Source organism: Lolium perenne, chromosome 3 (assembly GCF_019359855.2).
Source record: "Lolium perenne isolate Kyuss_39 chromosome 3, Kyuss_2.0, whole genome shotgun sequence".
Classification (NCBI taxonomy): Eukaryota; Viridiplantae; Streptophyta; class Magnoliopsida; order Poales; family Poaceae; genus Lolium; species Lolium perenne.
In genome coordinates this window covers 217753112-217825200 of record NC_067246.2, presented here as the reverse complement: position 1 = coordinate 217825200, position 72089 = coordinate 217753112, and the positions used below count along the sequence as shown (strand labels likewise).

The following is a 72089-nucleotide window of genomic DNA, read 5'->3' as shown; positions in this document are numbered from 1 at the left end:
CCTAAACTCATTTATATTTACTAAAGGCTGCACAGTCCAAAATCTTAATTCCAATTCAATAGATGTGTACAATGCTACATAATCTACACACGCCCATGGATAGAATATTTCTTCCGAAAGCTGCATCTAGGTTTTATACCTCATCCTTGTCTAGTACAGGAGTGTAGGTAGTAATCAGGGGATGCCAAAATAGCTTCTCTTGTTCAAGTATCTAACTGCTTTCGTCTGCAGGAAAAATATAGTAGATAGTTAGTAACATATGAATAACAAATAAAACACTATCACAATCTAAGATCTGATATTACCAGAGGGAGCTTGTGCAAGTCCAAGAAGAAAACCGGGCAGCCTGGATTTCAGTACCGATCTGCAGCAACCTTCTAATATTCCTAGAGAAGGAATAATTAGGACTTGGGAGCTGAAGTATAATATAAAGATAATAACTGTAATATCTTCTGAGTAAAGTGTTAAACTAACTCCCCTTGATTCATTAGATATTGGCATGCTTCTAGGTTAAACAAGTACATGGCAATACCTTATTTGTCTTTCACATACTTATACAAGTGAAGCTAAAAACTATTACACATGAATAAGGCAAAAATATTGCACAACTTATGACACCATGTATGCTAGAAATTCATGGATCTACATAATGTAACCCCAATAAATTGTATCTGCATGGATAAAATGCATAGAGATTGCCGGAAAATAATTTATATAAAAGAATCTCTTCTCCAATTCCAATGCCAAACACAACGATGCTACATACCTAATCCCACAATCTTTTTTACTTCGGTTCTTCCAAACTGTAACATAACAAGTTATGAGAGCCAAACCGCACTACTCCTATTTCTTTGAAAAAATAAACTACTCGTAAATTGACACATGTTCTCGTCACTGGTTCTTACCATCAGTTATTTCTTCCTTCACCAGGAGCTACATGCTAAAATGAAAGGCTCAAAAGGTTGAACAAAAGATGGTAAAAACATACGTGAAATCCTCATGGTCAACACCTAGTATTAGATCACCAGCGTACTGAATCGGCAAGATGACCGTCACTGCTCAAATGCACCCTCGGGAATGTGCCAGCGTCCACGCCGATATTCAGTTGAGGAGCGCAGACAGCAGGGTTGACAAGACGTCTGTACCAAGCCTGCAAGAGCAACAACACCACCTAGTATTAGACTCACCAGCGGACTGAATCGCCAAGATCATCGTCACTGCTCAAATACACCACTGCTCAAATACACGCTTGAGAATGCACCTCACATAAATAATTGTACACCCATTATGTGCAAAAGTCAAATGAACATTCATCAATCATATTCAATTCAGATCTGACCTCACATAAAAGAATGCCCTCTTCATGAGACCATGCACCTTTGTTGTCTTCCGTGCTCAAATAATTATGCCATTCACAGCAAATCGAAATCTTTGGTAATCAAATTATTACCCAAGATTCCCTATTTCAAACCATGTCACCTGGCATCCAAATAGCAGCCATATTCAGCCTAGGAACACTGTCAGCAGTCTCATGTTTGAGGCAACACAAATAAGCCTACAAAGTAAGAAACAAAATAATAAAATATCGAAAAGAGAGGAATACCAGTATTAGCAGCGCCGTCAAGAGATCGAGAGCTTAAAGGAGAACACAACTTAGTTGATGTGGTAACCAACCTAGAACAGCAACATTCCACACTGGACTCCGTCTGGTCCTTCTGCCGAGGCCGCGCCGCCTCCCACACCAGGGCCACCCTCACATCCAATTTCTGCAGGTAGAAAACTTCGCCTCAGTACTAACATTGCTTAAAATTTTGAATCAGTAAACGATACAAATCTTCAACAAACCATGCAAGCTGAAAGCAAATAATCTAGTACCTCGACCATTCGCTTCTAATAATTGTCACAAATACATGACTGTGCTTATAATTCAGGTCTCAGATGACCTAATAACCCTCAGATTTTCCAAGAGGGGTGCCGCCTGCTATCAAAACATGCTAGACTGTGTCATCAAATAAAAGAGTAAGCTCCGGCAAGAACAGAATGGTATGTACTGTTGTGATTTTCTTAGGATCATCATATCCTTTACACTGTAGTAATTTCATGGAGAAAATATAAGAGGTTTTACCTTGGCGAGTCCAAAGAAGTTGATGTGTAGCAATTTGGATGAGGCCTCTCGGTGACAGGTGAGAGCTCTTCAAGTGAGGTAGCGACTTTGCTCTTGCTCACCAGTCACCACTTGCAACTTCGACAGGCCATGTCAAGCATAACCTGCATCCAGAAAAGGTGACAAATCAAATTTCATCTAGCTGTATAAAATGGCCCTCATCATTTTAGCAACTAAAACCAGACAGTGCAAGCCCTAAGCAAAATCAAATGAGAAGATCAACCTGTATAAGGGCATGCAAAGTTATTATCTTATATATCTCTGACGGTGGAACTGGACGGCAAAAATTCATTTAGGCGATAGGACAACCCATTAGGAAATTATATATAGAAAAAATATGATATACATTCTAAAGTAAAAAAGAATACGCTTAAGGAAAAGCCAACATCTGCTGAGGTAATCATAGCTATCAATGAAACCAGGGATATTGTAAAAAGGAATGTCCATTCCTAATATCAGTCGCATTTTTAAGCCTTGAGGTCATCATGTAACCACACACATCCCCATCTCTGAATAATCTAGAGAATAACACTATTGTGAATCCTCTGTTACATAAAATTATTATTAATCTAACAAGGGTGAAAAAGGAAGATATAATCCATCATATTCGCAGTAATTTGTGATCTTTCTAGTCCTTTTTTTTTTGTACACCAGACTCATATTCCCTTATACCTAACAGAAACGAGCTTAAGGAGAAATCAAAACAGACCACTGCCGAAATCCCCACAAACTATAAACTGCAATAGGCTATCTGTACAAAATACGCCGTTCTGAGCGGGCAGGTTGTACATGGGAAGCTCCCCGCCGTGAGAGGAAGAGATTGCTATGATTTTCTATGTACCCATGCGTGGCTGAGCAAATCCACCATCATGGCCATGCGAAAAATGAATTAAAGTACGAGGAAGAACGAGAATAAAGAGCTCACATGGGGAAGTAATATTTACGAGCGACGAGATGCTGATGTGCTCCGGCGAGCGGCGGCATGGCCGGCGCGCTCGTCGCTGCTCCTCCACCACCGTCCCAGCGCCGCCCCTCGCTGCTCCTACACCTCCGGCTGGCCGTCACCCCCGGTCGTCGCCGGAGCGGATCCGCCCCGCGCTGGCCCGTCTTCGGCCGCGCCGACGCCTCCGGGGCCGCCACCGCCGCAGATCCGCCCCGCGCGAGCCCGTCGCCTCTGGTCGTCGCCGGAGCAGATCCACCCCGCGCCAACCCGTCTCCGGCCGTGCCCGGCGCCTCAGTCGCCGCCGCCGTCGCTCGGGCTGGCTGCTCCTTGTCTGGCCGGTTCCTCCAGACGCGCCGCCGCGCGAGAAGGAGGAAGGCCGCAGATTGGATGAGAGGAAGAGGAGCAGGGATTGGGGGACGGGAGGAGGAGATTCGTCCACCGCCAACCCGTGCTCTGTTGCGCACCGGCCTCACGCGGGGCTGGAGCAGATGTGAGATCTGATGGGTGAGAAGGAGATCGCCATTGGGGAGGAGAGGGGCGGGGAGGATTGGGGGTCGTCCATGGCTCCACGCCGATCTAGGTTTTCACCGTCTCCCGCGGTAGGAGACGGAAGGCGACGCGAATGAGCACCTAGGCTGCCTCTGATGGCCGGGTCCCAAACGAAGCTGGCCCCAGCCGTCATGGGCTCGGTGGGACACAGAAGAAGTGAGAAAAAAAATTACCGATCGGACGGCTGTAGTGAAAAGCGGGATTGGCGCTGGTGGAATGGACGACCCAGATCAATGTGCCCCTCTCAGATGGCCTGGTTGGCCGGGTCATCTAGGAGCTTTTATAGGAGAAATACTTACATGTTTTGCTTGCACTTTATAATGTTTTTATGCATTTTATGGAACTAACCTATTAACGAGATGCCGAAGTGCCAGTTCCCGTTTTCTGCTGTTTTTGGTTCCAGAAAGGCTGTTCGGGCAATATTCTCGGAATTCGACGAAATGGAGACCAAACATCATAATTCACCGAGACGGACCAGGACACCGAAGGGGAGTCAGAGGGGAGGCCTGGGGCCCCCACACCGTAGGGCCGCGCGGGCCAGCCCCTGGCCGCGCCGGCCTATGGGGAGGGCACCCTGTTGCCCCTCTTGCGCCGCCTCTTCGCCTATATAAGCTCTTTCGACCTAAAAACTCGAGACCTTTTGACGAAACTCCAGAAAGACTCTAGGGGCGCCACCGCCATCGCGAAACTCCAATTCGGGGGACAGAAGTCTCTGTTCCGGCACCCTGCCGGGACGGGGAAGTGCCCCCGGAAGCCATCTCCATCGACGCCATCGCCTCCATCATGCTCCGTGAGTAGTTCCCCCATGGACTACGGGTTCTAGCTGTAGCTAGTTGGTATCATCTCTCCCATGTACTTCAATACAATGATCTCATGAGCTGCCTTACATGATTGAGATTCATCTGATGTAATCGGTGTTGTGTTTGTTGGGATCCGATGGATTGTTACGTTATGATTGTCTATCTACAAAGTTTATGAAGTTATTGTTGCTGCAATCTTGTTGTGTTTAATGCTTGTCACTAGGGCCCGAGTGGCATGATCTTAGATTTAAGCTCTATACTTATTGCTTAGATTGTATCTACAAGTTGTATGCACATGTCTATGTCCGGAACCAAAGGCCCCAAAGTGACAGAAATTGGGACAACTGGAGGGGAAGACTTAGATATGAGGATCACATGTTTTCACGGAGTGTTAATGCTTTGCTCCGGTGCTCTATTAAAAGGAGTACCTTAATTTCCAGTAGATTCCCTTGAGGCCCGGCTGCCACCGGCTGGTAGGACAAAAGATGTTGTACAAGTTTCTCATTGCGAGCACGTATGACTATATATGGGAAACATGCCTACATGATTAATAATCTTGATGTTCTGTCTTAATGCTATTTCAATCCTATCAAATGCCCAACTGTAATTTGTTCACCCAACACTTGTTATTGGAGAGTTACCACTAGTGTAGATAGCTGGGAACCCCGGTCCATCTCTCATCATCATATACTCGTTCTACATGTCATTGGAAGTAGTGTCAACTATTTTCCGGTGCCATTGCTCCTGTGTTATTGCTACTGCTACTGTGTTACTGTTACTATTGCTCTCATACTACTGCTACTTTCACATCACCCCTGTTACTAGTGCTTTTCCAGGTGCAGCTGAATTGACAACTCAGTTGTTAAGGCTTATAAGTATTCTTTACCTCCCCTTGTGTCGAATCAATAAATTTGGGTTTTACTTCCCACGAAGACCGCCGCGATCCCCTATACTTGTGGGTTATCAGATGGCAATCTCTTCGACAAGGTGAACCAGGAGATGTGTCATAATATTGAAGAAAGATGGTGGAAACACCAACTCAAAGCTAACAAGACATTGCACCACATCCTTCTGTAACCTTGGAAGACTAGATATTGCATTAAGGAATGCACATAGCTTCACAATGGGTATTCGAACATTTTCCGGCAGAAGCCCCCTTAGTGCAACCGGAAGCAGCTGCGTCACAATAATGTGGCAGTCATGCGACTTCAGGTTTTGGAATTTTTTCTCCGCCATATTTATAATTCCCTTTATATTTGATGAGAATCCAGACGGCACCTTGATACTGTAAAGGACTTCAAAAAAGATTTCCTTCTCTGCTTTGGTAAGAGCGTAGCTGCCAGGACTTAAGCGACTCCCCGCATCCTTGTAATTCTGTTATTGCTTGTTCTTTGGGACTTTCATATGATACTGGTCCTCCCTTGCTTCTGGTGTATCTTTTGTCTGCCCATACACGCCTAAGAAGCCTAGCAGGTTCACACAAAGATTCTTCGTCACATGCATCACGTCGATTGAAGAGCGGACCTCTAGGACTTTCCAATAGGGTAGATCCCAAAATATAGATTTTTTCTTCCACATGGGTGCGTGTCCGGTAATGACGTCTTTCGGAACAGATTGGCCGCCAGGACCCTTTCCAAATATTAATTTTATGTCCTTGACCATATCAAGTAAAGCATCACCGGTACGGAGTTTCAGGCTTCTCCCAGTGATCTGCCTCACCTCCGAAATGATTGCCTTTCTTTCTGATGGGGTGCCTCTTTGGAAGAAATCGACGATGCCCCAGGTACACAACCTTCTTACATTTATTCAAATAAGCACCTTCGGTCTCATCTAAGCAGTGCGTGCATGCATTGTATCCCTTGTTTGTCTGTCCTGAAAGGTTACTAAGAGTAGGACAATCATTGATGGTCACGAAAAGCAACGCTCGTAGGTTAAATGACTCCTGTTTGTACTCATCCCATGCATGTACACCTGGTTTGCTCAACAACTGTAAGAGTTCTTCAAATAATGGCTGTAGGTACACATCAATGTCGTTGCCGGGTTGCTTTGGGCCTTGGATGAGCACTGACATCATAATGAACTTCCGCTTCATGCACAACCAAGGCGGAAGGTTATAGATACATAGAGTTACAGTCCAGGTGCTATGACTGCAGCTCTGCTCCCCAAAAGGATTCATTCCATCTGTACTTAGACCAAACCTTAAGTTCCTCGCGTCATCTGCAAAGTCCGGGAACTCTCTATCGATTTTCCTCCACTGCGACCCATCAGCGGGGTGTCTCAGCATCTCGTCTTTCTTACGGTCTTCTTTGTGCCATCGCAACAACCTGGCATGCTCTTTATTTCTGAACAGACGTTTCAACCGTGGTATTATAGGAGCATACCACATAACCTTGGCAGGAACACTCTTCCTAGGGGGCTCACCCTCAACATCACCAGGGTCATCTCGCCTGATCTTATACCGTAGTGCAGTGCATACCGGGCATTTTTCCAAATTTTCGCACTCAGTGCGGTAGAGGATGCAGTCATTAATGCATGCATGTATCTTCAGCACCTCCAATCCTAGAGGGCAGAGAACCTTCTTTGCTTCGTACGTACTGTCAGGTAATTCGTTATCCTTTGGAAACCTCCTCTTCATTATTTTCAGTAACTTCTCAAATGGCTTGTCACATATACCAGCCTCTGCCTTCCATTGCAGCAATTCCAGTGTGGCACCGAGCTTTGTGTTGCCATCTTCGTAATTTATTGGGTATAACTTCTTTTTGTGATCATCTAACATGGCCTTTAACTTTCGCTTCTCGATTTCAGTTTCTGCATCTCTGTGTGCATCAGCGATGGCCCGACGAAGATCATCATCAACGGGCTCATCTGATGCCTCTTCATCTTGATCACCTCCTCCTGCCTCTTCATCTTCATCATGCCCTGTTGCAGTATCACCATAGTTAGGGTACATATCATCATCCTCTTCTTCTTCGTCGTCGTCTTCCATCATAACCCCTCTTTCTCCATGCTTGGTCCAACAATTATAGCTGGGCATGAAACCTTTCCAAAGCAGGTGGGAGTGAATGACTTGCCATTCAGGGTATTGCTTTAAGTTCCGGCAATCAACACATGGACAACACATATAACCATCCGCCTGTGGGTTTTCCTCAGCCAGACGGAAAAATTCTTTCAGGCCCGAAGTGAACTCGGGCAGACGCCGGTCAACGTACATCCATTGTCGCCGGTTCATCTACATCAAATAATTAAGTTTATCAAAAAACCATTACAAAACATCATAATATATATATATATATATATATATATATATATATATATATATATATATATATAGTGGATATTAGCACCGTACAAATGAAAGGGTAAAGTTGTTTAACCTTGATCGAGGAGGGAAAGAAAGAGGAGAAAGCTTAAGTGTCGCTCCGGCACCTCATTCTTTCAGACATTTCATCGAGCACCTTCTGTGCATGCCAAAGAAATGCAAGGTAGCACTCAACACACACACCTTTCTCCTAGAAAAAATGAAGTGAGTTGGCTGGTTGGAGGTGAGCTAAGCTGAAATAGGGCTGGGGACCTTTTGCACCGGTTCGTGTTACGAACCGGTGCAAATGAGCTATCTTTTGCACCGGTTCGTAACAGGTTCCTCGACTGACACGTGCCTGGCGATGAACCTTTTGCACCGGTTTGTGTTACGAACCGGTGCAAGAGATAGCTCATTTGCACCGGTTCGTAACACGAACCGGTGCAAAAGGTCCCTCAGCCGTCTGCGCACCACGAACCGGTGCTAATGACCCCTTTTAGCACCGGTCCGTGCCAAATCCGGTGCAAAAGCCATTTGGGGCAAAAAACCAAAGCCCTTGTTTCTACTAGTGAGCAGTGGTGGCGGCGAAAACCACCAGCTTGCCGTGATCGGCTCCACGCGTCCCAAAGCAGAAGCAGTGGCTAGAGAAGAGTGGTAGTTTCGTTGGTGGCTACAACTAGGTTTGTTCTTTCTACTTCTTCTCTTTTCCTTTGGCCCATCGTAACTGTGATGGTTTCAGCTGGGATTGTTGATCGGGAAGCAAGGCAGGCCAAGTTTCTACGAATCGATCTGTCCGGCCATTTTGTTGGAGTCGGCCGAGAGGTCTCTAGCGATAGGTTCAGGTTTTGTTTGACGCAAATTGTTGTTCTCTTTATTTTCTGATGTTTTTCAGTACCTTTGGTTAAGGTAGGATGGACTGAACACAGAACAACGTGATAACGAATGGTTCATCTAGCAGTTAAAACTGATGGAAATAGTTGGTAGGCTACTCAGTAGAAGAATTATAGAAGTAATAGAACTGAGCTTTAAATAGTAATTCAACACCTCTATTGCAACTATCTACACTTTAAATAGTTGTTTGCTATGTTTTATTGACCTCTGAAAATAGATCAAGTAGCAGTGGAGGTTAGTGCCCAGCAGCGTAGGTAGATGCCCATCAAGCATGAAAGTTAAGAGATGATCATACCGCCATGATAATGAATACGATATGCACTCTCCTTCTCTGTTCTCTCCTACTACTGCTTATTTTGGATTGTATATAACATTGATGGTTACATGAAGAACTACACGCATTTTCTTGATTTGTTGTACTTAGATGTAATTATGTTTTAAACATTCTAGATTCATAATGCAAGGTCAACTTTTGCAACTTTTATAACCGGCACCAAATATTAAGCAAATACAATTATGTTATGTTTTATCAAATCGTCTTTATTGTTGGGTTTGATTATTCTTGTATTTGGATCTGATCATTTAGTTGAGTTAACATGTACATTAATTTTTGTGCTGCTTGTCGAGTTGAAGGAAGCAACCAAATTCTTTGGGTACTATAGATTGATGTAACAATAAGTGGCAGAGCCACGGTTTGGTATATCTAATTTGCTAGATGGGGATTTTTCTTGCTATATTGTGCTACTAGCTGTCCAAGTTGGTTTGGAAGTGTAACTATAATACTATATCCTTGCTGGGTTTTCAGTCATTCTAGGTGTCCTTGCATTGCTTTACTACTTTGGTATCGTTTGTTACATTGTGCTCTCTTGATTTCTTGGCCACGATCAGCACTATTGCTAGCCAATTTCTAATTCATATTCTGCATATTTAATGCTATACACGATATCAATATTTAACTGTTTTATTTGATTGACATTTGCTTCTGCTATAAGAATAAGTAATACCATTGCTGATGAAAGGACATGGTTATTTTCATGACTAAGTAAAGACTGTACCTGGTTCTACTGAAGTGCTATCATTATTTGTAATGTCATTGAAAGGATCTAGCAGTCAAACAAACAACCTTTCTGACGATACATAAGGAAACATTACTTGACTACAGAGGTTACATATACTGTAATTTCTTTGGTTTAAAGGAAAATTCTGCCATTTTTTGCGGGTAAAGGAAAATTCTAAATTTAACATTGCGATACCTTAGCGGTCTGTTCAAAATAAATTAGTGAACATTCTATTTCTTATTAATCGTTCAAGGTTGTATCTATTCTAAGAAACATGAGAAATGAAGCCAGGTTTTGCATGTCACTACGTGACTTAGCAGAATCCAAGTTTTTCATAAGAGAGGGGGAGGGGGAGGGGAGGGAATAGGAGAGGGAGAAAGAGAGACTGGTGGAAGTTTTGACAAAGTTGTAGAAAACATCGGCACATAACCACAAGTGCCATAGAGACAAGTGGTAAGTACGTAACAAGTTGTTAGAGTAAGAAGACTACGGAGTACAGTGGTGATTTTTTTTGGCGAGTGAAAATAGCAATACTACTAGAGTAAGATGATTACAAAACATATTGACGGTGACAAAGAAAAAATTCTGAATCCGTAGCAACGCACGGGAATTCAACTAGTCTAAGCATAATAGTAGTATTCGAACGTGGATTTGACCCTTACCGAGCACCTCCTATCTTTTAGGTTTGGCTTGGTTTATGGTAGGCTATGGTGTAGTCACTTGTGTTCGATCTTTGTGCAACATACTATACCGAGAAAGGTTTATCAGCTTATGACATTTTTTTTTCTTAAAAAATGGTCTATTCCAAAATTGATTCCATGTGTTTGGATGTGTATCATGTAACGTTGTCATTTTTTTAATATTCATTGACTTAACTAGACTAACAATGGATTCCAAAAGTAAATGAAATACCACTATTTCATCAGGACAAACACTCATGAATAAAATACTAACGCAACCATTTGGTTTCTGCTTCTGAGGTGAGACATGAAAATTACCTCTTCTTTTTTGTCAACTTTGGGTTTAGTCACCATGATCTTAATTTCTTACAATTGAATGCATTGCTTCTTAATCACCTTGAGTAGGATTTAGGGGATATGTGAGGCATCATAAACTTGGATTTTCTTCTCCGAAAAGTATCGTGCAAGAGAGCTGCACTAGAGAGAGAGACAGATTCAAGATTAGCCAACAACCAAATGACAATTTGTACAAAATCATATCTAAGCACATAAAACTAATAGTCGAGTATACAATTACCATACAAAAACAAAATAACACAGAAGGTAAGCCCTACAAAAATCAGAACACACGCAATTTTCAAATCTCAATGGACAAAACATCTACTATAACCCACAAATAGTTACCACCGCTAAAAATTACCATCAATCATCCCCCACTATATGGCGCGGCGTGCCGTCGCGCCTATCATTGCTAGTATCTTTGATAGCTAAACACCCCACCAATATCTCACTGCGTGATTTATGTCAACATAATTCCATATGTTGCGTCAAAGCGCGATCAAAATACTCTGAACACGATTTCACCTACTCTTCTCCTCCCTCCGTCCAACAAAGGACGACTTAAATTTGTCTAATTTTCAAACATGCTTTAACCCCTACTGAGTATTTTGTTTATGGGTGCATTAAAAAATAATTAAAGCATTAGAATGGACATCGACACATTGGCAACACCTGCGGGTCCACCATGCCTACCATTGAAACATTGAAGACACCTATAGGTCCACCACGCCTACCACGAAATGCCAAAACGTAATGTCGGTGGCGAGGCGAAGCTCGACTGTCCACCTAGTAAAGCTCACTTTATATCACATATGACATTTGGCATCTTTTACATACTTTTCCCCATTTTTTCTGATTTTTTCGAGCCAAAATAGGACATGACATGCCAAAACAGGAAAATCAGGCAGCTGGAGGCACGCCTGGCCGACCTAGGCCGTGGCGGGACATCCACAAAAATTACCTTTTTTTGAGAATATGGTGACCTTTTTATTCCTCCATAATGTTCATGGGAATACAAAACCCATCATGAATTCATGAGGCTGTAGAAGCCATACCTGACGTCCAATATCCATGGAAACACCACTACGGGCCACCTTATGTGCTTCAGAATTTGAAACACTACTTCTATACCTACTAATAAAGGAAGTAAGGTTTCTCCCTCTTTTTTTCGTCCGTTTTAAAATTGCCCCCAATTTTCAATGATAATTATGGCTGATGCCACCGCTAAGTGAATAATATGCGTGGTTCGTTGCCCAGATCGATGGCTGGTTGGTTCGATTTCGTACTCCCTCGGTCTCCTTCGTGGCCGTTACGTGGCCCATCGGCCCAACAACAACTGGTATATCTGTCGCGTGTTTAGCTGAGTCCAAAACACGTATTCGCTCATATATAATACACGTACGACCCAGGAACTCGACCAGCTAGAATCCATCGTTTTTTGTTAGGGTTTCTTTGTCAGCAACATCCTCGATATGGCGGGCGCCGCCGGCACGCTCTGGCCTTCCAGCAGCAGTCGCAGCTTCTGATGCCTTCGTTGGAGATGATCATCACGAAGCGCGCCTCCTGCCGATAGATTTGGCGCCATAACAAGTAGGCCGCATCGTCGTCGACAACCGCGACGTCAACGAGCCCTTCGACCGCCCAGGGGCACGCCAGATCGAATCGCGCGAACGACGGTCTAAACCCGCCCGTCCGGCGACCTTGCTTAACCCGTTGGTGCGGAGGTGTGTGTCGGCGTGCTGTCCAGACCGGAACCAACAGCGCCCTGGCAGCGGCGGCCATCCACTTGGCCATCTACACGAAGGCATCTCCGCATCTCACGCCTGACGCCACACGCTGAGACGCCGTTTGGCTGAAGCCCGCTCGTGACCTCCGGATGTTGCAATGAGCCACTACATCCGGCGCGACGATGCCGCGGCGGTAGCATGCGCGTCTCTCACAGCAGCGACACCCCGTTCAGGCCTTCACGAGTGAAAGAGAGAAGTAGCAGAGGGCAGCGCTGGGAGGAATAGTAGCAAAGGGCGGCTCACGCCAGTGGGAGATGGTGTAGCAGCAGTCCCTGTGTTTCCGCTGACCTTAGTAAGCAGCACAAGGGGCGAAGCAACCGTGGCCGCCCCCGTCCTCCACTCCCAGCTTATGCCGCGTCCATTGATTGATTCCCTCTGCTGATATTTCGGAACCGTGATTTAGTCGATCGTCCTAAATAAGTAAATCGGCAGAGGTTGCGAGGGGACGGATCGTCCGGTCAATTACCTGGAGGGGACGAATTCGCTGTTGCCGCTCTCCGAGATGGCGCGAGCAACTAGCGACTAACCAACGATTTCTTCGGTAACACGTATTTTCTCCGCTCCAGGTAATTTCTCTAATTCCACCACGGTTGGAGCTCATGTCATCTTCCCCACCCCGGTTGGAGCTCATGTCATCTTCCTGATTTTTTAATGTGGAACTGTATGCAAGGAATTCAGTCGATTAATATTCCCCTGCATTCCAAATGGGTGCAGACCGGGCAGTGGCAAAAGTCTCCCGAGACAGTGGTGACAGCAAGCACCGATTCTGATTATCCACAATTTAGTGATGCTTTTTTATTCAGATTCAAAATGCGTCATTGCCTCAATGGTTCAGGATTTGTCTAGGAACATAAGCAAATTCTGGAAGGTCTTGAGAAGTGACAAGGCGATTTCCAGATACGATTTTCCGCACTTTACAATCTACATTTTTGTGCTAATATCCTATATAGTGAAAATATCATTCGGTAGCTTGCACTTGGTCTATTGATTGATTGCACTGATACTAGATCAGTTCAGGAATTCACCCCATCAAACTGGTTTGGTGCTTCGGGATCATGTAATAAATTAAATCTGTACCAATATTATGATGGTTGGCTACATTTTTTCGACAATCAAAGCAATTTGCCTACTTAAACAAAAAATACTATAGAATTTCAAATGTTAAATTGAAGACACACTACATTATGCATGGTAATTGCATGTAGTACTTTGGTTCTAGAAATTAAGGACCCCTATGAGTATTATTAATAGGCTGAATATTTTGGGGCATAATCAAGCTACAAATAATTATTAAATAACAAATAATTAAGGTTTCTCCCCTTTTTGGTATATTTTGTATTTACCCCTATTTCTTGTACAAATTACAAAACATTACCCCCGTTTAGTTAGAAAACGGTTCATCATAACAAGTTGCTCCGAACAGGTGTCTAGAATAGCGAAAAATAGGTGGCGAGAAAGAACCCGCTAGGTACGTCCCATCCTAAAGCTAGAGCTTCCAACCTGAGCTAAATACAATAGATTTTTGCGTTAAATAGTCCCACCTTGATCACCTATACCGATTCCTCACCAGTTTATAAACATAAGAATCTGGGATTATCAACAAGCAGCCTTGGAAGCTACACCATTGTCTGGATCAGAGACAACCTGGGAGAAAAAGAGGAAAAACGAAGAGGCAAGCTTGGCTCAAATCATGAAAAATAGACGGATGGTGGAAAGAGGAAAAACCACAGAGGTTGGGAGACGAAGGCGAGACTGAGGGGAGGAATCAGACTTGGCGAGCAAGACAGAGCATGGCGACCTCGGAGCTGGATTAGGAGGGCTACAGTGCGGAAAGCCTTGGTTCATTGTTCTAATTTTTATGGACAATTGCAATACTCTTAAAAAATTGCTCATAATTTTTTTCCAGAAATATCCAGTTCAACAATATGCAGGGAATTTATGATGTGGAAGAAAGTTTATCTAGACAAACAATAATTATATGTTAATGTGTAAATGATGTCGGTGTGTACAAAAAAATAGTACGAGGTATATCCAGATTTTTTTTAAAAAAATAGAATGCTTAAAGAAAATGTATTATTCACAATCTTTTCATGAATTATATAACGATTTGTCTCAATTATGCTTTTGAAGATAACTCCATCAGAATGCTTTCCTAATAATCAATGTACTATAAGTGATTCATTATGGTGACCTTTTTCTATTTCAAGAACATGTGATAATTTAATAAATAACTAATCCGTGGCAACGCACGGGCAAATTTACTAGTTTATGCTTAAAAGAAATACTACGAGAAAGAAGTGACTTTAAATTTACCTTGGCGTGCCTTTCCGGCCTTGAGGCACGCGGGCCTGTCGAGCCTGGCACGAATTGGATCATGCCTAGCTAGTAGCTAGGTCGTCCCTAGGCCATGACGGGCTGGCCGATGGCTAGGATTACTCATAGCGATGTACTTTTACTTGCTGGGAAATCCTATAGACCAGGTCGGTGCACACCCTGGAAGGGTAGGGCCCGACCCATTTCCATCCTTTTGTATTTCTTTTCGTTTTCTGTTTATTCTTTTCCTTTCTTTTTTGTTTGTTTTTCTATTTTTTTTGTTTCCTTTCATTTTTTTTTCAAATTCAAAAAGTTTAGATTTAATATTTTTCAAATTTAAAAGTTCAAATTTGAAAATTGTTTAAATGTAAAATGTCAAATCTGTTTTTTTTCAATTTTTTTATATTTCCTTAAAATTCTTCTATCTCAAATTTTTTTCAAATGTTAAAAAAAATGTTCATATTTTGAAGCTATCAGATTTTTGAAAAATTTTCATTATGAAAAATTGTTCAATATTGAAAATTTGCAATCTATAAAAAAATTCAAAATTTTAAAAATATCGAAATTTGAAAAATGTTCAATCTCAAACAAAATTCAAAATTTGGAGTTTTCTAAATAAAATTGCCAGATTCTTGATTTTTTTTCGTTTTAGAAAATGTTCAGATTGAAAAAAGAAAAGAAATAAATAGAAGCAGCAGAAATGAAAAAAAATACGAAAAAACAGAAAAAGTGAAACTGGGCCGGCCCAATGTGCCGAGCTGGGGTGTGCGGTGGATCGTACACACCGACCAGGTCGGCATATAGGACCGCCCTTACTTGCCTGCCAGTCCCTAAGAAGAAACTCTGATATCCTTCGGCCCACCTTTCGTGCGATTGGCATAGGCACCAGTGGGTAGGGTTCCGGCGCCGTCCACTACCGGCGCCGCCCCGATACACATACTGTGTGCGCCCTTCCTGCTCACTCTCCTGGCCGACCCCGCCCTCTTTCGGTCCCGCCCAAACCGCGCCGCCCGGCCATCCGGTCACCATCCCACCTACGCGACGCTACCCTTCTCCCACACAGTAGCCAGATCGAAAAAGCGTCTTGCGTTGCCAATCCATGTCGGACCCAATGGAGATTGAGATCGAGGGTAACCCAATGGGGAACAACTCGCAGTACAAGATGATCGAAGTACTCGGGAGGGGCTCCTTTGGCCGTGTATACAAAATGATGCACATTGCCACTAACAAAATTGTGGCAGTTAAGCATCTTTTCTATCCTGGAGATCAGGATGGGCTGAATCCTCATTTCATTCGTGAGGTGGCCAATCTCAAGAAGCTGTCGGCGTGCCCACAAGTTGTCACTCTGCTCGACGACTTCACACTAGATGGCCAGACGGGCAGATCCCAGGCTGCATTCTTAGTATTGGAGTTCATGGAGTCGGATCTAGAAAGATTCATTCAACGATATGACCCAATGAATCCAACTCCTGCCAGTACTGTAAAGGTACCTAGAGTATCCTATTACCACATCATAGCTGTTATTTGTTGCAACTTGCATGCATATTCATTTCGGGTTCTTTTGTCTCTAGATTCTGATGTACCAGATATGCAAAGGTGTGCATGCGTGCCATAAGGAGAGCCTTCTGCATCGCGATCTGAAGCCTAACAATTTGCTTGTGAACAGTAGTACGCTGGAACTTAAGCTTGGTGACTTGGGTTTAAGTAGGGACTACTGTGATCATGTTGTTAGGGAACACACAGCAGGGGTCAGTATATATACAACATAGTATGTCTTTTCTCTCGTATTTATTATGTTGTTTTTTGAACGAAATGTTGTTGAATATTGTGTAGTGGGTCTTCGTGAACTATAAATGTCCAGAGCTTTACCTTGGTGAACGCAATTACTCCCGTGCAACTGATATGTGGTCTGTCGGCTGCATTTTTGGTATGAAAGTTTTTTCTTCCTTCTTACTCTTAAGTGAAATTAGAATTAAGTTGTTGACAACCATTCACAATTCTCTTTCTTGTTTTATTATTGTTACTGAAAATCAAAATTAAGTTGTTGACAACCATATGAAATTACAGCGGAGCTGGTCACCACAAAGCAGCTGTTCCCTGGGCCCGAGGCAGATGTGATGCCCCAGATTTTTAGGTAGTAATACTTACAAATATCTGAATCTGTTGTTCACTCTTGACATATAATTATAATTTTTTTATACTTTTTTGGTAACAGGTTGTTTGGGACGCCTAATGAGGCTATATGGCCAGGAGTAACAAGTCTGCCGAAGTGGTCGCAGTACGCACATCTTCAAAACTACCCCACTGGAGATTTGACTCAGGAAGTTCATCGTCTGGACCCAGTTGGTGTAGATCTTCTTAAGGCTAGTCTTTTCTGCAACTTATAACTGACACATGCAAATTTGCATTACTATTGTGTAATTTTGTAACACTATAGATATCTACCCTATATGGTCACATTACTCTAGTTAGGAAACCTCTAGATTTAGATATATTGATCTCCACGAGAAACTGGTGCTACGCCCATGCCCCAATGAATGTCACTTTTTTAGTACTTGAAAGAAAAAGACGAAGCAGAACATAGCAAGTGCAATACGGAACAGTGAGAACAATACTCGATGAGAGGCAGTTTTTAATCTCAGCTCCAAATAACTTCTTCAAAAATCCAAATTTCACCGACCTCCCTGGAATTGTCAATCATGTAAACTAGGAGTTGTGGCGCGCCAGGCTCAGGGCCACCAAGAACCCGCCGGGATCCCATTGTAAGTGTGTATCCAAGACCTCGACACAGGTCACCACAAGTATAATAGCTATCCAGGACACACCTTGAGGTTCACAAACAATCAACAGACCAAGCCCTTGTAGTCCTTGTACTGACAAGGCGAGGTCTTGAATACCACAAACTCAGTAGTGTTCTGCTCATGGTCCAGTACTATTGCAATGTCCTCTCCATTATGCTTATTGTGCTGAGCTCCTATGTTTTCAGTGGTTGCTTGACTCAGCCGCAACCAGTCTGATAACAGAAGCGTAGTCTGTAGTTGGTAGCAAATGGGTAAGATATCTCCATGTGTCCCTCACAGATGTTACAGCTAAAGTTTGGAGTACCATAACCAAGAGCAGTATATGTAAACAGTCCACCATGCAGCTGCTGCTTCAACTCAATCGAACAGTACCTCCAGCAAGCGAAATGCCAGTGCCAAAGTTGATTGATCATATTGAATACACCATATGCAGATAGTGTCCTGGCACTTCATACTGGTAGTAGGACATGTAACAGCAGTCATCTGGTCCCCTGTGAGTATCCATATAATCCATGTGAAGCTCATTAGTCTGGCCATGTTGTAGACAGTAAGTTAAATGGTGCTCCAGTGCTACAAAGAAGGAACTCTCTTGTGTGAACATAAACTGCACCCGTCAGATACCTCTTGGATTGCATAACTTTGCAACACAAAAGCCACTAGATAACCTCATATCACACAACAGAGAAATTGGCAATTGACCATAGTAAATCCCCTTGAAATTGCAGCACTCAAGTAACTATCCGTGTGATGCAAGTGGTCGCATGGAACAGATACAAGAGAATACCAATGGCAGTATAAGCAAAACATTGCTTTGTAGCTTCCAGAACACAAAGCCAGGAGACAATCAGTGAACTCGATTTTTTTTGCAATGCTGAACCACTGCACCTGAAATCATAGTACCAAGCAAATGCGTGTAAAATATTCCTTGGAGGATTCCGGGGTGCCATGGCAAGATTAAACCAATACTGTGAATAACCTCTCTCGTAAAGCAGCAGGTACAGAAAGAAGCTGAGAATAGTATTGCACGTGCTGAAAAGTTTCCAATGAGAACAAAACAACTAACTGGGATTGTATCTAGAGCAGGCACTTTGTAACGCTTCCAACTGCTCGAACCTCCCAATAACAGACCTGGAAACCTCATTTGTCTCGTCCAGGTTGAAATTATTCAGGAAAGTCACTAATTAAAGCTCAAAAGTTGGTAATGAGATCCCTCGAGCCAAACAAGAAACAAAGGAACACCCTGCACTTTTGGTGACAGGTGCCACTTCGCCCACGGCGAGAATGAGCTGTGCAAGTCAGCTTCTGCGTGAGATCCGTCCAACTGTTCTGTAGAGGCGAGAGGAGTGCTGCGAGCGAGGGCGAGGCCATCCCCTTCCGTCCCGGCGCCGCGGCGGCGTCGGCACCCCCGGGCCGGCCCATGGCTACGCCATCCCCCACCCCTTCCCTTTCCCCCACACCGTCACCGGCGGCAAGCCCACGCGGCCGTGAGGATCGCTGGCGCGGTGGCCGGGGATCTGACTCGGAGGAGACTCCGTGGTCCTACAGTGAGGCCCTGGCTGGCGGGAGCGCAGCGGCGCGCGTCGATGGGCATGAGGTTTCCCAGGTTCGTCGCGAGGTGAGGTCCATGGTGCGGGCGGAGGGGATGAGCTCCGCCATCGATGAGCTTGACGACTCCGACGACATGCTTGACGAGGAAGAAGGTCCGTGGGAGGAACCCGCACATGTCACCCACAAGCGTTCGAGGGGGCGCCGTGGTGGCAAGAGGGCGGCGGCGAGGGCGGCGCCCCCCGTGCGCGACGTCGGCGCCTTCGCGGACTTCGACGGCCCGTGCTTGCTCTGCACGAGCCAGGGCATCGCGCTGCCGATTGCACCACGGGGCCGGTGTGCCTGCGGTGCGGCGAGACGGGCCACATGGCGCGGGAGTGCGCGCCGCCACGCCCGCCGAGGCCGCCGTCGCCGCCGAGAGGTGATGAGCCCGCGAGGAAGAGGCTGAACGACGATGGGCGCGACCTTCGTATGGGTGAGGGCGCCGGCGACTTTCGTGCGCGTGCGCCGAGGCCCGCCAGCCGCCGTCGAGCCGCGAGTGCGACACCGTGAGGTGGCGCCTGCAGCGAGTGCGGTTGGTGGCGAGAGGAGGATGGTTGAGCCGCGCCGCGTGGAGGCACCGCTCAGACTTGACGCAGGTGCACGCCGTGCGGCGGTTGCTTTGGCACCCACGGGTGCGGCGACTCGTCGCGATGCGGAGCCGCCAAGGATGCGTCAAGGTGCCTCCTTTGCACGGCGCGAGGCGCAGGTGAGGCGGGCGCGCGGCGATGGCTCCCGTGCCGGTGCGCGGTGACCGCGTCGCGCACGCTGGTGGCGACCGTTCCATGGCACCACTGCTGCCGGTGGCTCGCCGTGCAGTCGAGGCGCGGCCACACAGGGGCGCGGATGAGCAGGTGGCTCCCCTGGCCCTGCGTGCACTGGCAGTTGGCAGCGAGCTCGTGCGGCGTCCGGCCCGTGCGGTGTGTGTCCTTCTCCGCACGCCAGAGATGGACGAGACCGAGGAGGCTTTGTCAAGATCCCTCGTGGCGGTGATCGTCTGCGTGCGCAGGGTTGTCACCAGTGAAGAGGTTGCGATGGCGCTGGAGGACGTGCACGGTTTGGCGCTAGGGAGCTTCTCCGTCCATTTCCACCGGTCGGAGGACTTCCTCATGTTCTTCGTGGCGCGGGAGGACCGCGACAGGGTGCTCGGCGACGGCGTGCTCGCCATACTTTCGGCTGCTTCTTCGACCTTGGTCATGGTGAACTCATGCGGTGTCGGGCGGCCTCTGCGTCCACACCGAAATCGAGATTGAAGGAGTGCCGACCAATGCGTGGAGCTTGGCCACGGCGGAGGCGGTGCTCGCTCCATCGGCGTGGGTGGAGCGTCTGCACCCGCTCACCAGGAGTCGCACAGACATGGGCATCCTTCAGCTCACCGCGTGGTGCCTCGATCCGGCTACGATCCCGAGGGAGGTTGACCTCCACGTCGTCGAGCCAGACGGCGGTCCAACTCTGGCTTGGCCGGCGCGGCGCCAGTACCAATACACCCACGGTGCCGGACGTGCTCCCCGGCGTTGGCGGTGGCAGTGGCAGCGGTGGCGCCCCATTGTCTGCCCAGGCTGGCCCCACCAGGGGTGGGTCCGCGAGGCAGCTGTCATCAGGAGTGGTTGTCGGGGACCCGTCCATGCCGAGCCACGACAAGCAGAAAAGGGGAGGAAGAAGAAGCGCGGGGCCGGAAAATCAGAGCGCTAAAAGCAAAAGCGCTGGCCCCTGCTGCTCAAAGCGCTGTGGATGGGGCACAAGATGAGGTTGACGCGGTCACCCAGTTGGTCACTGTCGCCAACGAGCCATTGGACCAGGACCCGGTCAACAACGACGGCGCCATGGCGGGATGCGCGCGTGAGGACGAGCGGGCGCATGATCCGGTTGGTGCAGGGCACATGGGCGCGGAGATGCGGGTGGGGTTCGTAGTGGTCCTACCTGCTGCCGCTGCCGTCCCCGCACGACCATGTCCTGAGCTCCCTTCCGTCCAAGTCCCAGACGCCCAGAACCCTAGCTGCATGGTGGTTACGTCGCGTATGCGCACGGTGGAGACGATGGGAGCCGCAATGTTCTCATAAAGCTAGATATGACCAAAGCTACGATAGGCTGGAATGGTCCTTCCCTTTTGAAGTATTGGCAAGATTTGGTCAAAAAAGATGGATCAGTTATGTTCGTTCAATGTTTACTAACTGCTGGTTTTCAGTGCTCTATAATGGCAGTGTGCATGGCAAAATCGTCACGGGGACTAACGCAGGGAGACACGAATGGTTGATGCCGCCATGTTGGGCCTCCCTGGCGGCCCAGGCCTAGCTGTGCCTCGTCTGGTCACGCTGCCATCCAAGTCCCAGGCCGGTGCGGCCGTGCGTGAGGAGTTTTCGGCCCAAGCTTGCTCGCCTGCGCGGGAGTTGCTCCAGATTCAAATTTGGGCCACGTGGACCAGGGTGCTGCTGCTGACTCTCCGGAGGTGCGCGTTGAGGATGCCGATACCAACCTGTGCTTGAGCCCAGTGATCCAGCTGGCTGACCCAGCTAACGCTGTTGGTGCCACGGGTGTCGACGTGGAGGAGGCTGCGGATGAAGAGAGGGTGGACGAGGAGATTGTCATGGATCTGCCCCCGGTCCGTGACGATCACGCCACGGCTCTGACCCCTACTCCATCACTTGCCTTGACCCCACAGTGTGCCGCTTTGCCTCGCCACCGTTGGTGTTCCAGAGGGCAAGGCAGGCACCCCTACCTCGGCCGCAACCTGGCATGGCGAGACCCCGAACTCTTGGAGAGTTTCTCACAGCGGCGAAATCGCGCTCATATGCACTCCTCTAGACCCAGGCTCTCCGACGTAGGTTGGTCGAGCTTAACTTCCAGCCCCGTCGCAGTTCGAGGATCGCGGGACAACCTGGTGGTCTAAACGCCGAGATGAGGGTGGTGCGTAACCTGATGCGCAAGCTTGGCCTTCTCGAGGGGGACGAGGCGTTGTCGGAGGCTGCCCTAGAAGCCTACCATAAGATGTATGAGCTCCCCTTAACGGATGACACGATTGAGGCGATCGTGGAGTTCTACGGGTGGACACTTTCGTCGATCAGAGCCTGCTCCCCACCACTGCTGGGGATGACGGGTGGTCGCCTCATTGAGGCCTGACCCCTGATGGTGGTCCACGGGTGTTCTACGTTGTTCCAATGTTGTACGAACCCAAGGTTTTCGTGGCCAATGTGCGAGGCCTCAATGATCATGCAAAGCGTACGGGTGTTAGGAGTATAGTGAACACTACGGGTGCATCCATTGTATGTCTCCGGGAGACAAAGTTATTTGTTGTAACCCATGATATCGTTATTGAGGTGCTAGGTGCAGAGTTTGATGCTTACTTCTGCTTGTTGGCGGTTGACACTCGGGGGAGGGGGGTATCATTGTGGCCTGGATCAGCCGGGTGGTGCAGCTCGACATCGCCCACTACGGGGCGAACAATGTTACAGCGAGGGTAGCCCCCAGGGATGGAGGCTCGGTGTGGTGGTTGACTTGTGTCTATGGTCCGCAGGCTGAGGCTGACAAGGTCGCCTTCCTGGAGGAACTCCGCGATGTTCGCAGGGGTCACCCCGGACCATGGGCCCTTTGCGGGGACATCAATCTGATCTACCGCGATGAGGACAAGAACAACGGTAACCTTAACCGTAGGATGATGGGCAGATTCTGGCGCTTCTTGAATGACTGCGAGCTGAAGGAGATCTACCTACATGGGCGCCGCTACACTTGGTCTAACGAGAGGGATATGCCCACTCTCGTGCGGCTGGATCGGGTGCTCGTCACGGTTGCCTGGGAGGAGTTGCATAGCACCTGCATGTTGCGTTGCTTGGCGACGGTGGTGGCTGGCCATTGCCCACTCCTCCTAGACTGCACCACCAAATCAGCGGGACGGAAGCGGTTCCAGTTCAAACGCTTTTGGTTGAAGTTGGACGACTTTGAGGAGGCTGTGCGGAGCGCCTGGGATGTGGTGGAGGGGGACCCGGACCCCTTCTGGAGGCTCACCGCTAAGCTGAAGCGCACTGCGCGCACCCTCATGAGTTGGAGCGACAAGAAAGTGGGATGTGTCAAACTGCAGCTAATGATAGCGCGGGAGGTGGTGTTTAGGCTGGATGTGGCTATGGAATCTAGACGTTTGTCGCCGGACGAACACCGTCTCAGGGCTCACCTCAAACATGCTTACCTTGGCCTGGCCTCGCTCGAGCGTACCATGGCGAGACAGCGTGCCAAGATAGCATGGCTCAAGGAGGGGACGCCAACACGGCCTTCTTCCATCAGCATGCGGCTTACCGCCGCGAAAAGAACATGATCCATAGTAGGCGCGGTCATCTCTGACCATGCGGCCATGGCTGAAGTTGCTTTTGCACACTTTGAGGGCCTTCTTGGTACCTCGGTGATTAGACAACATTCGCTGGACTTGGACTTCCTGGACACTCACTCTGAGGACCTCTCGAAGCTGGAGACGGTGTTCACAGAAGACGAGATCTGGGAGGTGATTTGGCGACTGCCGGTGGGAAAGGCGCTCGGACCCGATGGGTTCATGGCTGAATTCCTACAGAAGTGTTGGGGAGTGTTCAAACGTGACTTCATGGCAGCCTTCGACAAGCTTTTCACGCTGTAACCAGGCTCTGCTGATCCTGGTGCCTAAGCTCCCGGCTGCGGCTGCGCTTGGCGACTACCGGCCGATCAGTCTGATCCACATCTTTGCCAGGCTAGTCGCAAAGGCGCTGGCTACGCGTTTAGCCCCTCGGATGGAGTCACTGGTGGATTGCAACCAATGTGCGTTCATCCGCAAACGTCGTATCCATGACAACTTCATGTTTGTCCAGTAGACAGCTAGATTCCTGCATCGGGAGAAGGAGCCGCGAGTGATGCTCAAGGTGGACATTGCTCGCGCTTTTGATTATGTCTCTTGGGGTTTCCTATTGGAAATCCTCCACAAGTTACGGTTTGGACCGAGGTTCCGCGAACTGTTGTCCATCCTTCTATCCACCGCGAGTACTAGGGTGATGCTCAATGGCGAGCCGGGTCCCCCAATTTGGCATCGGCGGGGCCTGAGACAGGGAGACCCCCTGTCGCCAGCGCTGTTTGTTCTAGTGATGAACTCACTAAATAGGATGTTGGCTAAGGCTATTGAGCTAGGGGTTCTGAGACGCTTGGCGCGACGGGATTTAGTGACATCGGTGTCGCTCTACGCGGACGACGTGGTGATTTTCTGCCACCCAGATGAGATGGAAGTGCGTGCTATGCGCGGTATCCTGGAGCTCTTTGGGAACGCCTCTGGATTGCCCACCAACTTCGCTAAATGTTCAGTATCCCCGATTGCTTGTTCGGATGTTGAGGCCACTGCCGCTGCTGAACTCATGGAGTGCTAGCTAGCGCCTTTCCTGGTGTGATACCTCGGCATCCCTTTGGCTATCAGGGGGCTGACGGCTGCAGCATTCCAGCCCCTGATAGACCGTCTGGCTGACAAGCTACCCACCTGGAGGGCATCGATGATGCCTAGGGCGGGGCGCTAGTACGCTCAGTCCTCGCAGCAATCCCATTGCACCAGCTGATGGTGCTGGGCCTCCACAAAACAGCACTAAAGCAGGTCAACAAAATCTTGCGGGGATTCCTTTGAGCTGGTAGGGCGGATGCCAACGGTGGACATTGCCACGTCAACTGGGCGCGGGTTGGACATGCACTTCTCGAAGATGGAGCTGGACGTCTTCGCGGCCTCTACCTCCATGGTGGTAGGCAACGGAGAATCCGCCCTCTTTTGGGAGGACAGGTGGTTAGACGGCAAGTCCATCAAGGAGATGGCGTCGGAGGTGTATGCTTTGGTGCCGAAGCGCTGGCAAAAGGCGCGCACGGTCCGTGAGGCGTTGGTTGAACGCACCTGGATCCCCGACATAGTAGGTGCACCTAGCGCCCTGGCACTGTGGCAATACGTGCAGTTGTGGGGCCGGCTCAGAGGCACCCAATTTTCGGCAGAACCAGACAGGATGGTTTGGCGTTGGACGACGGATAGCCAGTATTCAGCCGGGTCCTGATATGACACTCTTCTAGGGAGCGATCATCTCAGGCTCCTGAAAGCTTAACTGGAAATCCTAGGCACCGCCTAGGGTGAAGTTCTTCGTGTGGTTGGCCTGCCTCGACAGATGCTGGACGGGTGAAAGGCTGGCACAGCGCGGACTACCGCACGCGCCTAGATGCTTGCTTTGTGACCAGTCGGTTGAGACCATGAGGCACCTTCTCACAGGATGCTCCTTCTCCAGGACGGTTTGGTTTGAGGTCTTGTCGTGGATCCGATCCACCTCAGGCCCTCCCATGGCTGAGGGCGACTTCACGGAGTGGTGGTCGCTGGTGGTGTGGACCGTCCCTTGCCAACTGCGTAAAGGTACTTTATCGATTATCATGCTTACGACATGGTGGATTTGGAAACACCGGAACGTGGCGGTCTTCGACAACGCACGGCCTTCGGTGATATCCTTATTCAACGACATCGTGGCCGAGGCGCGGCAATGGGCGGACGCGGGAGCCCGAGGTGTGCGCCAGTTACTCCCCTAGTTTAGTCTTTTTTTCCTTTTATTGGGTCGAGTTGTACGGCGTGTTGTGTCCGTCCTCGGACTTGTACATAAACTTTTCTTTATCTATCAATGCATCGAAACGCAAGGCTTTTGCGTTTTCGCGGAAAAAAAAGTTGGTAATGAAATAAGACAACATTGACCAGTCAAAGAACTCCAGTTTACCTAAAGGACCATCAATATTAATATGAACTCCATCCCCCATTGCATTTGCTTTTTACTAAAAACAGCGACAAAGTTAACCCCTAGTCCAGTTTTTTTGATAACAGACAAAGTGAATGCTCAAGAAACACAATAAAGCACCAAACTAGCTTTCCCAAGGAAAGAGCACAAGGGAACAAGGCATGACAAGGAACTGATCACATAGAGGTAGTACAGTGAGAATGTACAAAAAATACTACACGAAGTATATATTACTGACTGAAATTTTGCTATCATATTTTGTTCAGGCAGTAGGCCAGAAGCATCTTGTTTGATGTTTCTGCTTGTTCTAGAAATTTTTTCTTATGAAGATATTACAGTGATACATGTTGTCACTTTTAAAGAAATAAGATGCAAGCTTCTAGTATAACAAAACTTGCAAGGCAAAGCGGAAGTTTCACATTTTCTGCAATGGCAGATTCAGACCAAGCCCGGTTACATACCTTATGATGTCAATGTTGCATGTCAAGTATCTACTAAGAAGCAAAATGCACAGGGCAAACCTATTAGCAGAAACCCCAACTAATATCTCAAGAAACTCGTCGAAGTTGGTTGCTAGGGAATATTCATAACTTGCTTTCTCGAACTGCCATCATTGCCCTTGTGTTCTTAAAGTAAACAATTGCATTTTTGTAAAATCTATGGCCAATATTTGAGTCTCCAACACACCTAGTAAGCAGGAACATTCAAACTAAATTGTCCCTAAAAAATAAAGATACCAAATGGGTTCTTCAGTTACGTTCTTAGAATATGCAATTAAATAGAAAACAAGCACTAAATAAACTAAACATTATATGATTTCATGCAAGTTTGATCCAATTTTATGTCAATTCAAACTGAACTAAAGATAATATGTTGTCATGTTCTCCCTATTTATCTTATTGTCCAGTTAAATCACAAAAATAAACATGATTTCAGTTCAACAAGCTAGTGAAACACACTAACCCACTGTAGTAGAGGCTATCCTCCAATGAACATAATAAGCATTGCTTACTCCACTTTAGCCACCTCACACAACGTATTGTTGAAAGTAGGAAGCATCGAAGTTCATTTACCTTGACTCCAAAATATCAGGTTTGAGCTCTATATGCTGGCCCCTATTCAATGGGATGACTTTGATAACTTCACTTATCAACACATTCTTCTCCAGAGAGGGAGGGAGGGCAAGGGGAATCACAACCCAATCAGCAACGTGTGCTCAGTGGCCTCACTCTCGCTGGAATGTTCATTTTGTAATTTCTTGTCACCCTGAGTTTAAAAATAAAGTAGTCCATATCGCAGAAATACTTAACTAGGACGATAACTCCAAAGGAACCACAACAGGTAACCATACAATTCAAGGGATCCCCATGCACTTGCCTCTGGTCAATGAACAACCGCGGAACGCAGTCAGCAATGGATGCTCCCGAACCTGTAGAAAACCAATATTAGAACAATATCAGCAACCACGGTCTAGAGCTATGTCACCTCATCAACAAAACAATTAAATCATCTTCTGAAACAATTTCCTTCTCTCATTTTCTTGTGATCCCTCATTCATATTTACTCAACAAATCCGTATAACCAAATTAACCAAATATGACACTATGGATATGTAAAAGAAATTATTTGCAACTTGATGTTGGAACTTGGTTGAGCCGTGGAACTGATGAAAACCTGCTATAAATATATCTGCTCAACTACCAATCCTGGTTCATTAGACCTATATGTTGGTGATATTTCGATGACCATTAATCGGAATTAAGCAAACCCAGATCTGCTGGAAATCTGAAAACAAATGCTTCATTTCATTCAATTCACTTTATATGTCTGACTTCATACCATTAGATTAACTAATGTCTCAGATGAACAGTTTGATTATCCAAATCTTTTAACGGCGCAAACTTGTATCCCAATTGCATCTACAATACAACACCAACTAGGGATCAATAAGAATGATACCAGCTGCCGACACTTTTCTGCCTACTGCTGGCCATTAACACAGCTCTCCACCAGTCAAACGATAGTGCTGTCAAGCCGCCTCCCCATGCGGAGTTTACATGTGGCTTGTATGGTTGCCCAGTGCTTCCTCTGCCGCCACCTAGAAGTAGACTGATCGAGGTTAATAGTTTTAGCTAAAGCCACGGATGTTCCTTATTCCCCCCTCTTCCCCTGATTACTCTTTGTCACGTAGTTTACATGTTTGTCATGGCCTGCTGCTACTTGCTGTGGCTCTCCTCAGTTCAAGTGCTGGATCTGGACGATCCCTCTGTCTACTTCTAGGAGGCGGCAGAGGAAGCACCAGGCGACCATACGAGCCGAATGTAAACTCCGCATGGGCCGCGGCTTGACAGCACTATCGTTTGACTGGTGGAGAGCTGTGTTAATGGCCAGCAGTATGCGAAAAAGTGACGGCAGCAGCTTTCACAGGTTAGGGCTTAGGTTGCTGTTGGGTGCCCTAATGTGTTTTCAAAAAGGAACTGAAAATGATCCGTAATGGAACTCTAATAGAGATCGAAGGTTCAAAATATATTGGGCTCTCACAAATTTATCTTGAATCTAAATTAGACTTATATTGAACCTCATTTGATTCGATGAGATAAATGTTACCACACCTTAGATCTTCCATATGACTCACAGCTCGAAAGTTAACTTTTGGATGTTATAACAGCTGTTTATCATTTTCCGTTATTACATTATCTTACCCTATGTGCCGTTTTACTGTGTAGGGTATGCTTCAATATGATCCGAAAAAGAGAATTTCTGCAAAAAGTGCTTTGGAGCATCCATATTTCAATGATGTTGACAAACGACGTTATTGATTGAGTGGAGACAGTAGTGGTAAAGATGAGTGATTGGTTACTCATTTGAAGAAGATGATTTGCATGTTCTTGTTCTTTTAATCCTCAGACTTTGTTAGTTATTTTGTACCAAATATTCAATATTTATCCAGTCTTTAGAAGTGAAGTACTATTAGTTCTTTTATTGTTTTTGAAATTGTGATGTCTCCATGTGAATGTAAGTTTACCGAAACAACTTTCTTACCAGCATGGCTCAACTTTGATGTGGATGTATATACTCATTTCCTTGAAACGAGAGGGGTTAATGACATGAATTCTGTTGGTTATTTTATGGTAAAACTTTTGCATCGTGGTGGTCAGGTGCACCGCCGTTCAGTGAGGAAATTGTGGTCGGTGTTGAAATAAATAAAAATAGGGCGCGACTAGTTTTCAGATAACTTAGTTCAGTCAGTTGTAACATTGTGTGTAATTGAAAAATTCTTGGAAACTGATAGCTGGCACGCGATCGGTTGTCCTTGCTCGCTCCCATGGGATCCTATACGGGCCCGCTTTTTCGCCCAACACTATAGAGTTCTTTTTTTAAGGATACGCCATGGAAAGACGTATCGGAATCAAGAACAAATGCCAAAAGGCCTAAGATACAAAACATTTGGGGAGACGCCCGCGCAATGCAACCCCACTACTCAGAGGGTAGCACACACATGGAACCGAACTACTCGCGGCATCTCCACTTATCTACTAACGCAAGAGAGCCTCTAAAAATCCCAGCGATTCTCCACATCTCCAACTCAATGGCGATCACTGAGAGCACCGCGGCTTTGGAAGAAGCGGCCCTTTCGAACACAATGTCGTTGCGATGTCGCCAAAGACACCAGCAAACGAGGGCAACTCCTGTCCAGAGGCCGCGATCCCCTCCAGGTCCACTACGCTTCTCCTGCAGCCAAGCCACGAAGCTCGAATCCATCTGCGGCATCCAGTGCAACTTTCCGCACCAGCGCAGGCAGGTTGCCCAGACTTCCCGGGATAGCACACAACCCATGAGCAGATGGTCTAGAGTCTCGGTACTCTGATCACAGAAGGGGCATGCAGCCGGGTGTGGAAGTCCCCGCCTACTCAATCTGTCAGCAGTCCAGCATCTGTTCCTGCTAGCCAGCCAGAGGAAGACTTTGCAGTTAGGTGGGGCCCTCGAGCGCCAAATCTGAAGCGCCCCTGGCATATCCACCCTGGCTCCAAACAAATCTCGGTAACCTGAGCGCGCAGAGTAAGCAAAATATTTCTCTCAGCCTCATCTGAAGCTGTCATCCACGCCCTCAATTAGGGCAACATCCTCTAGCATATCAGCGACTTGGAAGAGCTCCTGGATCGCTGATGCATCAAGATCCGGCGAGACATCATCCAGCCAAGCCCCGGCCAGACCTTCATGCACTTTTCGCGTTCGAAGCCAGCCCTTTGGCACCGCCTTCAGTAGATTTGGTGCTATATCCATCAGACGGCCATCAGGTCACCATCGATCTGTCCAGAAGAAGGTGGACGCTCCATCCCCTAGTATCGAGAAGGTAGCACCTTCAAAGAGGTGTTGCACCACTTGTGGGACCTGTATATTGAACTCCTTCCACGGCTTTGAGTCATCGACTCGTTGAAGCCACATCCACCTGGCCCTCAAAGCAATGTTCATATACCGGAGATTGGGGATCCCAAGCCCCCCATACTTTTGGGGCACAAACTTTGTCCCACGCCACCAGACAGTGACCCCTCTCACGTCCTTTCTACCCTTCCAGAGGAAGCCTCTGATGATCTTTTCAATGGCTGTGACCGTCTTCGCTGGGATGTCGAGGGACATCATAGAGAAAATGGGGATCGCCGAGAGGGTCGCTCGGACAAGCTCAAGGCGTCTGCCCCTGTCCAGAAGGGAGGCCTTCCAACATGGCAACTTGTTGGCCACCTTATCCACTAGGTACTGTAGTTGTGTGGCCGTCGGCTTCCTCAACGTCAGGGGTAGTCCAAGGTAACGAAGGGGGAAGGGGATCACTGAACAGCTTAGTTCCCGAACCACGGCCTCCTCGTCCGCGTCAGTGCATCTAATGTGATTCGCCGAGCACTTAGCCATGTTGGTGCGAAGGCCAGAGGCATCCCCAAAATCCTGAATGATCGCTGTGAAGACCTTGACATCAAGCGCCAGGGGGCGCAGGAAGGTGACCACGTCGTCGGCGTAGATGGACGTGCGATGGCTGATACGTCCATTTTGCATCACTATTTTATATCATAATTTACTGTTATTCATTGATATATTTCATATTTAGAGGTGATACTTATGTTATTTCATCTATTTTGCATGTTTCATGATTATTGGAGGATCATTCACCGGAGTCAGGATTCTGCTGGAAAAAGCACCGTCAGAATGCAATATTTCTGAAGACCAGCAATTGACAAAAATTACACCGAGGATCTTATTTTTCCCGAAGATGAAGCCAGCCAAAAGGAGGAGCTGAGGAGGGCCGCCATGGGCCCCCCATAGGCCGGCGCGGGCCCTGGCCTGGCCGCGCCGCCTAGTGGGAAGGGGGCCCACACCCCCCTTCGACCGCCTCTCCTTCGCGTACTTCTTCGTCCCGAAAACCTAAGCTCCAGAGGATAGTCGCGAAGAGTCACAGCCGCCTCTGCGGGGCGGAAAACACCAGAGAGAAAAGAGCTCTCCGGCAGGCTGAAATCTGCTGGGGAAATTCCCTCCCGGAGGGGGAAATCGACGCCATCGTCACCGTCATCGAGCTGGACATCATTGGGATCATCATCATCATCATCTCCATCATCATCACCGCCATCTCCACCGCTGCACCTCATCACCGCTGTAACATCTAGGGTTGAATCTTGATTGTTTGATACTCCCGGTATTGATTACTACTTGTTATTGATGCTATTGAGTGAAACCATTGAACCAAGGTTTATATTCAGGTTGTTATTCATCATCATATCACCTCTGATCATGTTCCATATGATGTCTCGTGAGTAGTTCATTTAGTTCTTGAGGACATGGGTGAAGTCTAAATGTTAGTAGTGAATTATGTTGGGTAATATTCAATGGTTTGATATTTAAGTTGTGGTGTTATTCTTCTAGTGGTGTCATGTGAACGTCGACTACATGATACTTCACCTTTATGGTCCTAGGGGAATACATCTTGTATTCGTTTCCTAATTGTGGGGTTGCCGGAGTGACAGAAACCTAAACCCCTATTAAGATATCGATGCAGGAGGAATAGCAGGATCTCAGAGTTTAAGGCTGTGGTTAGATTTATCTTAATTACTTTCTTGTAGTTGCGGATGCTTGCAAGGGGTATAATCACAAGTATGTATTAGTCCTAGGAAGGGCGGTGCATTAGCATAGGTTCACCCACACAACACTTATCAAAACAATGAAGACTAATCAACTATATGAAGCGAAAGCACTAGACTAAATCCCCGTGTGTCCTCAAGAACGTTTGGTCATTATAAGTAAACAAACCGGCTTGTCCTTTGTGCTAAAAAGGATTGGGCCACTCGCTACAATTATTACTCTCGCATTTTACTTACTCGTACTTTATTTATCTGCTATATCAAAACCCCCTGAATACTTGTCTGTGAGCATTTACAGTGAATCCTTCATCGAAACTGCTTGTCAACACCTTCTGCTCCTCGTTGGGTTCGACACTCTTATTTATTGAAAGTACTACGATACACCCCCTATACTTGTGGGTCATCAAGACTATTTTCTGGTGCCGTTGTCGGGGAGTGAAGCGCTATTGGTAAGTGGAATTGGTAAGGGAAACTTTTACTGTACGTGCTGATTTTATTTCTGCCTGCTGCTATAATTCATTATGGAGAGATCTTCTCTTGAATTTCTATTTGGAAAATCTACTACTACTGCAAAGGTAGTGGATGAGGCGCCAGGTGAGAAAGAGGTTCCATACAAAATACCTATGAAAATTATTGAACGTGTTGTGGATAACCGCTATGAACGGGATGGAACTGTCCATCCTGGAGATCATTTACTGTTCTTACATGAATTATACGGTTTATTCAAGTGTGCAGGTATTGCTATGGATGAAGTTAGGAAGAAACTATTCTCTATATCGCTATCTGGTAAAGCGGCGCATTGGTATAAATTACTGAAGAATGGGGATTCTCTTGATTGGAATGATATTGTGCCTCTATTTTATTCTAAATTCTATCCTCCAAGTGAAATTCACAAAGACTGGAACCTCATATATAATTTCTGGCCTCATGATGGAGAGAGTATTGCCCAAGCATGGGGGAGATTGAAGTCTTTAATGCTCACATGCCCCATTCATGAGCTTCCTGGTAATATTATCATTGATAATTTCTATGCAAGACTTTCTTTTCAAGATAAAACCTTGCTGGATACTTCTTGTTCTGGATCATTTACACGCAACAAAGAAGAGTTTAAAAGGGACCTTCTTGATCGGATTCAGGAGAATACTGAAGGATGGGAGAACGACAAAGATAGAGAGTCAGGTATAAATTATGATTATCAATGCATTGAAGTTTTTATGGATACTGATAAATTTCGTAATATGAGTGCTACTTATGGTCTTGACTCTCAAGTTATTGCAAATTTTTATAAAGCTTTTGCCTCTCATTTTGAATTGCCTAGGAAGAATTTTGATAAGTATCATGAACCGTATAAAGATAAAACTGATTCATCTATAAATAAATGTGTTGTAATTGAAACTGTTGATCATATTCTTCCTGAAGCTTATATTGAAAAAACTCCTTTCCCTTCTAAAATGAAGGAGTATTCTGTTATAACTAGTGCGGTTAATAAAAGTGCAAAGAAACCTATAGAACCTGAAGAGCAAATAAAGGGTTGAACCTGCTATTGCAATAGTTAAAGATCTTGTGACTGAAAATGTGGAAGATGGTCATATTATTTTCTGTGAAGATGCTTCTAATATTGTTTCGCATCCTAATAAGTCTAGGAAAACCAGTGTTCCTATGCTCTCTGTTACAATTGGTGATCATTGTTATTATGGTTTATGCGACATTGGTGCAAGTATTAGTGCTATTCCTTATGAGCTTTACACGGAGATCATGCTTGAAATTGGTTCTTGTGAACTTGAAGATATTGATGTGGTTATTCGGCTAGCTAATAGAGAAACTATCTCTCCTATTGGTATTGTTCGAGATGTGGAAGTTCTATGTGGTAATATTAAATATCCTGCTGACTTTTTAGTACTTGGTTCTGCTGCTAGTAAGTCTTGTCCTATCATTTTTGGTAGACCTTTTCTAAATACTTGTGGAGCTGTTATAGATTGCAAGAAAGAGAAAATTGTGACTAAATTTGCTGGTGAATCTTATGAGTTTAATTTCTCCAGATTTGCCAAAAATCCTTATAAAGCTGATTTGCCTAATAATGATTTTAGAGTTGAACAGTGTGCATCTATTGCTCTTGCTCCTAATAATCCTTTGCAGCAACATTTGGAGGATAGTGAGAGTGAAGTCTTTAGGGAAGAAAGGAATGAGCTTGATGAAATTTTCCTTCGTCAACCTATTCTCAAACATGATTTACCGGTTGAAGATCTAGGTACAACACCACCACCTAAGGAAGATCCTGTTTTTGATTTAAAACCATTGCCTGATAATCTTAAATATGCTCATATTGATGATAAGAAAATATATCCTGTTATTATTAGTTCTAAGCTTTCAGAGTTTGAGGAAGAAAGGCTATTGAAAATATTGAAGAAACGCCGAGGAGCTATTGGCTACACTCTTGATGACTTGAAGGGGATTTCTCCCTCTATTTACCAACATGCCATTAATATGGAAGATGATGCAAAGCCTGTTGTTGAACATCAACGTCGTCTAATTCCTAAGATGAAGGATGTGGTAAGGAATGAGGTATTAAATCTTCTTGAAGCTGGTATTATATATCCTATTGCTGATAGTAGATGGGTTAGTCCTGTGCATTGTGTTCCTAAGAAAGGAGGAATAACTGTTGTGCCTAATGATAATGATGAGCTCATCCCTCAAAGAGTAGTTGTAGGGTATAGAATGTGCATTGATTATCGAAAAATTAATAAAGTTACTAAGAAAGATCATTACCCTTTACCTTTTATTGATCAAATGTTAGAAAGGTTGTCTAAAAATACTCATTTTTTCTTTCTTGATGGTTATTCTAGGTTTTCACAAATTGCTGTTAAAACTAAAGATCAAGAGAAAACCACTTTTACTTGTCCCTATGGAACTTATGCTTATAGGCGTATGCCTTTTGGTTTATGTAATGCTCCTGCTACTTTTCAAAGATGCATGCCTGCTATTTTTCATGGCTTTTGTGAAATATTGTAGAGGTATTCATGGATGACTTTTCTGTCTATGGGAATTCTTTTGATATTTGCTTGCAAAACCTTGATAAAGTTTTGCAGAGATGTGAAGAAACTAACCTTGTTCTTAATTGGGAGAAATGCCACTTTATGGTTAATGAAGGAATTGTATTGGGACATAAAATTTCCGAGAGAGGTATTGAAGTTGATCGAGCTAAAGTTGAAGCAATTGAGAAGATGCCCTATCCTAGGGATGTTGAAGGTATTCGTAGTGTTCTTGGTCATGCTGGGTTTTATAGGAGATTTTTTAAAGATTTCTCCAAGATTTCAAAGCCTCTTACTAATCTTCTTCAAAAAGATGTACCTTTTGTTTTTGATGATGATTGTAAGGAAGCTTTTGAAACTCTAAAGAAAGCATTAACAACTGCTCCTGTAGTTGAACCTCCTGATTGGAACTTACCTTTTGAAATTATGTGTGATACTAGTGATTTTGCTGTAGGCGCTGTTCTTGGACAGCGAGTAGATAAAAAATTGAATGTTATTCATTATGCTAGTAAAACTCTTGATGCCGCTCAAAGAAATTATGCTAGAACTGAAAAAGAGTTATTAGCTGTAGTGTTTGCTTGTGACAAGTTTAGATCCTATATTGTTGATTCAAAAGTTACAATTCATACTGATCATGCTGCAATTAGGTACCTTATGGAAAAGAAAGATGCTAAGCCAAGGCTTATTAGATGGGTGCTTCTTTTGCAAGAATTTGATTTGCATATTATAGATAGGAAAGGTGCTGATGATCCTGTTGCTGATAATTTGTCTAGATTGGAAAATATTGCTTATGATCATGTTCCTGTTAATGATAGTTTTCCAAATGAACAATTGGCTGTAATAAAGGTGAGCTCGCGAGATAGTCCTTGGTATGCTGATTATGCTAACTTTATTGTTTCCAAGTACTTGCCTCCAACCTTTTCATCTCAGCAAAGAAGGAAATTCTTTTATGACTTGAGGCATTATTTTTGGGATGACCCACACTTATATAAAGAAGGAGTGGATGGTATTCTGCGAAGATGTGTTCCCGAATATGAACAACAAGAGATATTGAGTAAGTGTCATGGTAGTGTTTATGGAGGACATCACGCCGGAGATAGAACCGCGCAAAAGGTTCTGCAATCAGGTTTTTATTGGCCAACTCTCTTCAAAGATGCAAGGAAGTTTATTTTATCTTGTGATGAATGTCAAAGGGTTGGTAATATCTCCAGACGCAATGAAATGCCTATGAATTATACTCTTGTTATTGAACCATTCGATTGTTGGGGATTTGACTTCATGGGTCCTTTCCCTTCTTCAGAAGGTAACACTCATATACTTGTCGCTGTTGATTATGTTACTAAATGGGTGGAAGCCATACCCACAAAAAGTGCTGATGGTGAGACCTCTTTAAGAATGCTTTTAGATATTATTTTTCCTAGATTTGGAGTTCCTAGATATCTCATGACTGATGGAGGTTCTTATTTTATTCATGGTGGTTTTAGAAAAACTCTTGCTAAATATGGTATTAATCATAGAATTGCTTCCGCTTACCATCCTCAAACTAGTGGGCAAGTAGAATTATCAAATAGAGAGATTAAATCTATCTTGCAAAAGACTGTTAATAAATCTAGAAAGAATTGGGCTAGTAAATTGAAGGAAGCACTATGGACTTATAGAACTGCTTATAAAAATCCCATGGGTATGTCACCTTATAAAATGGTTTATGGGAAAGCTTGTCATTTACCTTTGGAACTAGAGCACAAAGCTTATTGGGCTGTAAGAGAACTAAATAAAGATCCTAAACTTGCCGGTAAGAAGAGATTACTACAATTGAGTTCTCTAGATGAATGGAGAAGTGAAGCTTATGAAAATGCTAAACTTTTTAAGGAGAAAGTTAAGAAATGGCATGATAGAAGAATTATCAAAAGAGAATTTAATGTTGGGGATAAAGTCCTATTGTATCGGTCTCGTCTCAGATTTTTTGCAGGGAAATTACTCTCAAAATGGGAAGGACCATATGTCATTGTGGAGGTATATCTTTCAGGGGCAATTAAAATTAGTTCTCTGAAAGGCGATGCCACCCAAGTGGTGAATGGACAAAGACTCAAGCATTATATTTCTGGTGATTCTTATAATGAAGATGTTGATGTTATTCGAGTGGTGACTCCGGAAGCTTTCATCAAAGGTCAAGTTGACAGTTCTGCAGAGTTCGACTTCGAATAGCTAACAGTAATGAAAAGTCCGCGTTTAACTTTCCGAATAATGTTTTTGCTATTTTTTGGAAAATATGAAAAATTACGAGATCGAAACGGAGTGGAGACGCACGAGGGCGTGCCCCCATAGGCCGGCGCGGGCCCTAGCCTAGCCGCGCCGCCCTATGAGGATGGCCCCTCGCTGTCCCTCCCCGACTCTGGTTCGACCTGGTACTTTCCTTCTGTCGTGAAAATTTCTTCTATATAATCCCCTGGACCCCTGGAGGTCCGTATATCGTTTTCTCGACTTGTTTTGTTTCGAGCTGTTTTCTGCCAGAATCTGCTTCGGATCTAGAGCCAGCATGTCTTCGTCAGGGACTCCGAAGGACAGCTTCTTTGAGGACGTCGTCAACCCGTACATGAATGAGCTGAAGATGCACCCGAAGGAATTGCTGCTCGTAGATGGAGAATTGCAGATTGAAGATGTCCGGGGTCCTAAAGGAGAAGGAAGCTTGGAAGACAGGATGGAGAAACTAGAACAAGAGATGGCTGAGCGTGAAGTGGACATCTTCCACAAGATTGTGTCTGAACTTATTGATGGACACAAGAAGGAGACTGCAAAGCTGTGGGACGACATCCTCTCGCTTCACGACACCACCAACAAACTCCAAGCTCAACTCTATGATGTTCAGAATCAAAACTGTGAGTATGAAAGCAGGTTTAAACACATAAGCTATGCTGCTAGTTTCAGGATTCCTGAGACCAAGATGTCGTTTGTTGATGGAGAGCCTCTTCCTTGGAAGTCTGCTGATGGGAAGAAATCATCACCACCACCGCCGAAGGAGTAATTCATCATTGGTATTGGCACCCCCTTGGTTTGTTCCAAGCTTGGGAGGAGTGCCGCGGTATCACATCATCACTATCTTTTACTTTTTACTATCAAGTAGAGTCATATCATGAGTAGGGAAGTTATCATATAAGATGGGTTGCAGTGTGGAAGTATCTCTCTCTTTAGTTGGTTGTCTATGTATCCCTTGGTGTGAGTTATCGTTATGGAATATTATGAGAAGCCTTATCATTTACATATTGCACATCTTATTTTAGTTTGCAATCTCTATTATATGATTGATCTTGTTGTTAGTATTGGTATCACTTTGGGAGCATTGAGTAAATCTATTTGATTTTGGCAAACTTAGCATTGGTCAATAGCAACAACACTTAGAGTTTAAATATAAAAGAGGAAATACTAGATATATTATTTCATTATCTTTCTTTCTTGTTAGATCTTAGCTTATTATTCTGAAGTTAAAATTGTTTGTGCTTACAAGGAAGATGCATGATTGTTTCTATCACATGTATATTTGTTTGTTTCCCTCAACTCTTATGCTTGCTAATCAACCTTGCTAGCCAAAGACCTGTACTGAGAGGGAATGCTTCTCGTGCATCCAAACCTTAACCCAAACCTATGCCATCAGTGTCCACCATAACTACCTACTATGTGGTATTTCCCTGCCATTCCAAGTAAATACTTCATGTGCTACCTTTAAACAATTCAAAAGTTATTACCTCTTATTTGTGTCAATGTTTTATAGCTCATGATGAAGTATGTGGTGTTTTATCTTTCAATCTTGTTGGGCAGATTTTCACCAATGGACTAGTGGCTTCATCCACTTATCCCATCATTTTGCAAAAAGAGCTGGCAGCGGGGTTCCCAGCCCCAATTAATTAACCTTCATTAATAATTATCTTCACATGTTTTGCTCTGATTCATTAGTAAGCAACTTAATTTTGCAAATAGACACTCCTCCATGGTATGTGAAATGTTGGAAGGCACCCGAGGATTCGGTTAGCCATGGCTTGAGAAAGCAAAGGTTGGGAGGAGTGTCATCTCTAAATAAAACTAAAATAAATAGACACTCCTTCATGGTATGTGAATGATTGGGAGGCACCCGAGGATTTGGTTAGCCATGGCTTGTGAAAGCAAAAGGTTGGAAGGAGTGTCATCCATAAATAAATAAAAACTAACTAAAGTACATGTGTAAACAAAAGAGAAGAGGGATGATCTACCTTGCTGGTAGAGATAACGTCCTTCATGGGAGCCGCTCTTTGGAAGTCTGTTTGGCAAGGGGGTTAGAGTACCAACTACCATTCGTTGACAACAACAAACACCTCTCAAAATTTTACTTTTATGCTCTCTATATGATTTCAAAACTGAAAAAGTTCTAGCACATGATTTAATCCCTGCTTCCCTCTGCGAAGGGCCTATCTTTTACTTTATGTTGAGTCAGTAAACTTATTTCCCTCTATTTTAAGCAAGCAATTGAGTTGTTGTGATCAAACCATTTATATTGTGATCTACTTAATCATGCCTGTTACTCTTCCTTGGTTAGTACAAGTTTTATCTGAATGAATATAGCTTGGAAGGTTATCAATGATTATGAGGAGATTATTATGATTGAGTATGCAAGTTTTGCTATAAGCTTTAATATAAGAGCGCTGCCCGATAGATAAGTACAATCTGTTAACTGTTCTCTGACCAAGAACGAAGTTTGCCATCACCAATTATGATTTCCTATGCACCTTTATTTGTGATTTCCCTCTACTTGTTTCAAGTTGAATTATATGAGGAAGTTGTTCACTAGAATGTCTTGTGTGAATTAATATGATGCTTCTTGTCTGTATTTTATTTATCGACTCTTCACTCCATAAACTTGAGGTCTTGTTTACTGAGTTCAGTTTCGCTTGGGGACAAGCGAAGTCTAAGCTTGGGGGGAGTTGATACGTCCATTTTGCATCACTATTTTATATCATAATTTACTATTATTCATTGATATATTTCATATTTAGAGGTGATACTTATGTTATTTCATCTATTTTGCATGTTTCATGATTATTGGAGGATCATTCACCGGAGTCAGGATTCTGCTGGAAAAAGCACCGTCGGAATGCAATATTTCTGAATATCAGCAATTGACAGAAATTACACCGAGGATCTTATTTTTCCCGAAGATGAAGCCACCCAAAAGGAGGAGCTGAGGAGGGCCGCCATGGCCCCCCCATAGGCCGGCGCGGGCCCTGGCCTGGCCGCGCCGCCTTGTGGGGAGGGGACCCACAACCCCCTTCGACCGCCTCTCCTTCGCGTACTTTTTCGTCCCGAAAACCTAAGCTCCAGAGGATAGTCGCGAAGAGTCACAGCCGCCTCTGCGGGGCGGAAAACACCAGAGAGAAAAGAGCTCTCCGGTAGGCTGAAATCTGCCGGGGAAATTCCCTCCCAGAGGGGGAAATCGACGCCATCGTCACCGTCATCGAGCTGGACATCATTGGCATCATCATCTCCATCATCATCACCTCCATCTCCACCGCTGCACCTCATCACCGCTGTAACATCTAGGGTTGAATCTTGATTGTTTGATAGGGGAAACTCTCCCGGTATTGATTACTAGTTATTGATGCTATTGAGTGAAACCATTGAACCAAGGTTTATATTCAGATTGTTATTCATCATCATATCACCTCTGATCATGTTCCATATGATGTCTCGTGAGTAGTTCGTTTAGTTTTTGAGGACATGGGTGAAGTCTAAATGTTAGTAGTGAATTATGTTGGGTAATATTCAATGGTTTGATATTTAAGTTGTGGTGTTATTCTTCTAGTGGTGTCATGTGAACGTCGACTACATGATACTTCACCTTTATGGGCCTAGGGGAATACATCTTGTATTCGTTTGCTAATTGTGGGGTTGCCGGAGTGACAGAAACTTAAACCCCTGTTGGTATATCGATGCAGGAGAGATAGCAGGATCTCAGGGTTTAAGGCTGTGGTTAGATTTATCTTAATTACTTTCTTGTAGTTGCGGATGCTTGCAAGGGGTATAATCACAAGTATGTATTAGTCCTAGGAAGGGCGGTGCATTAGCATAGGTTCACCCACACAACACTTATCAAAACAATGAAGATTAATCAACTATATGAAGCGAAAGCACTAGACTAAATTCCCGTGTGTCCTCAAGAACGTTTGGTCATTATAAGTAAACAAACCGGCTTGTCCTTTGTGCTAAAAAGGATTGGGCCACTCGCTGCAATTATTACTCTCGCATTTTACTTACTCGTACTTTATTTATCTGCTATATCAAAACCCCCTGAATACTTGTCTGTGAGCATTTACAGTGAATCCTTCATCGAAACTGCTTGTCAACACCTTCTGCTCCTCGTTGGGTTCGACAGTCTTATTTATCGAAAGTACTACGATACACCCCCTATACTTGTGGGTCATCAGTGGCGCAGACCAGATGGAGCCAGCGGGGTGAGCAGTCCTACTGCCGAGGCCTTCTCAATCATCAGGTGGAGGACCTCCATGATGAGAATGAAGAGCTGTGGAGATAGAGGATCTCCCTGCCTTAGTCCACGCCTATTGGCAATACGAGATTCGGGGCAGCCGTTAAGCAGTACACGAGTCGATGCCGTGGACAGAAGGGTGCAAATGCAGGAGAGGAACCTTTCCCCGAACCCCAGTCTCCTCAGAACCTCGATAAGAAAATGCCACTCCACAGTATCAAAGGCCTTTGTTATATCCAACTTCAAAAGAACAGCAGGGGTCGAGCGGCTATGAAGCTTGCGAGCTGTTCCCTGGACCATCATGAAGTTGTCATGGAGGCACCTTCCACGCACGAATGCACTCTGATGCACCCCCACCATCTGGGGCAAGATAGGGGCTAGCCGGGTGGCCAACACCTTGGCTACAAGCTTGGCGAAGCCATGTATAAGGCTGATAGGCCTGAAGTCCTGGACTTTCTCAGCTCCCTCCTTCTTAGGAATAAGAGTGATGAGTGCTCCGTTAACCGCCCCGAATCCACGACAGTCAAAACGGGACATAGAGTTGAAGGCTGCCATAATGTCCGTCTCAATGATATCCCAACAAGCCGTGAAGAAACGAGCAGAGAAACAATCTGGGCCAGGACATTTATCCCTCGGCATACTTTTGAGAGCAGTCCACACCCAACACTATAGAGTGTTGTCTTTTCTTTAAGAAACATACAGTGCTGTTTTCAAACTGTAGTAACAATTAAATAAAAATTTATTGTAAAATCACACGATATATTTTCTAAGATTTTTATAAGCGATATGTTACAAAAATGTGTGTTTTTTAATATGTTGTAAACGTATAATTTTTTGCTGTAATTATTTGTGATTTTTGTTGTATCATTCTAGTTTTAGTGAAGACCCTCGGTATTGCGGTTGATTTTCCAAATATTGAGGGTGAAAATGCAAAACTATGTTTAGACTAATTGTGGACGTGCGATCTTGATCCGATATCATAGAGAACGACTGATTTTAGGTCCTCCGGTCATCCTATCCTACCAATGCCTAGTGTCGCCCAAAATTCTTAGGTACAAATCAAGTCATGTTGCAACTTAGCTAGCATGAATCACGATGCAATTTAACAACATGGGAGTCGCTTAGTTCTCAATGGACCGAAAATTAGCAAGACCTATACAAAACAATATCAGTACAGCAGAATGTTATAGGGAACCTTCCACCCGAAGTGAAAGACAACAACTTGCAGATCAAACATCCACGCCAGAAGTTTTTTTTTCGTTTTTCTTTTCTTTTTCGGAAGCCTCCGTTTTAGGGGGCTTCCTTATCTGTAAAATTTCATCCTCTAATGCAATGAACACAGCAGCTCTCCTGCTGTTATTCAAAAAAAAAAGAAGTTTCCTCCTAATGAGCTTCTCCAATAGTCCTCGCCATTTCGTTTCATGCTCTCCCGGCAACATGCATCTCCATTGTGACAACAAAGAAATCATTTTTAACTGATTGTTAAGTGTAGAACGAATTATCTTGTTAAAAACTGCATCATTAGGAGATAACAGAATGAGCGCATCATTTTAGAGGACGAGCTATTTTTCATCAAAAAATTAAAATCATATTTTGAAGTTTCAAAAAAAAAAAAAAATCTGCATGTAGTTGGAGATACATAACACATATATGTAAAATCTCAGTACAAAATACCTTGTGCTCTGGTCTATTAAAAAATCACAAAAGTGTAGATCTGAGAATGGTGAAACGGTACACATTTTCAAAATCCCCAAAACTGTCAGAATTTGTTATTTTTGTGTAGCCCATATTACAATGAATTTTGGATTGAAACTTTACACGATTGTGGAATACATAATTGCTTACAGTGAAATTTTCTTTCAGATTTTTTTTTAAAATTTTAAAATACCAAGTTTGTTTTTAAAACAAGCTATGTGTAGCCCGAGCTACAAAGTAAGTTTTCGATAACCAAATAGCCTAAAAAAGAGCTCCAAAAATTGCCCATATAATGATGTGGTGATCATGCATGTGCATTCTGACCAACCATGTACACACTTTAGTTTCCTTAGAGCATCTCCAACACCTTCGTAAATTTAGCTAGAGTTGCTAAAAACTAAAAATATAGCAATTTAGTTGAAATGTGTTGCTCCAACAGTCTTGGTATAAGTGGTCACCCCACCAATTTTTTTAGCAAGCTTGGCACCTCCACTTTGTATATTTGCAAAGCCAGGAGACACTTCATGTATTGGGAAAGCGGGGGCATATAGAATGCACTAGGGAGGTCATGTGTACTAGTGTACTATGCGTTCACAGCCACACGATCTAAATATCATTGGCCCATATGTAAAGGGGGATAAGTCATGTACACTTCATAATAACACCCTGCAGTTTTGGCAATTCAGCAAAAAAACGTGTGTTCATATGGGGTTCATAGGTGGTTGAGAACAGTTGCCAAAATATTTTACTATATTTTCATTGGTTTTCCTATTTCTGTAGAAAAAATGAGTTTATTCCACGGTAACTTTTCAAATATTTAGCATTTCCCAAAATATAATGCTTGCATAGATTTCACATAGATATCGTTCATGTTTCTTACACGCACATGTTCATCCGAGTGAAACACAAACCACAATGAACTCTGTTGTAACTCATATTTAAGTTCTATGAAAATTATGAAATCGGACTGAAACCTATGTGAAACCTACATGTGCAAATGGTATGAGAAGTTTCATAATCGTTCCATTCGAGTTTCAACAAAAGAAAATATTGATTTTCGGAAATATATTGAACATTGATCTTGTTTCCAAGAGCTCACGAGACGACAGGATGGTGAAAACTGATCCCATATTGGACACCCGGTTCAAATAATGTATTGTAGCATAGCATTTTCTCTGCTTGGATGAAACAACTAATGCAGGCATTAAATGATGAGGAAGAGAGGAGGTGGACTGCGGGTTGAATTTGGTAGAGCTCAGGCTGTAAGTGTAAAACCATGTTCATGCATCTGGATCAGCAACTTACGATCCAACGGGCAGGGAATACCTTAGTGTACTGGCAGAGCAAACTTCATGTCTGATACATCTTCGAAGCTTAGATTCCTTAGGATGTTCTAAATGTTTTGGTAATGCAATAAGAGCATCTCTAGCATAAGTAAACAAAAGTAATAAGCTCATACAAGGGAGATAAAACAGCAGAGCCTAGTGCTCCGCTTCTCTATGTCAATGGAGCCGCCGTGGCCGGTAAACAAAAGTAATAAGATCACCGGGGAGCTACGTGTCGCGGCGGCGGAGCAGGAAGCCTAGTCTCTGTCGAGCTCGATGTAGCAGGCGTCATGCGCCGCCTGCTCGCGGAGCCACTCCGCCTGCTTGTCGGCGTCGTGGCGGGTCTTCACCTCGACCAGCGCGGTCACTGTGCCCAGGGCCATGTCGGGGACGAAGTCATCTGCCTTGAGCGCATGCGTGGCCATCTCGAGCTTCGTTGCGATGGCGGCGATGTCCTCGTCCTCCGCGTAGTCGCCGGGGTCGAACCGCGGCGGTGGGAGGGGCGTTGGAGCTCGAGCCTTCGGAGAAGGTGAGGCGGCGCAGGGCCAGCGCGCTGGAGCTCGCGCAGCGCGCTGGAGCTCGACACCTCCAGGTTGTGGGATCTGGAGTGTCACGGCGGCGGATCCCGCGATCTCGACGCCTCGAGCTCGCGGTAGTATTGCGACTCGCGCCGCGCGAAGGTGCTCGGCGGCTTCAGCCCCTGGTGCAGGCCAGCGGTAGGACCCGCGGATGCAGGCGGCATCGGAGGCCCGCCGCTGCTGCTCGAGCTCCGCGGCGGTGAGCTTGCACGCGGGGGCGGAGCCACCGCCGCCCACCCTCCCTCCCCGCGCCCTCCTCGACTTCCGCCGGACACCATGCCGTTTGGACGCGCGGATTTCTCATCGGAGCGCGCGGATTGCTCATCGGCGGGAGGGGAGCGGACGGAGAGATGGATGGGGTTCGACCCCCATCCGCGGCCGCCGATCGCCATATATAGCGGCCCGGTGCGGGTTTGGGCTGCGGCCTCCATATTTTATCTGGGCCAGACCACCGATGCGGTGTCTGGTGTTTGGCCAAAAAGTCGGGCGAAAATTCCCATATTAGCCCAACTTGTCATTCATATGCCGGCCAATACGGGAATCTGCTAGAGATGCTCTAATGCCGTTGTGTACCTTCACATTACCACCAAGGTTAAGTGCCCTCCGAATTATTTGAGCACTGTAATGTCGAAAGTGCAGACGAGCAAAGTTGAACCCTTTTTATTTTAGTACTCCGTATAAGGAACTGAAAAGCTCTCTAGAACGATCCAAATTGTACCAAGCTTGAAGACGCTAACCTGCAGGCTGCAATATGGCGTGTATGGCATTCCACACGCACGCGTGCAGCCACCGTGCGCATAAAGACCCGGCCACCTACTCCTCCCGTCCGGCCTGATCGCAGCGTCCATCTCCGACGCCGACGGCACCACGGCCGTGGACGCCTGGCCGCCTATTTTTCCGGCCGCGCAGGAGATCGTCGCTCCTCTTCGAGCAGAAGGACGCTGCGGCCTCCTTTTCCTCGCCGCAGTCGTTGAGTAGGACGGCCAGCGTGCCTTCGGGGGCCTCGCCGAGCGAGCCGAGAGTGAGGCGGAGGACACTGGCGCGGATTAGCTCCAGCGCCGCAGCATTGGAAGTTCAGAACCAGGAAGAGCTTGGGGGGAGCGAGGAGCAGGCAGATTCGTGTGAGAGCATGATTTCGATTTACCTTTGTCTGTTCATGTTGGAGTTTGCCTGTTCGTGTTCGCGTAGGATGAATTCTCTGATACCCGATTGATTTCAATTTCCATTTACCGATTAGTTTGTCTGTTCATGGTCCGTCTGTTTTCCCTTCCTTCTTCCTTCATGGGCCATCTGACTGGACAGGTGCTACCGCGCGTCGGGTTGTTTCAGCGATCGGCTGGTTATTTCATTGATCGGAGGCGGAACGTACCACGGTCGCATTGCTGGTTAATAGTAAAGAAGATTAGGTGTACACATGTTAGTTTCTTGTTGTCCCCTGCTGCACTGGTATTTTTAGGCTTCATATTTTTTGTAGCTTTCTACAAATTGTAGATACATACTGTCAAAACATTGCTTTGCTCTGCTCAGTCTCTTATCTTTAGTTTTTTGCTTTGAGATCAGATGTAGGTGTCACCTGTTATATTGACGTACTACAGTATTCCTACAAAACAACTTATTAGGCTTTTTTGGCTAAACTGAAATTTATCTAGGGTGATAAGAGATAGTTCAAACAAGGATTATGCACCTCCCGTTGACCTGTGATGCCCATTATCTATATGCAAGAGCAGAACTAGAGCTACAATCATGCCAGAGTTATATTTCTGCAGGGCACCGGACACTGAGCAGAAGAACTCTACACACTCGATGATGTGCTCTCAGCAATTAATTTATGGGCCGTGCTGAGCGTCCCCCGGGGGATCAAACCCCCGATCCCCCGGCTCCGGAGCCGTCCGATGGAGTTTCTGTTCACCGTGATTTTTCGTTCTGTCTTTCTGCCCCGTCCGTATTCTCCCTGCTAATAACACAACTGAACCCACAACACTGATAAACTCAACGCACGAACAGAATCCACAGCTACGCGCACGAACCTACCGCGGCCCCGCTCATAGCTCCGGTGAAAGATCTTGCACGCTCGCAGCTACGCCGATGACAGCTAGAAGCACCCCCGCCGCTGCTTGTAGCGCCTCTGGCCAGCGCTAGAAGCACTTCCGCCTGCCGCTCGGAGCATCGTCGACTTCCCGTCGCCGGAAAACAGCAACTCGGCGGTGCTGGGTCGCAGCACCGGCGGTGGCGTGAAACAGCAACGACGGTGGTGGGTCGCAGCATCGCTGACGTATCTTTGCTGCAACGCCACCCGTCTTTGGTAGCATCGCTGGCCGCCGTGTGTACCAGACCCGACCGACGTCGGTAGCAACCCCGAACGGCGTCGGTAGCAGCCCCGGACACCGAGTGTAGCAGACCCAGCCGACGTCGGTAGCAGACCCGCCACCGTGTGTAGCAGACCCGGCCGGCGTCGGTAGCAGCACCGGCCGCCGTGTGTAGCAACCTCGGCAGGCGTCCGTAGCAGGATCGGCAGACGTGTGTAGCAGCCCCTGCCGCCTTCGGTAGCATCCTCGGCCAGCTTTGGTAGCAGCCCTGGCCAGCATCGGTAGCAGCCCGGCCGCCGTCGGTAGCAAACCACATACCACCTTTCAGCAGGGCACCTAGTTTGCAGCGCCGCCGACCGCCGCTTTCTCCTGTCCGGTGGGAGGAGCGGCGGCCCTGCACGATTCGAGTGGCTGGGTACATGCAGCGACCCCTCGTCGCTTCGATCTCCCCCCATGGGTGGCATCGCCGCCACCCGCCGTTCGGGCAACGGCCATGGAAACGCGTCGCAGCGGCAGTAGAGCCCCACCGCGCTCGAGATGTGACACAGAGATGGGTGGAGGAAGGTAGGGCCTGGGGAGGCGGTGAGATTCACTGGATTTGGGGGCCCTGAACGGTGGCGGCTTCTAGCGTTGCGTGCAGGTTGGCCAATCGGCGGCGCAGCGGCTCCGGCGACTACGGTGTTGCTGCTGCGTGTGGGGAAATTTTGTAGCTGCGAGCGACAGAGTAGTGAGGATAGGGATGAATTTTGAGGAAGAACGTGGTGGGACCCATGTGCTGCTGAGCCACGCGTAGGGGTACGTGGCGGCCTCTCGAGGCGGAGGACGGGAGCCACAAATCCTCCGGATGATTCATAGCGTTTTCCTTAATTTATTGGATCAGTTATATGCTATGCTTCCATTGGATTCCGATTTGATGCACACATCAAAATCATGTTGGTAAGTTGGTCGAAAATACATAGGCTCTCCCAAAATACTTCTATTTCTAGATGGTGCTTCATATTAAGAAGTCACTAGGAAAAAAACCCGTGCGTTGCTACGGATTGATTTAAAAAATATACAACACGAAAACAAATAAATAATTTAATAAAATGATCAGTACTAATAATCAAGTTAGACATAAGCAAATAATTTAATATACTTAATCATAGATATAAGTAGATTTAATGTTGAAGTGGTGTCATCTCAAATGTCATCACAAGAGACAATACAACTTGCATGCACACTTTATTTGTTTGTAAAATCCCCTATTTTTTTAATGAAAGTGCTTTATCATAAATTTCTTACATTGCAAGAACTTGCTAGGTCCACAAGTTGAGGAAGCAAAATAAAATGCTATCTGGCATGAAACTCACAAATCAATGGGGCTCATAGAATATTATAGATACATGATGGTAGTCTCTCTCGCATGTTAATAAGGTAATAAAGTTCTACACCAAATTCAAAGTAGCAAACAAAAACTATCCGGTGCATCAAACTATCAGAAATCCTCATTTTGTAGCACACAGCCATACTTTGTAACTGAATAGTTGCTTTCTTATTGCTAGATATTGAGTTCCATTAGAATTTCCATGCACTCCGTCATCTTTAAGTGAAGCATGTTCCATCTTTGAGGAATGATCACTTGAGAACGTCCTAAGTCCTGACATCCAATAAGCATAGTACTGTAGTAGCATCTGGTGCCCTGAAGACCATCGATGAGAAGTATCAACTGATGTTATTTTTGTAGAGAAGCCAATTCTGACAGCCATACCTCCCAAGTGAACTCTCAAATGTAAGTTCAATCTCAGATACAATACAATCTGAACGACCCTGAAGTCTCAACTAAGATAAGGAGCCAAAAACACCTAGGTTTTGGTCTCTGAACTGTCTCTCCACCCTCCTCTAAACTTCATGGCATGCTCCTCTCCCTTGCCCTGCACGCCCCGTACGTGGTGCTTCACTTAATCACTTCTCCAACGTTGCCGCTCCCCGTTGCTGCTATAGTGTCCCGCTCCTCCTTCTCAAGTGAGGCGTCGGCGGCGATGAAGCACACGTGGCCGACAGCCTCGAAACCGCTGCCGCTCAGATGAGGCTTCGCCGATGAAGAAGGCGCGCCCGACGACCTGTGACGCCGCTGCTCAGGTGAGGCGTCGAGGCCGACGATGCCCTTGGCCGATCGTATTATTACGATCATGGTTGGGACGATCAGATCACTGGTCTCTACCGGCATTGACTTAGAAGTATGCCACCAAGGCCTTGTGGTCCGCGGCCACTTTATGTCACTTGGACGCCGGCGAGCTAGACCCGGACATTGTCATTGGGGACTGCCGACGGGATATCCAACCATCGAGGTCGCCCCTTTATCCTTTTCCTCCACCGGTGTCCATTGTCGTCGCGCCGAGTTGTCAAGGGTTGGAGTCCTAATTGATCAATCCTCTCCTTGGATGCGATGGGACAACCTGATCTGGGGGATGCGGTCCAAATTGATCAATCCTATCCCTGGATGCGATGGGACGACCTGATCTGGAAGGACGACCTGACCTGGAGGGATGAGCAAATATATAAAGATACGACGCAGGGCTGCAGGCCAAGCCCTCGCTAGCTATGCTGTTTCAATCCAACACGATGCAGGGTTGCAGGCCAAGCATATTTGAGGCTGGACTCTTATTTGAGGTTGGACTCATACCTGATCGATCTGAAGTTGTTATCCTTCACGGTAGCCTAAACTGACTTGACGATGTGGAGTACTTTTGGAAACGGACGAAAACGCATTATGAACGGACGAAAGCGCCTTCCGACGGACGAAACCAAGGAAACCTTAGCTCCTTTATTATTAGGTATAGATATAGATATAGATTTGAATAAAGAGATGTAGCTCTAGCATATTCCCCTGTTTGTGGGCTTAAAAGAAATACATAGGGTACACTAGATGTTCTTTCATTCATATATGGTTTGTGTTTTACATTTTTCGGTGAAATTCTTAGTGTGCACACTTTGTCACTGCATAATCGTCATATATTTTTCTATTGTTTTTTTTAGAGAAAATGGAGTCATCCCCGATTTCATTAAGGAAACCAGTTTAGGTACATAGTACCAACCCACACCACCAAACGCAACACATAACAGGTACTTTAAGGTTTTACAGAGGACGAAAGAGAGGGGGAAAACCAGATACAAGCAGGAAGAGATTAATTCGCAAAAACCAAAACTATCCCTGCTAAAAATGCAAGTTTCCCTTCTTCATCTTTTTCCTCTTCTCCTCCTTTTTTATTTTCCGTCTACATCATCAATCTTGGCGTCCAGGAGATCCAACTTCTTCTTGATCCAAACACTTCTTTAGCTACTCTTTCCAGCACCCTTGCGCAGAATTCCAACATGTTCCTAGCGTCCTCCTTCACCTGCAAACAACTCCAAGAATTAATATAATAGAATTTTTTTAGAATAACAACATAAGGTTCTTCAGGCCATTCTTTTTCAAAACATGCCAGATTTGTAGTTTTCCAGATACTTCAGATAACAGCAGCAACCCCCACAGCAAGGATCTCTCCCCCCCGAAACCTTTCAGCCAGTTGGAAATACAATGGTCAGCAGAATCAAATTGGAATTTCAAACCAAAAGTGCAACTAACTACATTCCAAATGTACCTAGCCAGGGGCATTTGAAGAAAAGATGATCAATAGTTTCATTTCATCAACAAAAGAGACATTTCTTTTCACATTTTTCTCCCCTTTGCAACAAAACATCTCTTGTAAGTATGCTTTTTTTTTAACATCAGACACAAGAAAGTCTTAATTCTAAGGGGTATCTTAACCCTCCACATAAATTTGTATGGAACCACATCATTGCATTGCATAGCTAAATACATGGATTTAACTGAAAATTCCCCTGTGTTAGTTAATTTCCAAACCAACTTGTCAGGTTCATTTTTGAGTGTAACCCTTTCTAGCAATTTTTTAATTTAATCCATTGTTCTCTAAGTTCCCCAACCATTTCTCTTCTGAATCTAAGCATCTCCACTCCTACCTCAAAGACTTCTTTAACTGTAACATTCCTATTCATAGAGACTAAAAACAATCTTGGGAAGACTTTTGCCAAGCAGGAGGAGCCTATCCATGGATCCTCCCAAAAACTTGTTTTTGATCCATTCCCAATTTGGATTTTGCAATATTGCCAGAAGGTTTTCTTGACCTCCATCAAACCTTGCCAGAAATGTGAGTCTCCATTTTTGGTGACTGCCTGGCAGAGAGTCTGTTTCTGGAGATATTTCTTCTTGAGGATTTTTTTTGCCAAATCCCATCTTTATTGAAGAGTTTCCATAACCACTTAGCTAGTAAAGAAATATTCATTTTCTCCAAGTCTAGGACCCCTAAACCACCTTGGTCTTTTGGCATACATACTGTTTGCCAATTCACCAAGTGATATTTCTTGTGTCCTTCAGTTTCGTCCCACGGAAAATTATTCCTTATTCTATCTATTTTCTCTTTCACACCAACTGACATCCTATAGAAGGAGAGCATATAAATAGGTACACTGGTCAGGGATGAGTTGATCAGGGTAACCCTTCCTCCCATCACCAACATTTTCCCTTGCCAAGGTCCTAGTTTATTCCTCATTTTTCCTTCAGTTGAATCCCAATCAGAATTCTTCAATCTTTTTTTTGTTTATTGGCACTCCCAGATATTTCATTGGCAGTGAACCAGATTTGCAAGTAAATATCCTTTCAAATTATTTTTCCCTATCTGAAGCCCCCCCAAACAATAAATATCACTTTTATGGAAATTAATTTTCAGTCCTCACATCTGTTCAAAAAGACAGAGAATTATTTTCAAATTTCTATCCTAGTCAAGATTATCTTCCAGTAGAAGGATGGTGTCATCTGCATATTGCAGAATGGCCACACCCCCTTCTACAAGATTTTTACCCAGCCCAGTCAGCAGGCCCTCCCCTTGAGCTCTTTTAACAAGAACAACAAGGATATCTACAACAAGATAAAAAAGAATGGGTGATAGTGGATCCCCCTGGCTCACTCCTTGGAATGTGGAGAAGTAAGTCCCTATCTTACCATTAACATTGATCCCTACTTTTCCACTGGTTACTATCTTCATTAATAAATCAATCCATTTGGATGGAAATCCCTTGACTTTCATTGATTGATAAAGAAAAGGCCATTTGACCTTGTCAAAGGCCTTCTCAAAGTCAATCTTGAAAAGCACTCCAGATTTTTTCTTTTTGTGTGTGTCATTCAAAAATCTCATGTAAAATATTAACCCCCTCCATTATATATCTCCCCTTAATGAAAGCAGTTTGGTTCAAGAGCACAACCTTCCAAATTACTTGAATGAGTCTATTCACTAGGACTCTTGTTATAATTTTGAAGGAAACATTCAGTAGGCATATGGGCCTATACTTTTGAATCCTATCTGCATCTTTCCCTTTTGGCACTAATGTGATAACCCCATAATTCAATCTTGCACTATCTAATTCTACTTTTTGGCAATCTTTAAGCAGATCAAATAGATCTCCCTTCACCAATTCCCAATTTTTCTGGTAGAATTCTGCATTGAAACCATCTGGCCCAGCTGCTTTATTTGCTGCCATTTCGAATACAGCTATTTTAAGTTCCTCCAATGTAAAATCTTTCAATAAACGCTCACTGTCTTCCTCACTAATTTTTTCCATACCTATTTCACTAAAGTTAATATTATTTAAACCTGGATTACCAAAGAGTTTATTTTAGAAGTCAGTAATGTATCTCTTAAGATTTTCCTGACCCTCTATCAGACCCTCATCCTGATTTAAATTTGTAATCAGAGTTTTCCTTCTCCTCCCATTTTCTTTTGAATGGTAGTACCTAATGTTATTATCCCCTTCAAGGATTTATTTTTTCTTTTGCTCTTTGTATCCATTTGATTTCCTCTTCTTTAATAATGATTTTTAATTGATTCTGCAACCTCTTCTTCACCTCTATCCCTGAATGTGTTAGCCCATGTAGCTCCCTTTTTTTTTATCAATTTCATCTAATTGCACTGCTAAAGCTCCTCTCTTTCTCTTGTAATCTCCCTCAACATTCAAATTCCATCCCTTCAAAGTCCTCCTAAGACATTCAAATCTTTTTTTTGCCAAATATCAATGTTCTTGTCTCCTAAGTAATTTTTATCCCATACCTTTTTGATAATTTCTTGTAGGTCAGGTCTTAAGAAGCAGCAGTTTTCAAATCTGAAAATTGACTGTCTCTTGGGCCTGTCCCCTGACTTGATCAAAATGCGGGTGTGGTCAGATAGCTCACTTGGGAGAGTTGTTGCACACACCAATGTGAATTTTTCCTCCCATGATGGAGAAACACGAACTCTATCTAAAAGCTCATAGGTGGGATCTTCATGGTTGTTACACCAAGTGAATTTCCTACCTGAAAGGCTTATCTCCATCAGTCCACCCTGTTCAATTACAACATTAAACATGGGGCTCCATCTGTTATATCCCCCTGTTTTGTTTTTCTCACTATCTTTCCTTGTCATGTTAAAATCTCCAGTAATCAAAATGGGGTATACAGAGCTTCTAATGACATTTACCAATTCAACTAGGAATTTGGCTTTGCCATCCTGTTGTGCATCCCCATAAACCACCACTAAGTTCCATGCAAAGTTGTCTATCTTACTTGATATGGCAAATCTAACAAAATAAATCCCTTATATTTTTTCAACCACATCATAAGTCTCTTTATTAACTCCCACCAGTATCCCACCAGATCTCCCCCTTGCAGGAATACCATCCCAGTGAAACTTAGATTCCCCACTTATTTCTTTAAGAAATTTAGTGGGGCATTCTTGTCTCACTGTTTCTTGTATGCCAACAAAGCCAAGTTTGTGGTCTCTTATGTTTTGTATAATATAGCTCTTCTTGTTTTCTTCCCCAATACCTCTACTATTCCAAGTGAGGCCACTAATCATTTAAAACTTTCTTTTCCCCCTCCTACACATCATCCTAGATTTAATGGGGGTTTTGCAGTGAAACTCCACAGGAGCCACCCCCATCTTCTGTTTGTCTCTACTTATAGAAGTAGTGACAAGGTTGTCAGTTAAAACCACACAATCTTATTTGCCCAATTTTAGAATATCTAGCAGGACTTGGTCAACAACATCTGGCTGGTTGTCCATGTCTGCTGGGTATTCTTTTCCCCAGGGTCCTCTTCTTTTCTCAAAAACAAGTTAACTCTGGCCTTCTCTTGTTCTCTTATCAAAGCTAAGTTTGTTTCTATCATGTCCAAAGTAGTGCCAAGATCAATCCCAACTTTGCTAGCAATATCTAATATACTATAATCAGAAGTGTTAGCAAGAGTAGGGGGTAATGGTGCTACCTTAAGATGACTGAAGATTCTTTTGCATGGCAATTTTCTTTGCCCTATCCATGATGGGGACATCACTCTTGGGGGAAAGTATATTGCTGAACCTGTTTCCATTGGCCTCTTCTATTTCTTCCAGGATTCCCACTTCCTTGTTCTTCTTCTTTCCATACTTTGGTGATTTCCCCTCCTCAACATTCTTGATTTTTGTTGTCATGCTCAAGGATGAATTATATTTTCTATCTCCTTCATCACCATAAAGATCCACTCTCCCATTTGTTTCCAGATCTTTAGTTTGGTCCTCCATCTCTGGATCATTCTCATTGACATTGTCCCCAGTTTATTCTTGCATATCCTCTCTTTCTTCCTCCACACTTCTGTCCACTGTCTCCACCAAAACCTCCTTGGCTTGTAGCTGTGTTGGATCTTGGGTTGTGACTAATCCTTTCTTTTGTGGTCAGAGCTATTGCATCTAAATCATTTTGTCTCTTAATTTCTTCTTCTCTTTCCTCCAAAGCTTTTTTTGTTTTTCACTTGCTAGTATGTGTCCCTCCCTGACTGTCCCATCATTTTCTTCAGTTATTTGCCTTTTTCTCTTCTATCCCCCAGCTCTTGAGATAGAGTGTCTTCCATTTCATCAAAATCTTGTGTGTACTCTTCCCCTGGTCTTAGCCAACCCTCCTCCACCACCTGCTCAACTTGAAAATATATGTAGTAGATCATTAGTTTTTTTGTAGTAAGCTTTGCCATGGCTGGAATGTTCTTGGGATTGACAACTCCAACCAGGAATCTTATGCTTCCATCCTTCCTAAAAGCTTCCATGTCCAATTCAATAACTTGTCCAAGTGTTGAGCCAACTTCACAAATACCTTGATAGTTTTTTAGTGTTTTTGGAACTCTCTTAGCCTTAACCCATACTGTATCCAGTTTACCAGCTGCAAGGTTTTCATCTGACCATTGCTTGACATTCACCTTGATGTGACCACCCCTCAAAGTGATCCAGTCATAAATTGAGACTTCATTTATCCTTGTAGCTGATGGGAAATTTACCAAAAATCTTCGTGAAGAAACTTCCTTTGCTTGCCAGGTCCACTTCCATGGATAAGTTCTTCCAAGACACATCACTAACAAGTCTTCATCCACATGGAAGTCCACCTCTTTGACTTTAAAAATTGCTATGGCTTTCCCCTTTTCCTCAGATCCAACACCTTCCTTTGCATGTTCAGCAACAAAGCATCACAAACCAGGCCCTCCAAATCCAACCAGGTTGGCAGTTGGTTTCTTTTGCATGATCCAAGCACACCTCATGGATTGATGTCCTTTGCCAAAATTGACACACTCAATCTCTTCATTGCATTCTTTTGAAATATGTCCCTTCTTCCCACATTTGTTACAGAGAAGATTTTCATCGCCAGTGTTCTTCTTCCCTACCAATTCTGTCTCTGAACTTGACCCTATTTGTAGCTGCTGTGTTGTTCCAGATGAAGCAGCAACAACTGTTGTGGCTGAGACAGTTGTTCTCTCATCAATGACTTTGTTTTGTGTAACATCCCAAATTTCAATAAAAAGAAAGTTAGAAGAATTCCAGAGAGAAAAATTTCAAACCAACAAAAACTTTTAAATTGCATATAGTGCCATGCATAGGACTTATGCATTTGAGTGATATGCCATGATGATTGTTATTATGTGTATGTGCTAAACTCTAAAACCCTAATGTGATCAGGTGAAGATCACCAACCAAATAAATCAAAAAGAGAAAGAAATCAAATAAAAGAAAAACCCTAAAACCCTCACATATGGCTTATGCCATTTTTATAAATTTTGACCCTAGACCAATTTGGTCTTCACCATTAGTTGAACAATGTTACTAAACACTTATAACAACTTTTGGAATCAAAGAAACACAAATCAAATGAATTTAAAACTCAAATTTGGATCACATATGATAATGGTCAAATCTGCCATTTTTAGTCTGATCACTACTTTGAGCCCCTGCAATTCAAATTTTCCAAACTAAACTTTGCCAACTCTTTGCACCTCATCCAAGACAACATCAAGGTGAACACTTTTTTGTAAAGATCACCATGCCAAATTCTTTTTAGATCAAATGCTATGATCATCCAAAGTTGACACTTTTTAATAAGAGGAACAATCCCACACTTAGCCAAATTTGCAATTCTTCGAATTTAACAATTCCACCACGACCTCTCATCATCTCTAGTCAAATGCAACTCAACCAAACACACACATCTCAAATTGGTCAACCATTTGAATTCACTCAAAAATTGGACAAATTTACAAATTCCAAATATGGAATTATTTGACACTATGTCAAATAGTGATCTACACTACCCTAATCTATCCCAAACTATCCTACTTGGTCCCCTGGTTCACTCTCACACTTAATGACCCACAGGAACCCAAAGGAGAGAGGAGGGCAAGCTAGGGCATGGCCATGCCGGCCATGTCACCACCCCGACGCACCTCCCCTCTCTTCCTTCTTCTCCACCACTGGCCCTGGTGCCAAACGTCGCCACCGCACTCTCCTACATCACCCTAGCCTAGCCACGGTCCAGCTCGACGCCGACCATCACCGGAGAATGCGCGCGCAGAACGCGCCAGCATGCCGCTCGCGTCGCGACCATGCACGCCGCGGACGCGCACTGGCCACGCGCCACCCTGCCAGTAGACGCCGCCTCTGGCCCCTCTCTTGCTGTGTTGAGCACCGCCGTGACACCATGACTCCACCAGACACGCTCACGACCACTCCCTGGACCGCCGCCGCCGGAGACGATGGAGCAGATCCTGTGAACTCCGCCGCCCAACACGGAAGCAATGCGAGCGCCACAGACGCCGCCCGACCGTGCCGTCACCGCCATTAGCTTCGCCTGGACTCGTAGAACACTGCCGCACCGTTGCCTAGCCCAACACCTCGCCGGAATCGCCGCGCCATGGTCGACTTCAACCCTGCCCCGCAGCACCTCTCCGCCTCTATAAATAGAGCGTTCCCTGGAAGCCATTGAGCACACCACCTCGTTCCCCATCCTCCACTGCCTCTCCTCAACCCAGTAGCTACCTCGATGATCGCCGGAGACGCCGCAATCGCAAGCTCGGAGCCGCGGAAGCCCTGGAGCAATCGCCGTCGACTGGAGCCTCCTCGAGCGACGCCACTGCTACAGGCTGCTTCCTCATCGTCGACAACATCGCCTCGACCACCGCCGCTGCTCGCCGGACCTCTGGTTAGCGCTCCGACCCCCTAGGCTCGCCGGAGAAGCCACGGCATCTCGTCGGAGACGACGATGCACGTGAGCCGTCCGATGATGATCTAATCCAACGCACCCTGTTAGCTCATACCGTTTCAGGTTTAAACAGCCGCCGACATGTGGGACCCACCCTGTCAGCAAGCCCACACGCGTTGGACGCGTTACTGGGTCGATTTGCTGCGTTTGAATTGGTTTCGGCCCACTCTGTTTCCCGCCAGCCCATTAATTCAAATCCAGATTAATCCAAATCCATTTAAATTTCAATACTGGCTCCAACTTTGAAAATCCATAGAATCTGTTTGGCTTGGCCAAATTTAACAAATTTGATATTTTTGGAAAGCTAGTAAAAAGTTCTACAATATGCCACTGGTCCCACTTCAAGATCTGTTGTAGAAATAATCTGATAAAAAGAAGAAGGCAGAGACTTTTCCCTATTCAAATAATTATTAAAAATCAACCAAAATATATATTAAGTTAATTCCAACTCCAATAGCTCACATTTGACTTACAATAATTGTTTCTGCAAGAAAATGGTGTGGTCACTTTGCATGATCATGCCCTAGTTTAATTAGTGGACAATATGGCTAGTTTATCTAAGTGATATTGTCCAAAACTATTATGCAAATCATATGAAGTAGTTTACTTCATTTAAATCTTGTCCCAAATGAATTCATGTGATGTTTGGACCCCTGGCCAAACTCTCTTATATGAATTACTTGGAGATTTAAATCATTTATAGCACTATTAAATGGTATGAGGTGGTCTACCTCATTTAAATCATTTTCTCAAATGATGATAATGAATGTTTGACTTAGGTCAATATAAGTTCATGTATGATTGTTTGAGAAATTAAATCTTAAGAAGATTTCAATGAGAGGAAATTATTTCTCAAAAACCCTATGGAAACCATCATTTACACATTAAATAAAAGGAAGTTAATTCTCCTCAAGCAACACAACCAATGCACCCTAATTAGATTAATTGTGTGCTTAGAATAGTTTGTGTGAATATATGTGATGTATGGAATAGCCATTGAATTAGTTGAGTGATTATACTCGTATTTAAATTTAGACGCTAGCACCGGAGAATACCCAGAAGAAGAAGGTTGCTACCAAGAGGAGGAGAAGGAGAACTTTGAGAACTACCAAGGCAAGCTAATATTCTTGCAAAGTGCAAAGCCCCTTTGGGGCAAGGCACCATTAGTCTTACCTTTTCTTACCATAAGCCTATCCCAAGTTTTCTACATTACAAGTTTTACTTGTGTTTTCCAAGAGTTACTTTTATAGTTAACGTTGGTCAAAGTAAAGAAGTTTACTAGAGTAGTAAAGTTAGTCTAAATCAAGCAAAGCAAGATAGCACCCCTCATGATTTAGAGCTAGTGCTAATGATTAAAACTTGACTACTCTAGATGGGAACAATATGACTTGAACTGAATTTTGAAACCTTGGAATGATGAAGCATTCCATTGAATGATTTTTGAAGGTGAATATGACAAAGAGAAGATGGTGATTTTTGATAAAAATGATATTGGTTTGAATGCGATACCTTTCCAATATTGAGTACCCCCACAATACCTGATTATGGGTAGGGCTTAACTGGTTGTTTATGTATCTTAGTATGAGTTCCCTCTGAACACACATCATAGGGGTTATGCAGAGGCTGCCTCCATTGTTGAGAAATGATGTGAATTGAGGTGAATTGTACGGCCAAGCCCTGTGCAGTTCCCAGGTTGACAGTTGGTCTTCACTGGGAGGCCAAGCTCGTGGGGAGAGGTGCTCATACTAGGATTTATAAGTGAAAGGTTATGGTTGATGATCCGCGTACTGTGTTACGATGATTCGGGGTAATCCCGACGGATGAAATCAAATGTTGTGGCACAAGTGTGCAACCTCTGCAGAGTGTCAATCTATTCGAATAGCCGCGTCCACGGATACGGACGGTTGGAAAGGCCATACTGTTTCCAATGTCAAACTCTTGAAAATGTTGTTGAAATGAAATGGGTGAAATGACTTGTGAAGTGGTGAATTGAATTGAAATCACCACTTGAATGGTGGGAATGACACTAATGTTCCCACTTGAGTTAGTTAGCACATGAATAAGCTTTTCTCAAATACTTGTGAACTAAAATTGGCTTTATGCAAATAAACTAGAGCTTAGCAAACCTTACTAGAAATGTCTAGCACTTACATTAGTATTAGTTTGGGAGTACTTGAAGTACTCACGGCTTTGTCCCTGGCTATTCAAATGGCCAGAGTATGAAGATGAACAAGGAGACGACCAGCAGGACGCCTATGACAACTAGGAGTCTTCCGATGTCAAGCGTTGGCCTGTGGACTAGAGAGTCCTTGTATCTTACGCTTCCGCTATGAACTTGTGTTTGTTCGTTGATCAATAGATCAACTATTCGTGTAATATGGATGATGTGATTCCAATTGTAAGACATTATGGTTTGTAATGAATGATGACTGTGATACTTAACTATTATGCCTCGCAACAACAATATTCCTGGGATTGCGATGTATGACATAATAGGCATCCGGACTTAAAAATCCGGGTGTTGACAAGTTGGTATCAGAGCCATTGTTTGACCTTAGAAGACCTTAGTTAGAATGGGCGTTCTGAAAAACTTAACTTTGAAATCAAATGAAGAAAATATGTGTGAAAACTGACTTACACTCTTGTCTTTGAGACTTTTCCAAAATTTGATGAATCATGTTCTATCTTATTTGAATCTACATAAAATTTTGCCACACTTGTTCACTCTCTAACTTACTCATCCAATTCTCTTTCAGATGGAGCCGAATGAACCCATCAACACCAAGTTTTACCAGCTTGGGAACGGAGGGAGCTTGATCTTCGAGCACGACCTCAACGCCCTTTCGGACTTCCTCGAGTGCCCGCACCCTGAGTTCCACGGGATTCAGGTGGACGACACTCCTGGAGGAGAGTTGCAGTGGATCATCACCGCTAACTTGAGGGGCAAGATGGAGCCTCCCACCTTGGAGAGGATCCTCTTCTCCTTCCGTGAGAGCAACTGGCTCGACGGACTCGCACGTGGCCTTCAGGAGGCACTTGCGCCTCTGTGGACATAACGTGGTGCGCATCCTTGCTTCGCGCTTCGTGCATCTCGTGAGGCGTGATGCCATGGGAGTGCCCATGGAGCTGCAGCCGCACCCGCAGTTGAGGCACCATGCTGAGCACCTGGACTTCATGCTCTACCAGACTCAGAAGGACCTCGACGCCACTCGCGCTTACGCGAACCAGACCCATGCTCACATCGTCGAGCAGGGTGAGGCGATCAAGCTGCTCAACAACGACCGCAAGAGCCTTCGCCAGCAGTGTGCCAAGAAGGACGCTACGATTGTGCGCCTTCGCGCCAAGATCGCGTCTCTTGAGGCCACTGTCAAGGCCCAGGAGGATCAGATTAGAGAGCTGGAGAACGACGACGGAGGTATAGACCTTCAGGGAGGAGGAGCCTTCCTGAGCGACGACGACTTTGAGGAGGACGAGTTCACCGAGGAGGAGGACTACGAGTTCCTGGAGGCAGGACCTAACGACTACGTCCCGATCGACGTCGAGGATGAGCAGTAGTTGCACTAGTTTCACTTATGTAGGTGTGAGTTGTATCCCGTCCTTTGTATCGTAGCATGAGAATGGTTCTTAAAACCATGGAGTATGAGTGTGTTAGTTTGTAATGTGTGTTGAATGAATGAATGAATGTTATGTTTGTCATGAAAAGATTACAAGTTTCAAATGTTTTCAAACTTACTCAAAATAAACCATAGAAATGTTCCCTCTTATCTCATGATCTTCTCTATCTTCAGATGGCCCTGCCCAATCGCACCAACGATGCGATGATGCAACTGTTGCAAACCCTGCTTGCCGACAGGGAGACAGAAAGAGCTGAACGCCAAGCCAACATCGCAGCCTTGCAGAACATTGCCAATCAGGGCCCTGGAAATCATGACCACCCCGGATCCAAGCTCAAGAACTTTCAGAACACCAACCCTCCGGTGTTTACCAAGACTGAAGAACCCCTCGACGCTGACGACTGGCTCCAGACTATGGAGAATAACTTGGAAGTAGCCGGAGTGGAAGCCAATGAGAAGGTTTTGTTTGCAACCCACTATCTCGCCGGACCAGCCCGCGCTTGGTGGACAAGCACCCGTGCCATGAACGGAGGTCAGTTCATGACTCGGGAGGATTTCAAGCTAAAGTTCAGCAAGTACCATGTACCCCCGGGTCTTATCAAAAAGATGAGGGATGAGTTCCGTGAACTGAATCAAGGTCGCATGACGGTGGTAGAATACCGCGACAAGTTCCTTACACTGTCAAGGTACGCCCCCGACGAGACCGACACCACCGAGAAGAGGAAGGAGAGATTCCTGAACGGACTGCATGATGAGATGCAGACTGTCCTCGTCAACATCCCCTTCGCCAACCTTGAAGCCCTTGTTGACTCCGCCATCCAGATGGAGGGCAAGCTGAACCAAGCCAATGAGAACCGCAAGCGCCGCATGATGCACCAGAGTGGGTCTAGCAATGCCCAGAAGTATCGCCCCAGCTCAAGCGGAGGTTTCACTCCGAGAAACAACAACAAGCCCCCGATGCAGAACTCGCGCCCCGGTTATCAGAACCGGAGTGGAGGAAACTCCAAGCCAGGAGGCTACAACCACAACAACTACAACAACAACAACTACTACAACCGCGCTCCGCCCAGAGCCCCCAACAACAACAACAACAACAACACCGCTCCCAGAACCGGAAGCAACGCCATCCCCGTTGCGACCAAGGACAAGGCCACCATCACTTGTTATGAGTGTGGTGTAGTGGGGCACTACTCCAACGAGTGTCCCAAGAGGCTCGCCAAGCTCGCCGGCAACACCGCTGCACCTGCTCAGCAGCAACGCCGTGTCTCCACCGGCAAGAAGTTCGCCCCCAACAACCCCAATAACCGCAACGGCCGTCTCTACCACATGAACGCCGAAGAAGCCCAGGAAGCACCAGATGTTGTACTGGGTATGTTTTCTGTCAACCACATCCCTGCCAGAGTGTTGTTTGATTCCGGAGCATCTCATTCTTTTGTCACTGAAGACTTTGCATCAACAAGTAAAATTCAACCTATCAGTTTGAAGCATGTTATGATAGTTCAAATTCCCGGATCAACCACCAAAGCCAGAAAAGTTTGCAAAAATGTACCCATCAAAATCCATGATGTAGATTTCTATGCCAATCTAATCATTCTAGGAACCAAAGGTTTGGAAGTCGTACTAGGAATGGACTGGATGTCAAAACACAATGGATTGATAGACTATGCCAAGAAAGCCATCACTATGACTAGCAGCACCGGTATCATAGTAGAACATGTCTCTGAAAGACTACCCAGAAAATTCACCTGCAACCAAAGTGTATCCAAGCCAACTCTGGATCAAATCAGGGTCGTTTGTCGCTACCCTGATGTGTTTCCGGATGATCTACCCGGTATGCCCCCAGATCGGGATATTGAGTTCATCATCGAGTTAATCCCCGGCACTGGACCTATAGCCCAAAGAGCCTACAGCATGAACGCAACAGAGCTTGTGGAGCTGAAGAAACTGATAGATGATATGTTAGCCAAAGGTCTGATTAGACCTAGTGCATCCCCCTGGAGATCCCCGGTTTTGTTTGTGGACAAGAAGGATGGTGCCACTCGTTTATGTACGGACTATCGTAAGCTTAACGATGTCACCATCAAAAACAAATACCCCCTACCCAAGATAGAAGACTTGTTTGATCAGCTAACCGGAGCCAAAGTTTTCTCCAAGATAGACCTGAGAACTGGATATCATCAGCTGAAGATCCGAGCCACCGACATTCCAAAGACTGCCTTCACCACCAGATATGGGTTGTATGAGTACAACGTCATGTCGTTTGGATTAACCAATGCCCCCGCTTATTTCATGAATCTCATGAATAAGATCTTCATGAATTTTTTGGACAAGTTTGTCGTTGTCTTCATCGATGACATCCTTGTATACTCCAAGACCGAAGAGGAACATGAACAACACTTGGAGACTGTCCTAGAAACCCTTAGACACCACAAGTTGTATGCCAAGTTCAGCAAGTGTGACTTTTGGTTGGAGGAAGTAGGATTCCTGGGACATATCTTGTCTGCAGGAGGAATTGCCGTAGATCCCGCCAAGATCAAAACTGTTATGGAATGGCAAGCCCCAACCACCCAAACCGAGGTCCGTGCTTTTCTTGGATTAGCCGGATATTACCGCAGATTTGTAGAAGGCTTTTCGAGCATCGCTCGACCAATGACCCAACTGTTGAAAAAGGACAAGAAGTTCGAGTGGACGGACAATTGTGAAGAGAGCTTTCAACAGCTCAAGAGTAGACTGACATCAGCCCCAATCCTGATCATGCCAGACATCACCAAGCCCTTTGACGTATATTGCGATGCCTCCAATACTGGTCTTGGATGTGTGCTTATGCAAGAAGGAAAAGTTGTATCTTACCTTTCAAGACAGCTAAAACAACATGAACAGAACTACCCAACCCATGACCTCGAGCTTGCAGATGTGGTCCTAGCCTTGAAAGTTTGGCGTCATTACCTCATGGGTAATCGATGCGAGATCTACTCCGACCACAAGAGCCTAAAATATATCTTCACCCAGAAGGATCTGAACATGAGACAACGCCGATGGATCGAATTGATCAAGGATTACGACATGGAGATTCACTACCACCCCGGCAAGGCCAATGTGGTAGCGGATGCTTTGAGTCGACTGCCGTGTCAGTTGAACTCCATGATCGCAACCGAGCAGCCCAGCCTGTATCAAGAGTTTGAACAGTTTCGCCTGTAACTTGTTAGTGAAGGATTCCTAGCCAGCATAGAACTGCAACCCACCTTGGTTAGCCAGATCAAAGAAGCCCAGAAAGGAAACGCTAGCATCGACGGAATCAAGAAGCAGATAGCCGCAGGAAAAGCCCCTGGATTCACCGTAGATGAAGCCGGAGTTCTTTGGTACAAAGAATGCCTCTGCGTACCATCGGACTTAGACTTGAAGCAAGTCATCCTGCAAGAAGCCCATGACACCCTTTGCTCAATCCACCCCGAAGGTACCAAGATGTATCAAGACCTGAAGGAGCAATTCTGGTGGCATGGAATGAAGAGAGAAATCGGCAGCTACATCGCCAAGTGTGACATCTGTCAGAGAGTCAAGGCAGAACATCAACGACCCGCCGGACTGCTACAACCACTGCAGATTCCAGAATGGAAGTGGGACTCCGTAGGGATGGACTTTATCACCGGACTGCCCAAATCCAGCAAAGGCAATGATTCAATATGGGTAGTTGTCGATAGATTGACCAAGGTAGCCCATTTCATCGCCGTCAAGACCACATATCAAGGCCCAAAGTTAGCTGAACTGTACATCTCCAGAATAGTCACCCTGCACGGAACCCCAAAGTCGATAGTGTCAGATAGAGGATCACAGTTCACCTCAAGATTCTGGTAGAAAGTGCATGAAGGACTAGGAACCCGTCTGAATTTCAGCACCACCTATCACCCTCAGACCGACGGATAGACTGAGAGAGTCAACCAGATACTGGAGGACATGCTGAGAGCATGTGTACTGGAGTATGGATCCAAGTGGGAAGACTGCTTACCTTACGCAGAATTCTCTTACAACAACAGCTATCAAGCTAGCCTGCAGATGGCCCCCTTTGAAGCCTTGTACGGAAGGAAATGCCGTACCCCCCTGAACTGGTCGGAAGTTGGAGAGAGCCAAGTTTTTGGCCCAGATGTTCTTCGGGAAGCCGAAGAGAAAGTGCACAAGATTCGCGAGTACCTCAAGACGGCGCAATCAAGACAGAAGAGCTACGCCGACAAGAGACGTCGGGAGATGACCTTCGAGATCGGAGACTTCGTCTATCTCAAGGTATCCCCCTTGAAAGGAATGCAGAGGTTTCAGCTGAAAGGAAAGCTCGCACCCCGATATGTCAGACCCTTCAAAGTCCTCAGCCGCCGAGGTGAAGTATCTTATCAACTGGAGTTGCCCGAAGAAATGTCGGCTGTGCACGACGTGTTTCACATCTCACTCCTCCGGAAGTGCCTTGAAGTCCCTGAGAAGACCGAAGTGTTCAAGAACATTGATCACAGATCGGTGGATATCAACAAGGACCTGACATACCGCGAAGTGCCGATTCGCATCCTGGAGGAAGCTTACCAAACCACACGCACCCGAAGCATCAAGTTTCTGAAGATACAATGGAGCAATCATACTGAAGATGAAGCCACCTGGGAACGCGAAGACTTCATGAAGAAGGAGTACCCAGATCTCTTTAGTACCTAACTTTCTTTTAGATCTCGGGACGAGATCTTTTGTAAGGGGGAAGGGTTTGTAACATCCCAAATTTCAATAAAAAGAAAGTTAGAAGAATTCCAGAGAGAAAAATTTCAAACCAACAAAAACTTTTAAATTGCATATAGTGCCGTGCATAGGACTTGTGCATTTGAGTGATATGCCATGATGATTGTTATTATGTGTATGTGCTAAACTCTAAAACCCTAACGTGATCAGGTGAAGATCACCAACCAAATAAATCAAAAAGAGAAAGAAATCAAATAAAAGAAAAATCCTAAAACCCTCACATATGGCTTATGCCATTTTTATAAATTTTGACCCTAGACCAATTTGGTCTTCACCATTAGTTGAATAATGTTACTAAACACTTATTACAACTTTCGGAATCAAAGAAACACAAATCAAATGAATTTCAAACTCAAATTTGGATCACATATGATAATGGTCAAATCTTCCATTTTTAGTCTGATCACTACTTTGAGCCCCTGCAATTCAAATTTTCCAAACTAAACTTTGCCAACTCTTTGCACCTCATCCAAGACAACATCAAGGTGAACACTTTTTGTAAAGATCACCATGCCAAATTCTTTTTAGATCAAATGCTATGCTCATCCAAAGTTGACACGTTTTAATAAGAGGAACAATCCCACACTTAGCCAAATTTGCAATTCTTTGAATTTAACAATTCCACCACCACCTCTCATCATCTCTGGTCAAATGCAACTCAACCAAACACACACATCTCAAATTGGTCAACCATTTGAATTCACTCAAAAATTGGACAAATTTACAAATTCCAAATATGGAACTATTTGACACTATGTCAAATAGTGATCTACACTACCCTATTCTATCCCAAACTATCCTACTTGGTCCCCTGGTTCCCTCTCACACTTAATGACCCACAGGAACCCTAAGGAGAGAGGAGGGCAAGCTAGGGCATGGCCATGCCGGCCATGTCGCCACCCCGACGCACCTCTCCTCTCTTCCTTCTTCTCCACCACTGGCCCTGGTGCCAAACGTCGCCACCGCACCCTCCTACATCACCCTAGACCAGCCACGGTCCAGCTCGACGCCGACCATCGTCGGAGAACGCGCGCGCAGAACGCGCCAGCATGCCGCTCGCGTCGCGACCATGCACGCCGCGGACGCGCACTGGCCACGCGCCACCCTGCCAGTACACGCCGCCTCTGGCCCCTCTTTTGCTGCATTGAGCACCGCCGTGACACCACGACTCCACCAGACACGCTCACGACCACTCCCTGGACCGCCGCCGCCGGAGACGACGGAGCAGATCCTGTGAACGCCGCCGCCCGACACGGAAGCAATGCGAGCGCCACAGACGCCGCCCGACCGTGCCGTCACCGCCATTAGCTTCGCCTGGACTCGTAGAACACTGCCGCACCGTTGCCTAGCCCAACACCTCGCCGGAATCGCCGCGCCATGGTCTACTTCAACCCTGCCCCGCAGCACCTCTCCGCCTCTATAAATAGAGCGTTCGCTGGAAGCCATTGAGCACACCACCTCGTTCCCCATCCTCCACTGCCTCTCCTCAACCCAGTAGCTACCTCGATCATCGCCGGAGACGCCGCAATCGCAAGCTCGGAGCCGTGGAAGCCCTGGAGCAATCGCCGTCGACTGGAGCCTCCTCGAGCGACGCCACTGCTACAGGCTGCTTCCTCATCGTCGACAACCTCGCCTCGACCACCGCCGCCGCTCGCCAGACCTCTGGTTAGCGCTCCGACCCCCTAGGCTCGCCGGAGAAGCCACGGCATCTCGTCGGAGACGACGATGCACGTGAGCCGTCCGATGATGATCTAATCCAACGCACCCTGTTAGCTCATACCGTTTCGGGTTTAAACAGCCGCTGACATGCGGGACCCACCCTGTCAGCAAGCCCACGCGCGTTGGACGCGTTACTGGGCCGATGTACTGCGTTTGAATTGGTTTCGGCCCACTCTGTTTCCCGCCAGCCCATTAATTCAAATCCAGATTAATCCAAATCCATTTAAATTTCAATACTGGCTCCAACTTTGAAAATCCATAGAATCTGTTTGGCTTGGCCAAATTTAACAAATTTGATATTGTTGGAAAGCTAGTAAAAAGTTCTACAATATGCCACTGGTCCCACTTCAAGATTTGTTGTAGAAATATCTGATAAAAAGAAGAAGGCAGGGACTTTTCCCTATTCAAATAATTATTAAAAATCAACCAAAATAGATATTAAGTTAATTCCAACTCCAATAGCTCACATTTGACTTACACTAATTGTTTCTGCAAGAAAATGGTGTGGTCACTTTGCATGATCACGCCCTAGTTTAATTAGTGGACAATATGGCTAGTTTATCTAAGTGATATTGTCCAAAACTATTATGCAAATCATATGAAGTAGTTTACTTCATTTAAATCTTGTCCCAAATGAATTCATGTGATGTTTGGACCCCTGGCCAAACTCTCTTATATGAATTACTTGGAGATTTAAATCATTTGTAGCACTATTAAATGGTATGAGGTGGTCTACCTCATTTAAATCATTTTCTCAAATGATGATAATGAATGTTTGACTTAGGTCAATATAAGTTCATGTATGATTGTTTGAAAAATTAAATCTTAAGAAGATTTCAATAAGAGGAAATTATTTCTCAAGAACCCTATGGAAACCATCATTTACACATTAAATAAAAGGAAGTTAATTCTCCTCAAGCAACACAACCAATCTTATATTTACTAATTAGAGGCACCAATAAAGCCTCCACGTTAATCCACATCATCAAGATTAATCAGGCTGTTAGATACTCCCTCTGTTTCATTCTATAGTGCCTATTGTTTTTGGCACGGAAATTAGCGCAAGAGTATTTTTTACACAAGATCGCTTGCTGAACGATTTAAGATCAATGTAAAATTTGGTAAATACATATCTTTCTAACTTACCATAACAATTTTTGGGAGCTGAACGATTTGGGAGCTGAACGGGGAGGGGTAATTGAAAAAAAGCTAAGCTACAACCTTATATGATGAAACAAATGCCGAAAATCTATAGGCACTATATAAAGGAACGGAGGGAGTATTTATTTTGCGCTAAGATTAACAGTGCCAAAAAGGTACCTAGGACGTCACAAATAATGTAGCACGATAGTCTAACATCACGTTCGTACGTGTGATGTGAAAAAAAAGAGTCCAGATATAGTATGGACTCTTGAATTTAAAAGTAACTAAATTAGTAAGGTTGTTAATTAGTTGCTGGATTTGCCGCATCAACCAATCAATCTGGAGACCCAAACTGGTAGAACGTGACTAGCAATTCAAAAGCCAAAAATATAGGGAGGGGTTGCAATCTGGAACCTCAGTTAAAACGGTATTAGTCTCTACCTGATCGAGGATTTGAATAGATTGTCGTTCTTCCTCTAAAATTCGTTTTATTTTTCACCTCATTTTTTATATATATTCTTATTCAACTCACCTCTCGCCTTTGCATGCGTTCGCAGATTCCATCAACAACCCGACGGTGGCAGCGGACGAACAAGCCAAGTAGGCACCTCAATGCATCAATGAAACTAGGCATTGGTGATTGTCGAGTCTATACGGAAGAGGCGCCAAGTATTACGCCATCTCCGTCAACAAGTCGCACATATATCCGGTGGATCGTTGATGAGATCTTCCCAGCATCGGCAAGCCATGTACGCATACGTCAGTAAATCTATTCAGTTTGAGGGGATTAGAAGATTATAGGAAGAAGGCGAGGAGTTGCTACATAGGAAAGTCAAAATAAGATATAGATCGGATTAGCGAGACGGAACCATCAGCCATGCAGCGATATTAGCAATATGTACGGTACGGGACCATCAGCCATTCATGCAGCGACTGATGTTTTCTGGATCACTGTTTCCAAATATTTGGTCTGTGGTAAGATGCATTGCTTCTCCCTACTTTATTTTTCGATAAAGGGAATATATTAATATCGAGAGATACCAATTACACCCAGCCTCTGCAACAACGCACCACCCTAATGGCACTACGGATGCACACAGCCAAAAAAAGAAAAAGAAAACTAAGAAACAAAAGTCCCGCTACAGTATCACGGACCTAACAACAGCAATACATCCACCACCATGACAACACCTGAATTGCAGACTCTCCAAAAAACGACGCCTCCAAGAAGGGAACAGTGCTCCAACACTGTCGTCGCCCGATCAAAGATCTTAGGTTTTCACCCTGAAGATAGTCCCCACTCTCAAAACAATGCCTCCACCAAGGTCACTGCCAGGCACAACCAGTTAAGGTCAGACCTTGGGTTTTCACCCTGAAAGGTAGGACTCTGCGCTTCACATGTGTTGTCGCCCCCACTTTCATACCGCTGATGTGAAGTCCGGACACCAAGCAAGCCCCTCAACAACGCGGAGACTTGAACCTCCCTTAGCTAGTCCTCCCCTCCGGCCTTCATGAAATTCTCTTCTTCCGACTTTCATCATGGATCCATAGTCACTTGATGTCAACACAGAAAAAGAGCTTCGCGCCGCTCCCTCCAGAACCAAACGGTCGGAATAAACGCATGGGTGCGCACGACCGAATATCTCCGATCCAGCAAACTCCAGGCAAAGCACTGTTACATTCGCCGGCGGAGCCTTCCGGAACTCAACCCTCCGGCCAGATCACGAGGCCAGGCCTCCGGTAGGTCCTCCTCTTCACGCAAGAGAGGCCCTAGGACCGCCGCCTTTATTCAGGTCGAGCCCCCACGCAACGGCCATCCCGGCCGCCCTTCACACCGAAACGGTAGCGAAGGCGACCCTGGCCGCCAAGCCCGCACGAGGACGAGTGGTGCTGCGGCGGAGAAGACGACCAGAGCAGGCAGAGTCGGCCTTTTGGCCAGAGGGCTTCTCCCTACTTTATGTCAGCTCGCATTGTTTAATCTATCTCAAATCTATGCAAAGCAATTTAGTGTACGATCTATTTTCACGCAGCACCTGCATATAGATGCGTACTGTACCATCGGCCCCAAACATTATACATGATGCAACCACTTCTGAACTTCAGGGTTAACTGTTTGGTGCCCGCTTTTGCGAAAATCCTTTTTCAGTGGTGTGTCTTTGCCTCAAATAAATTTGTAACTGCAAAAAAATCCTCTTTAGTGTCCTGCGTTTGCCTCAAATACAACTATAAATGATAAAATTAGCTAAACAAATCATGCATAAAATTAATTGAGTTCTTATTTTGTAATTTGTCTATAATATCTGAAACGAGTATTTTGAATGTGAAACTGGTAATTAATCTTGGTTTTTGCAGGCATGTATGGAGCCATAATGATAAAGTATATTGAGTATTAGGTAAACATTAAGGCATTTTCTGCTAAATCTAAACGTAACTTCAGTTTTTGTAGACCTCAATAGTTAATCCCAGCAGTTGATTCGAATATATTTATAAATATTGATAAAATTGCAGGGAAAATCGTGGAATCCACTGGAATATAGAACCAACAAATATTAGTATTTTATTAAAAAAGCTTCTTATTATTGTAGAATTTTAGTTACACATGTTTTCCCTTTTGAAGAATTACCTAAAGTTATTCATTGCTAGCAAAGATGGACATAGGTACTGCAATTGATCTATGTCCATGTCATGTAGTGCAAAACTTTGGTGCAAGATG

General features: G+C 45.1%; 1 protein-coding gene and 1 long non-coding RNA gene across 3 annotated transcripts in view; one reads left to right on the top strand and one right to left on the bottom strand.

Moving 5' to 3' along the window:
* The window catches only part of LOC127343374 (uncharacterized), a 6373-nt gene extending 3106 nt beyond the window's left edge, over nt 1-3267 (bottom strand). For both annotated transcript variants that reach the window (XR_007877211.2, XR_011755726.1), the window contains exons 1-8: nt 3090-3267; nt 2126-2268; nt 1876-1978; nt 1604-1766; nt 1340-1479; nt 989-1150; nt 306-377; nt 140-225 (exon numbers count right to left, since the gene is read on the bottom strand). This is a non-coding gene — a long non-coding RNA (uncharacterized lncRNA). The remainder of the gene's footprint in view (nt 1-139; nt 226-305; nt 378-988; nt 1151-1339; nt 1480-1603; nt 1767-1875; nt 1979-2125; nt 2269-3089) is intronic.
* A 12410-nt stretch (nt 3268-15677) lies between these two features.
* LOC127343373 (cyclin-dependent kinase B2-1) lies at nt 15678-29065 on the top strand. Its single transcript, XM_051369497.2, has 6 exons — nt 15678-16308; nt 16394-16570; nt 16656-16749; nt 16890-16956; nt 17038-17185; nt 28680-29065. The coding sequence occupies exons 1-6, from the start codon at nt 15922-15924 to the stop codon at nt 28770-28772; spliced, it is 966 nt and encodes a 321-aa protein (XP_051225457.1). The 5' UTR covers nt 15678-15921; the 3' UTR covers nt 28773-29065.
* The last annotated feature ends 43024 nt before the right edge of the window (nt 29066-72089 follow it).

Bases quoted from the DNA above. Each gene is read 5' to 3' on its own strand.
- LOC127343373 (XM_051369497.2), top strand. From the start codon at position 15,922: ATGTCGGACCCAATGGAGATTGAGATCGAGGGTAACCCAATGGGGAAC. The intron at 16,750-16,889 runs GTATGAAAGTTT...ATGAAATTACAG, and splicing joins GTCTGTCGGCTGCATTTTTG to CGGAGCTGGTCACCACAAAG. The intron at 17,186-28,679 runs GCTAGTCTTTTC...TTTACTGTGTAG, and splicing joins TTGGTGTAGATCTTCTTAAG to GGTATGCTTCAATATGATCC.